Source organism: Diuraphis noxia, unplaced genomic scaffold, assembly GCF_037042655.1.
Source record: "Diuraphis noxia isolate RWA-SAM2 unplaced genomic scaffold, SU_Dnox_SAM2 contig0001, whole genome shotgun sequence".
Taxonomy (NCBI): domain Eukaryota; kingdom Metazoa; phylum Arthropoda; class Insecta; order Hemiptera; family Aphididae; genus Diuraphis; species Diuraphis noxia.
Genome location: NW_028301711.1, coordinates 83371206 through 83439738, shown reverse-complemented (window position 1 = coordinate 83439738; position 68533 = coordinate 83371206). Strand labels below are relative to the sequence as shown.

At 27.7% G+C, this 68533-nt stretch overlaps 7 protein-coding genes across 7 annotated transcripts in view; 4 read left to right on the top strand and 3 right to left on the bottom strand.

Annotated features, from left to right (window-relative positions):
* Positions 1-20532: 20532 nt before the first annotated feature.
* Positions 20533-21505, top strand: LOC149062128 (uncharacterized). Its single transcript, XM_089215226.1, has 3 exons — positions 20533-20711; positions 20776-20941; positions 21021-21505. The coding sequence occupies exons 1-3, from the start codon at positions 20667-20669 to the stop codon at positions 21503-21505; spliced, it is 696 nt and encodes a 231-aa protein (XP_089071352.1). The 5' UTR covers positions 20533-20666.
* Positions 21506-21689: 184 nt separating this feature from the next.
* On the top strand, positions 21690-23977 carry LOC149062127 (uncharacterized). The gene is made up of 2 exons (XM_089215225.1): positions 21690-23898; positions 23967-23977. The coding sequence occupies exons 1-2, from the start codon at positions 21690-21692 to the stop codon at positions 23975-23977; spliced, it is 2220 nt and encodes a 739-aa protein (XP_089071351.1).
* A 1408-nt stretch (positions 23978-25385) lies between these two features.
* Positions 25386-39784, bottom strand: LOC107167735 (farnesol dehydrogenase-like). Its single transcript, XM_015516911.2, has 6 exons — positions 39504-39784; positions 38993-39161; positions 36212-36335; positions 26230-26362; positions 25967-26092; positions 25386-25532 (listed from the first exon to the last, which is right to left on the bottom strand). The coding sequence occupies exons 1-6, from the start codon at positions 39633-39635 to the stop codon at positions 25446-25448; spliced, it is 771 nt and encodes a 256-aa protein (XP_015372397.1). The 5' UTR covers positions 39636-39784; the 3' UTR covers positions 25386-25445.
* Positions 26372-31164, bottom strand: LOC149062126 (uncharacterized). Its single transcript, XM_089216500.1, has 2 exons — positions 28922-31164; positions 26372-28838 (listed from the first exon to the last, which is right to left on the bottom strand). Exons 1-2 carry the CDS (start codon positions 29198-29200, stop codon positions 28305-28307), a joined length of 813 nt encoding a protein of 270 aa, XP_089072626.1. The 5' UTR covers positions 29201-31164; the 3' UTR covers positions 26372-28304.
* Positions 39785-44354: 4570 nt separating the features above from the next.
* Positions 44355-44750, bottom strand: LOC149062125 (52 kDa repressor of the inhibitor of the protein kinase-like). The gene has a single exon (XM_089215224.1). It carries the CDS (start codon positions 44748-44750, stop codon positions 44355-44357), a length of 396 nt encoding a protein of 131 aa, XP_089071350.1.
* Positions 44751-66045: 21295 nt separating this feature from the next.
* LOC149062124 (uncharacterized) lies at positions 66046-66879 on the top strand. Its single transcript, XM_089215223.1, has one exon. The coding sequence runs from the start codon at positions 66046-66048 to the stop codon at positions 66877-66879; it is 834 nt and encodes a 277-aa protein (XP_089071349.1).
* A 1258-nt stretch (positions 66880-68137) lies between these two features.
* Positions 68138-68533, top strand: part of LOC107167732 (uncharacterized) — a 1022-nt gene continuing 626 nt past the window's right edge. Inside the window, exons 1-2 of the mRNA XM_089215222.1 lie at positions 68138-68264; positions 68321-68533. The exon at positions 68321-68533 is cut by the window's right edge and continues 161 nt beyond it. Coding sequence (XP_089071348.1) covers positions 68138-68264; positions 68321-68533 — 340 coding nt within the window. The remainder of the gene's footprint in view (positions 68265-68320) is intronic.

Below are 68533 nucleotides of genomic sequence, written 5' to 3'. Positions count from 1 at the left end.
TCGTTTATACGCAAGAGGGACGACGCGACGCGAACGACTGCTGATAAACAACCAATGCGGGTGTTCAATGATATACATTTTTAATACATGAATCATAAACATTTTTTTTGTATAATACCACAAATATTTGTATGAGCTCTAAAGTTTATTTGTTGACGAAATTGAAAATTCACGCTTAAAATTACAATTTCTCTTTTCAAACGTTTTTAGATTTTTGTCGTAATTAAGACAAGAAATATTATTACCTATGTGAATCTGCGAACAATGTCTAAAAAAAATGATATACCTATATAAATGGTATATCTAACGCTCTGAATGTGTACAATAGGTATGTAAAATGTGCAATTTGTAATAACTTGTATTGATAGTAAATACCTTTTGTAAATGTGTCTACCGTTAATTGATTAACATACTGTAAATAACAGTTTTTAGATTATGCGATGCGCTTTACGCTTGTTTTGCGTATCTATATATTGCATATACGTAGAAACATAAAATAATATATGTGTAAACGAGTGTGATTTTTATGTGTAACGTTATATGAGATTATGCTATTGTGCATGACAAACGGAACTAAAAAAATACATTTAGGCTGTACGATCAAATTGGAAACAATAAAATATCGAACAAGATCAAATGAAACCGTGCATTTACACCCTATAAAACTGGAATGGCGTGTAATCAAAACGCAACTAAGCACATGGGGAGGATTTGTCGGCTTTAAAAAAAGTAATCAATACTAATCAATATCTATCACTAAATCGATGTATAAATATCACATATAAATTTAATATATTATTAATGTAGTCATCGGGAATTATTTGGTAAATGTACTTCTTTTTAATATTACATAATAATATAACAATTTATTACAAAGTTTCAATAAATAAATATATATATAACAGCAATTAAGTATTTACTCGAAAATAACTACCTATATACGGCTATAATGAAAAATAAGAACGATAATAATATGTAAGTAGGCGTCTTGGTAGGTACCAAGCTGTTTAATGAATTCATGATAGATGATGGTTAATCCTCATCCAATGAGTCACATATTCAGATTTAGATCACATATTTTATAAAATAGGTACACAGACAAACATTTTTATTTACATAGATTGCCTTTGTCTTTTATTTATGTTCAATGCATTTTATTATATATGTATTATGTTTTTTTACGTTAATACTAAATAATTAACAGATTCCGGTGTGATAATAACTAATAAAGATAATATATTATTGAATCTTATTATTATTTTCACTCAAAAACAGAAATATGAGTATTGAATTTTTTTTTAGTACCATGACATTTTTACTATAGGTATACAGTTATTATATTGCCGTCTATAGGATATAGATACGCATACAATCAAATGTCATATTTTCACCTAATTAATTAAGTGCCAACCAAACTTTAAGAAGTAAAAAAAAACACATTTGTCTAAGTCATAAAAATATAAGCACTGGGAATCAAGCTCGATAAAATATACTTATTTGTGGGATTTTCTTATGTAATAATGTATTATACTGTAGTAAAAATAATTGCCCAAATGAAAAACATAATGATATGTGTCTAAAGTAGGTATTTCAAATCTATATAATATATATATATATAGATATATTGCTTGATAATCGTACAAGATGTCAAATAAATGAAGGCCACTAATAACATATTTTGTTTTTTTATCTGCAGTTATTAATAATAAACAAAATATATAGTCATTATATTATAGTGAAACCTATATATGTATTATTATTATCATCATTATAGTTATATGATAGTACGAAAAATAATAATATCTCATTCGGGATTAAGTGTACGTAGGATCGTTAAAATTTAAGACGCAACTCTTTGACATTTATCTGTAGTGTGTGTACTTAGTACGTATAGTAAAAACATTTGATATTTTGGGTCATCATTATCTTCTTATGAATGAATGTCCTTTACTGAAAAAGATTGGTTTGATTGATTTTTATGTAGGGAGTTGAACAATTACACTAGATGATTATTTTAACCGTGCAAATCATTGGTTTCTAACTGATAATTCTTATTTAGAAACATGATTTTTAGGTAATCTTAGTTTGTTAACGATTTTAAAATGCACTCATTAAGGCCAAAATAACACTTTATACAGTCCTTATTCTTTAATCTTTGGCTTTTATGTTTTTAGCAAAATCACTTTTTTCAAAATGGTTCATGCAAGTCTGACTATTAATACATATGTTTTTATGTGTATAGATCATGAGTGAAGCGATAATATTAAGTGAACAATTGTATTTATTTTTTTTTTGTTTACGAATACACGATTTATATTGTAATGTTTCATTCTTGAACCTTCAACTTAGTGTGGGTAATGGGTAGTGGGTTCCTATTGTTTCTAATAGTAAATTGGATATAATTTCCTCCAAATGTTAACTTATAATGTTTACCTAGAAAAAATGTGTTTGTACTTATAAATTAATTAGATTTTTTGGTATAATATATAAGAAATCATGAGTTAAATTAACACAATCGTGTGGTATTAAAATATATTACACAATATGTTTGTAATTAAAACAAAAGTTGAACATCAAACACTTATAAAAAAATGTTTATAGGTATTATATAGCCATAAAGGTATTTTTTCATTTTTTCAATCCGCCTTAGGTTTAGTTTATGGTTATTAGATTAATTATAATGAAACACAAAATGCTTAACTAATACCATAAGATTTTCCAAAAAATATTTATGGTAGAAACTTGAAACACTCCATTGTTGCTTAAATTATTAAGTTCTACGATCAATGAAGTTTTTAAAATATTTAAATCAATACAAATATCTACAGACATTTGATATTTTCTAAAATTGTTGTATTACCTACCTAATTTTTTAAGTTTTGATAATAATGTTTAGAATTTACCAAAAAGCTAGAAAATGGAAAATGTAATACAAGATCATACATAACGACGCAAAGACATAGATATAGTTCTATGCGTTGTCGAATTTTGATAACTCTACTATATAAGTACTGAGGGAGAACAGTAAGTTGTCCCGCGCAAGTACAATTTTTGCTACGTTCTACGTTTAAGTCGGAGAAAACGCAAGTGGGTGTGGCGCGTCCTTTTACGAAGTGCATTTTAAAATAATATTGTTATTGGAATAATTTATATTTACTATTAGACATTAGTACTACAACAGTAGGTTAAATCAATTTTCGACAAAAAAAAAATGCATTTGAAAATATCATTGCGTATAAACCGTATAAAATAGAACAATGTATTCTAAAAGTTACAAGTTTCAATGAATAATATTTTTGAATTAAAACAAACTAACTAAAATCATTATCCTTGGTTTTAATATGTTATTTAATAAAAATATTAGTTTAAAATGTCTATAAAAATTAACTATATTAACATTTTTTTTTTAGATATTTTGGTTACAGTATAAGCTATTAATGAGAATCCTTGTTTTTCTCTTGTAACTCTAAATCCTTTGCTGTAAACATTGAATATATTATTATTTTTCAACTACTAAATGATTTGAAAATTTTTAATGTTGAATGTAAACAACAAAACAACACACCCTATAGTATGTAGATTATAAGTAAAATTATTCACACTATAGTACAGCAGACGCTGAATAGGCATTTTGTATGACTATCATATTCGTTCTATGTAGTAGCCTGTAGGACGATAAGTCGTTGTTTTATATTACGCCTCGGAGCACTATAGTTATTCGTATCAATTATACATATTATTATATTATTACATATATCCGATCTTATTATTATTTACCTTTAGCTTCTGTGTATCTGGTGTACTTCAACATTTAAGATTTTAATAAATGTTGTCAAAAATTGAACTTTAAATATTTATAAAAAAAAATGTTACTATTTAAAATTTAAAAAAATGAAACTTTTTAAAAAAAGTGAGTAAGTCGTGGATTACGCTGTACAGCAGGTTACAAATGGGTTACTGTAATGGATGGAATTAGATTTGTATCCAATGATATTATATCATTGTATACAAAAAACGATTCTGAGCGGAGACGGTTTATCTGTCTAGAATATATTATAGATTATTAAAAATTTTCAAATCTTAGATTTAAAAAGAATTTTTTTTTATGAATTTCTAGCTTAAAATGATTTGCGAATTTTCGTGATTTTAACGTATGTCGTAAAAATTAAAATTTGAATGCTTGTGAAAATAAATTGTGTCCATGTATTTCTTTTATTTATCAACTGCTATTGTAAAAATATGTTAAGAGCCATGTATTGCATTTTCAAGCTTTTCCGCCAACGAATAAATTTTTATCGATATTTATAGAAAAAAAAAAACTAAAAAAGTTTAAAAATTAAAATGTCAGTAAACAGCTCAAAACAAATCTAAATATTTTGAAAATTGTATCAAATATAAAAAATGTCTATATAAATATTCAGTGAAAATTTCAAGTATCTGCGGTTATTTGTTTTAGAGTTACACCAAAATAAGGAAATCGCTAAAAGTGAAAATCCAATGTTGTAAAAATTTAAATTTCAAATGCTCATAAAAATTTAATTTGAATTTCCGGTGGACTTTTTATTTGTGATAAAGATTGAAAAACTTTTAAGGAATTTTGTATCAAATTTTAAAATCTTAGATTTAAAAAGAAAATTTTTGATGAATTTCTAGCTTAAAATAATTTGTGAATTTTTGTGATTTTTACGTATTTTGTCAAAATTCAAACTTTGAATGCTTATAAAAAAAAATTGTGACTATGAATTTATTTTATTTTTCAACTTATATTGTAACAATATGTTAAGAGCCTTGTATTAAATTTTCAAGCTTTTCCGCCAACAAATAAATTTTTATCAATATTAATTAAAAAAAAAAAAACTAATAATGATTGAAAATTTCAAATGCCTGTGAATAGTTCAACTTAAATCGAACTTTTTTGAAAATTGCATGGTGAGTAGAATATACTTAACATTCAGTGAAAATTTCATGTATCTAAATCTCATGTATACCTAAACATAAATTTGTCCATTAAATGTATTTTTTATAAACTGTTACAGCTATTTATGTTGATCCCAGATATCAGTGCTTACTCACTCACGAGTCATGATCAACAAGGTCTTGCAATTAATCGCCTTGTAATGAAACTTGGGAGACTTTACAGTTATTAAAAGATAAGAATCTTTAGTTCATAACGAGGTTGACACAAGTTGCAAACATTCAGAAGATTTTTTTTGAAAATTGTCTGTCTTCACAATCATCTAATTTATCTCAATCGTCCACCTCTTCAAATCCTACACAAACTATAACAGCCATTTTAAATAATTTTAAAAATGTCCAGCGAATTCCTTACACTGATATATTAATAAAATATTGGGAAAACTAAAAAGAAAGTCATGCTGAAATATATGAGTTATAGCTTGTGTTCTTTTAGCAATTCCAGCCACTCATGTATATTTATATACTCATAATTCATATTAGTATATTTGATGTGAATATTTTAAATTAAGTACACCAAATATTATATTTTCAGGTCAGCGTGGAAAGAAGTTTTTCGGGACTGAAATTTATTATTTCAGATTTGCGTGCATCTTTAGATGAAGAACTTTTGGAGGCTATTATGATTATTAGATGTAATGAACAATTTAAAAAATGTAAATAAATAATTGTTAAATAATAATAATAAAAAAGAATTTACTAAAGAATGTGATTAAATAAAAATTTAAATATTGAATATTAATATTAATAAATATTGGCTTTGGTGTAAAACAATGTGGTAATATAAAATAGTGCTTGCTATAATAATTAATTATAACAATTGATTATTATAGGTAACAGGACCATAATTTTTTTCTATTATAAATAGTTAAAATTATGTTTTAATTTTTATAATTTTCAGTGTTCATAAATTTGTGTTTAACTATCCAAAAAAAAATTTCAAATGTAAAAATACTATAATATTGTGAATTTATAATCCTTTTTTACAATAGGTATGTATTTATTTTGTCTTTAAAACAATCTAGTATTATTTCATTGTTATTCATAAAATGTATATAAAAAAAAAATCTGAACAGGGAGAAGATTTGCATCCGAAAAAAGATAGTCTAGTGATAAATGTAGGTACTATCTCTAAAGTTTAAACCATTGAAATAATTTTTTTCTAGGCTCCTTAAAGCTTGTAATTTGTAGTATAAAATTAAAAAAATCACTCCTATTGAAATATTGCTCTTATTTTTAGCGAAAATTAAAAAATCTTATTAAGTAATAAGTATTTAACTATTTAAGTATAATAAAACTATTTATAATTTTAATTTAAAGCCTGCTTTAAATCCGTTTTTAAAAATGTAGAAACCTGCGGGCAAACGTAAATTGCTCCCAATAAAAGGAAATAGTTGTAAATTGCACCCGGTATTTTTCAGGTATAAATTTTTGTATCGTAAATTGCGCCCAATAGAAGTATTATTTTTATGATAGTCATTTAGCATTACCCAGAGGACACCACAAGGAGGCGACTATCACTGTCCTCCAAAAATGTTTTTTTTTGGCTTACTTGAAATTAATAAATTAAAAAAAAAAAAAATAGGAATTAATAAAAATAGGAAAATACATTTTTAATTATAATATCCATAATATTTATATAATTGTTTGCGTGCAAACAGCTTACTAAAATGTACGTATGTATTACGCCCACACAGCAAATTCCAATGAAAACAATTTGATAAATATTTAGTAATTTTAAATTAAATATTTATAATAATATATTTACCCAATATTTAATACATTTTGAAAATAATTATTATAGTTTAAATAATAATTATATTTTTAATAAAAATTTGATATTAAATTAAATTAAGACAATAATTATTAAATATTTAAAATATATTCAAAATTAAATATTCATAGTTAAATATTTATTATAAGTTTAACAATAACCTTAATTTAAATGTTTGTAATTTTATAATTAAAATATATTAAATAAACTTGATAATACAATTTTAAAAATTAATTATAATAAAATATTTCAAATTTATTTGTTTATAAATATTTAGTAATTATAGTATAGTATAAACATTACATAAATAAATATATATATATATAGTGATTAGTGACATTTAAAATTTCGTATGTGCATACCTATTGCAGTCCGCAGATGATATATGTATATAGTATAAACTGATGAGATAGTGAGATTATATATTATTAAAATTTAATGTAATTGTACTTTTGTATAACAAAGTTTACCTATATATACTTCGTAGTTCATAGCAATCTTATATTTTGAAAAAAAATTGTCTGAAACAGTTCATAAATCATTATTAATACATTCAAAGGTACACAATAACATATATAGTCGCGGAGCGAATTTTGTTTGGGATTGACCAATACGCGTAATTTATTTCAATAATAAAAAGTATTTTCTGCAGTTCCGTAGTAGCTAGAACTAGATGGGCCCCGGTGCAAATTTAATCTGTGGGCTGTGGCCCTTATAGGCGCACATTGGGTGTGAATATAGGCGGGGTACTGATATAATTTATGGTACACAGTCCGTAACCCCACTGAATAAACTGCATTGCAATAATTTTAAATTTTTACTCATTCATATTCTTACTTTTTAATTATAATACAAATATAATTAATTCAAATTTTAATTAACTTTTCTTCAATACTTTGTATAGACTAATTAATAACTAATAATAAAGTTGAAATTGTATATATGTTAGTGTGACCATAATTATTTTATCCTAAAGGGGCACACATAGAAATTTTGGTGTTATAATTACCAATATTACAGTGTCAACGGGCTAATAGTTGAAGTCAGTGGCCAAGGAGTTTAAAAGAACTCTCTAAAAGTGTTAATCCAAAAACATTTATCGTAACAATAATTATAATTCACAAAAAATATTGAGAAGAAGTGATATTAATATTTATTTAAGTCATTCAAACTTTTATAGGTGTCATATTAACAATAACCTTCTATGAATCTAAATTAAATATACTACTTTAATTTAATGTATACTACGTAAGTTGAGTCGATTAAATTGTGGGTCCGAATGAACAATGTAATGGTATCGTTTTAACAGTATCAAACTACTACGGTAAAACTTAACATAGTTTAAATAACTCTAATGTAACTTTAAATTGTATTAACTAACTGTTAAAATAAATAAATAATGAAAATTAAATTTGAGTATAATATAACATGTTGTTTAGACATTCAACTTGTTGAATATAAGTGCAAAAACATTTATGTGAACACCATATGACGTTACTTAAGCAAAAATGCAAAATATACCTTATTTAATATAAAAACGATATAATATTGTATTTAACTATGAGAATTGAATTAATTTCAACAATAGGCATCTTTATTTTAAGGTTCAGGAGTGTTAAATTAACACCAGTGATATTGGTTTTAAACATCTGTTCAGTTGGACGTACTATGTACACGATAATTGATAACCAACTATATTTATTATGATTTTGTTCTATGTATAGCATCAATATTCACTATTTGAAATAATTACTGGAAATACCCCTAATTAATGGTCCATGTTATATCTATACTGTATTATCGTAATGGCGATTGATGACTGGCGTATTTATAATTATATTTTTGGTGTTTTGTGTTTAATTTTATAAAGTTCATCATTACACGCAGAGTGAAGTCATCTCAACTGTCTCCTCGTTGATTGTAAGTTATACGATTATAAGTTTTTTGAAGCATTAGTATAACCTAATTTAGTAATCATAAAACTGTTAAATTAACAACTAGATTATATTTTGTTTTATAATGTCTGTTTTCAATTCTGCAGTGTTTCAGGTAAGTTGTCATTATTTATTAAATTAGAAACTTAAAATCGTTACACAATTCTATTGTACTTTTACATATTATTGTAGATAGCGTTGTTTCAGATTTTATTCTTTTCTTTAGTAAAAAACAATAAACATTAATGTACATTATTAAATTAATATAGTCTTTGTTTCCCGAAAATGTTTATGAAAATTCTAATTTGGAAGATATTTCAACGTCTATCCGAAGCACAGATTACACTCAAAACACTAGTATCGTAACATCAGTTGATCATACCAATGTTTACTCATCGTCCACTTCATTAGAGTTAATGAATTGTCCACCATCTACATCTACTTGTTCTGTATCAGAGGATATCACTAATCGTCATTTGCCTTATACAAAATCAAAACCAGTGAACTCTGCACTCTCTACAAGCTTTAATAATCATTCCAAATATGGTACATATCAGCCGATGGATTGGACCAATGAGGTAAAATTGTATTCACTAATTTAAATTTCTAATATTATAATAAGTAATTTTTTATTGCAGACAGTATTACAACTTTTACATACAAGTAATGATGGGCGATATGTCTTAGCAGATTCAGTGACCAATAAAGGCCGTTTATCTGACGATGGTCAAAATGCACTAACTAAGTTATTAATTAACTTTTTATTTCAAGATAAATGCAAGTATGTACCTGCAATATATTTCATTATACTATATTAGTAATTTGAATGGTCTGTATTCCCTACATAAATTAAATTACATTTTAACATTGCTATTAAATTAATAAAATAAAATTGTTTCCTTTATTTAAATTAAGAAAGAAAATTACAATTAAGCTAATAATAAAAGACAATTTTATAAGTTTAACTTTTAACACCCAACAATAAAATCAGTATAATTTCTAGGTGTTTTTAGTTTGTATACTTCAATATTATATAGAAGTTGCATTTACTATTTTAGTTATTACTTAAAGTTGCTTTTATTTACACATAAAATACTTATACAAATATTTATATTAGTTAAACTTCTCAACTAAAAAATAAAATATATTAGATTTTGCCATTTTGGACACTTCTTTGTTAGTGTTGTAATAAACTATTATAATTATTGTTTTAAAAATTAATCTTTTTCAGAGGTACTGATTTCTTTTTCAAGAAAATCGCCAAACTCGTTGTAGAAATATTTCCTCTTGAAAAAGAGGTATGTCAGCGCACTATTTGTTTTTGTTTTTTTTTCTCTAATTTGCCTTTTCTATTTTTCTAGAGAGTTTATTTTATAGCTGCTAAAAGTGAAGGTAATCATCAAACCCATGCAAAAGGGAAACTAGTTGAACGTTGGAAAAATGTAGCTAGACGTCTTCGTAGTATTGGTGCGATTGAGTTTGATAGAAAAAAAATTGTTCCTACATTAGAAAAACCTGTATTTTCTGGTATTTAAATTTTATAAATCATATTAAAAGAAAAAAAAATTACAAATTATAATTGTTACCCAATAACTATAATATATATAAATATTATATACCTATATTTAAGATGAACTAGCATTGGCTAAATTATGGCTACAAGAAGAAGGATTATCGGCAGACTTTGAATCTGTAAAAGAAAAGTGGAATTTAACCTTTGATTTGAGGAGATCTGAAGTACTTAATTCACATACCAAACTTACTTTATGTGACATATTTAAAAGTTGGCCTATTCTCAAAAGCCCAAGAGGATATGAATTGGTAAGTGTTTATATATTTGCTTTTTATACTTTCTATAGGTGAAAACCTTAATCATTTTAAATATTTATTTTAACGCAAAAACTTGTAGCAAGTTCATTAAAAATTAAAATATTGTAGGTAACATTTTTCCTATGTCTAGTTAGATAATATGTAAAATATAAATTTAAAGAACTTTAGTGTAAAATGATTTATTGGGCCCTACTGTATAAAACAAACTGATATACTTATATTAAATTTGTATATTATGAATTTTAATTAATATATTATTAATTCAGTAATAGAAATAAAATATAAAATCTAATCCATGTATTATAAAATATGATGAAATTAATGGAATAAATGTGTGAATACAAATTTTTTCCCCATTTAATTTTTAATTTTTGGTTTTTAGGTATGTGAAGATTTCAACACATTATATCCCATGCAAAAAGAGTTATTCCATAACTGGAACACTTTTTATGAAAAGTGGACTTTAGTTACTGATAAACTGATCAATATTAGAAGATTGTCAGTAAAAGATAAAGTTGCTATTGAGTTAATTAAACAATTTGATAATTTTCAACAATCAAGTAAATTTAATATTTTGTTTTTATTTATATCTTGTCCATAATTCATTATAATATCTTTTTGTAGACTGCAAAGTTAGTATTGTTTTAAAATTACAACTTGTACCATATCTGCTACCAACCAAAACATTGATAAGATCTACTGACCCTAAAACTATCAAAAAAAATTGGAAACCCTCATCAGTAGAGTCTGCGGCTGCTTTTATCACACATATTGCTGTAAGTTTTATTAAAAATTGTATATTTAAATTTTCAGTTTACCTATATATATATTTATATTTTTTGGATAGAACATATCCCAATTAGAGGCTGATATAGTCCAAAGAAGAGATAAATATCAACATATTGGCAGTCAAATCCAGCCTTATATGTTAGCTGTGGGAAAGGATATATGTTCTATCGATGAAGCTTACATTCGAATAGATAACCAACTGTGGAATTTTAGCTGTCCATTAAAAGCATTCGATTCATGTTTTAAAGCATTCTTTACGTTCAACTGCATATACCCTCGTGAGTGTTTTGAATCTTGGATGTTTTTCCAACACCATTTATATAATTTAAAAACTGATTACGATTTAATGACAGCTGTACTTTCATCCATTAATGACCAATTCCTTTAAATTTATTAATATTTTAATTTTTATTGCTCATAAACTTATTTATTTTTTCGTCATTAAAAAGATTTTTTTTTTTTTTTTTTAAATGTTTAAATATAAATGTTTTTTATGTTTTTCTGTGCATAAAAGTATACCACAGCTAATTTGGCATTTAAAGATTATTCATAATTTAAACAAAAATTCTCTTTTTCAATGTAAGCAAGGTTCTTGTTGTCGTGATCTTATAGGTTTAAATAAGTTCCGACAACATTTAATTAGACACCATTCTCCAACTGATGTAGTTAATAATACAAATCCTTCATTATATTCAACTGAAACTGGGTTCCTTCAAGAGTTATCCATAGATGTTTCTCATAGTAGTGTGAGTAGTGTGACTAGTTTAAATTTGGGCAATTACACTAACCTAAATAGTAACTTAAAACTTGATTATGAGCTTTCTGAAGAATCCATTTTATTAAATGAACTTGTTTTAACTACCCACAATTCTAATTATAAAAACGAAAATGTGTATAAAAATAAGGTTGAAAAAAGTGTTCTAATGTTTATTTCAAAATTGGATTCCAAACCAAATGTTACTAGCTCACTTCTACAAGAAATAATATGTGGTGTTGAAAGTATATTTTCTTGTGGTATTATATCAGACATAAAACAGAATGTTATGCCCAATCTTAAAAAAATGAATGAATATCAAAAATCTGAAATTGAAAACATGTTTGATGTTTTAGAAAATGCTTTTTTTCAAGTTAGGACTGAATATCATCGTACTAATTTTTTCTTAAAAAATAATCTTTTTTTTAAGCCTAAAACTGTTATCATTGGATATACTAATGAAAAAAAAATGGTTAATAATATTGACACTCTTGCTATGATACCTGTTCAATGTCACCTTTTATCAATGAAATTAAATTTAAAAAACTTTTTGCAGCTTCCAGGTGTGTATAATACAATAATTAATTATATGGATGATACATCCAAAAATAATGAAATATTAACATCATTTTTAAATGGATTATTATGGAGAAACATACAAATTAAATTCAAAGGTAAAATTGTTTTACCAATTTTTGTTTATTATGATGATGTTGAACTTGGAAATCCTCTAGGATCACATTCAGGGATCCATAAAATGGGATGTGTATTGTGTTTACTATACAATTGCTGCACTTCCTCCTGAATATCTTTCTTCACTTGAAAACATTTTTACAGTTTATTTATTTCATTCAAATGATAGAGAAAAAAAGTTTTCAAATAAGCAATTATTTTCTGCTTTGATTAAAGAACTATTAGATTTACAAGAGAATGGTATAAAAATAATGATAGATTCTACAGAGATAACTATTTATTTTGCTTTAGGTCTGGTTTTAGGGGATAACTTGGGATTGAATTCTATTCTTGGTTTTGTTAGCAGTTTTTCTGCAAATTTCTATTGTCGCATATGTCGGTCACATAAATCAGATATGCAACAAATGTGTGTTGAATCTGATCTTTCAATTAGAAACAAACAAAATTATGAAGTCGATCTTGCAACACAGAATCCTTCCTTAACTGGTATTATTGAGCCATCTATTTTTCATCAAATTCCTTATTTTCATGTGACCAATAATATTGTATGTGACTTTATGCACGACATTCCGGAAGGTGTAGCACGCTATGATATGGCTTTAATTATTAATGGTCTTATTGAACAAAAGTATTTTAAATTGGAGGAATTAAACAATAGAATTATAATGTTTAACTATGGTGTGACAGAAAAAAAAAATTCTCCTCCAATTATTAGAGACACTGATATTAAAAAAGGTTGTATTATTATGTCAGCATCAGAAATGCTGTGTATGGTGAGATATTTTTGTTTGATGGTTGGAGAGTTAGTCCCTTATGAGTCATTACATTGGAAACTATATTTACTTTTACATAGAATAGTAGACTTATGTTGTGCTAGAAAAATACAATGTGATAGTTGTATTTTATTAGATTCCCTAATTTCTGAACATAACAGACTATACTTATTACTATCTAAAAAAAATTTAAAGCCTAAATTTCATTTACTAACACACTATGGTAGAATATTGGAAAAAAATGGTCCTATTATTTTTACTTCAAGCATAAGGTTCGAAGCAAAACATAAAATATTGAAATCTATTGCAAACGCAATTCCTTGCCGTATAAATTTAGGTTATACTTTGTCCTACAAATTACAATTACAGATGGTGATGCGTTTTCTTACTAATGCTAGCCTTGGTGAATCAGATTTAAAACTAGGATTGGGTAAAGAAATACATCCATCTTTAGAATTTCCTAGTAATTTGATTACCACATTACCAAATGAACTCAAATTAAAATGTTTTTCGTATTCATGGTTGGAATATAAGGGAGTTTACTACAAAAAAAAAGTTCTATTGGTTTTAGAATCTAATTTAGATAATTGCATATTTGGTGAAGTAATTTTTATACTTGTTGGTAAATCTAAAATTCCTTTTTTTTATTTAAACCTGTGTGCACAGTTGGTTTTGACTCTCATTTTCATTCATTTGAAATTAAAATTGATAATTCTGATATAATTAATTATACAGAATTAATTGGCTGTTATATTAGTGAATTATCTGATACAACACCAACAGTAGCTCGTACGATTGGCAATTTTAAGACATATGCTACATTAAGATATGCAACTTAAAAAACGTTTTTTAATGAAATTAATATTAAATATATATATATTGTATTTGTTTAGATGTTATTACTAATTGTAAGTCTTTATTTAATGGATGTTCCTAATTACTAATTATATGTTTAATGTATATTAATTGTATAAATGTATGATTTTTTTTATTATAATGTCTAAAAATAAGCCAACATTTGTTACCATAAAAATACAATAAATAATGAATTATTAAAATAATAATAAAAGTATTTATTAATTATCATTTGCACCTATCTATAATTAAGTCTATATTCATAGTCATATTAAATCAATGACTGGAATATTTTGATGTTTACAGGTTTTATACTGAGGTTCTGATTTTGATTTTTTTTTAAGGGAAGTTCCCTGTTCTAAATACATATCTGAAATATTTAACTAGAGTTCTACAAGTTTGTTATGACACAGTTGCAGATCTATAGGTATTAGAATCAGAGGAAGAGTATATTTTTTTCATAAAAAGAACATACCTAATACTATTGTACATAGTACATACTATTATAATATAATTTTATTTATGAATTTTAAGACATATGCACTATTTATTATTTAAATAAATACAAAATTCAACATTTCCAAAGTGAAGAGGGGCTAAAGCCCCTTAGCACCCCCTTTGAATCCACACCTATATAGTTTGGCAAGATGTTATTTTGAATTTAATATTGTGGTTTTACTGATCTATTTATATATGTTTGATTGAACTTATTACAATATTTAATTCAACAAATATTACATGTTATTTAAGATTAAAATGAATTTTTCAAACAAAAAGTATTATTAAGTGAAGATAAATTCAACAGTAGTTAATTTAACAATCCAATGAACTATATTGATATCTCATCAAAGTTGTTTTGAAGACAATATTATATTTTTACTTTCAATAGAATAAAGTTAATTTAATTTAGTTTGGTGTTATTTTAACATCAACTAATATTAAACCGAGATATTACCAACCATTTTAATTTCAATTATAAATACATTTTAAAACAACCACAAATGAGCCTTAGCTCAAAAACGACGTTCAAATGTGTATAACATTGACACTTTTTGTTGTTAAAATAACTACACATTTCTATTTCTATGGGGACACTTAAAAAAAGAAGTATTTAAAATGTAAGTACATAATAATAGCAAATACATTAGATTTCATTTTATTTAAAATTATTTTTTATTGATAAACAAATCAGACAAACAATTAGATACTTCATATATTTTAAAATGTTAAAGTTTTTACTTAAACAAATTTTAATTTACAATCACAATTACAGTTTTAATACTTATCCTTTGATACAATTTTTCATGATTGCAAGTCTGATACAACGTCCTGTAGAGTGTAGAATCATGAATCATGATGTAGTACCACTTCAATTTTTATAAATGCGGGACCAAAGTGGGACATTTAGATATGCGGGACGCACCTCTGAAAAACGGGACAATCCCCCCTAATGGGGGACGTCTGGTCACACTAATATATGTTCTATACTGTACATAATATATTATGTATTCAAAATATTTAATAATAATTATATTGTTACATGATTTGTATTATGAAAATATAATATAAAACACTAAAATAGGTAGAAGAAGAGTAAAAATAGTAAAATATGTTATAATTATTACGGGAATAATATTATTAATTATAATATATTATATAATATATTATAATATAATATTATAATATATATAATATTATATATCATTATATTATACACACACACACACAAGGAATTATAATAAGTGACAAATAAATGTAATTACCAATAAATATATAATGCTTATATACTGTAGATATTTACAGGGTCGGACTGGCCCGGACCGCAGGTCCACGATTGCGGACTGGGCCCCCAGCTAGTTTGGGTCCCCAAACTTTATGTTCATATTTAAAATTTAAATAAGATTACCATTTTTTTAGTAACTGTATTTAAACATGTCTTAATATTTTGAAGGGCTCCTTATTGATTTTAGATATATAAAATAAAATGAATATTATCAACGTTTATCTAACAAAGTAACAACTGAATCGGTCCTTCTGCCTTCGACCGCACGGCACACACACACCAATTAATACAGATATAATAGCTGATGTATTATATAATTCGACTGCGGGCGACTATCGTTATTCCCGCAACTATCTAAAAATACATTTTACAATATTGAAGAGTCTTGCTAGAGATTTCTTTCTGTGCATAAGAAAAACCGATAAGAAACAGCACGCAAAAGAAATGTCGATAGCGAGACCATTATACATTAAGTTCGTCTATGCGCTCGGACCTCTCACTCGTTAAATATATACCAATATACGCCATACGGGTCACGGGACCTCTATGCGTTATTGACAGTTTGCTACGAGTCACGAGTTGTTCGTATAAACGCACTGGAGCTTAATACGAATAAAGGTGAACAAAATACTTAAACACGACTATACGAGTGCCTGTAACGAGTGTACCTATAAAGTGTATTTAAATTGTTGTTCTTTTTATTTACCTTACGGTTTAAAATGAATACCAAATTGAAAAGTGGTGCGGAAAAACGTCGCCTAAAAGAACAAAAAATGTTACTCAGAGCCGGTTCTGACCCAAAACAAAAATAATTATTCTTTTCAAAGGTAATCACAAATGATAATTCAAACGTTTCTTCTTCAAATGAAGATAAAGTTACTAATGGTATAATTTCGTCTGAATCAAAGGTAAAATTAATTATTATAATGTAATAAGCAGCCCGAGCCCTGGTAATAAGTATATTATTAATTATTTCTAATTTTCATTAGAAGAAAAAAAGCACAGATAGGATTTGTGAACCAGATGCTTTAGGTCAAAACAACATACAAAACGTTTGTACTTCAGCTGAACAGTGTAAACCGGAAACAAGTTATGAAGATGGAGAATCCACTATCCAGGAATTTAGCTCTACTTCTGTCATAGGTAATGTTGCATTTTTTTATCATGCCAGATCACAAAAGTTTAGTAAAAATAAAATTGGATTTCTGAAATAATCGTCCTAGGTCAAAACAACATACAAAACGTTTGTACTTCAGCTGATGTTTCTGTTTTAGACCAGCTTGCTATAAAAAATTCAAGATTTTTATTATTTTTAAATTTTTTGCTAGAAATAATTTCAAATCACTCTACATTTGATTCAAAAACAAAATTCACTGCTCGCACTCTATTACAAAATTGGTCTAAGTTTGATGTGATTATGACTGCAGCAATTTATCTGGACATATTTAGTAAAAGCTCACCTATTTCTAAATTTCTTCAATCTCAGTCATTAAACTATCTAACTGCTTTTAATATGATTAATTTGCATAAAGAAATTAGATCTAGAAGAGATTATTTGATATGAACCCAACCTCAAAATTAGCTATTTCTACTATTACCTCAAGTAAATAATATTTTTAATTTAAATTTTTGAATCTATGAAGTATTCTAAAAATATAAAATCTAAACTTGTGTGATTTTAATAATTTTTGTACCTATAATGTTTGAATATTAAATCTAACTATCTATGCATTTTCAATGTTTAGGTGAAACTGAATGTATTTCTGTTGTGGATCCAAATTCAACACCAGCTGAATCTACATTTACTTCAAGTAGCTTAGCATTTTTTATTAGACCCGCCAGTAATGAATCAGTAGAAATCAAATTAGCTTTTTTAAAAAGTCATCCCATTCAACCTTTTGTTTTAACTAATGATAAACTTCCATTTGATCCTCAAAAAATGTATTATCAGACTTTAAGTGATTCTCTAAAAGTTCAGCGTAAATGGTTATCTTATTGTTCTTACAGTAAAAAAATATTTTGTACTACTTGTATGACATTTTGCCCACTACGTGAAAACATTAGCAATTTAGTAACTGGATTAGAAGTTTTAAATTCTAAAAATGTTTATAGTACAGTTAAAAAACATGAAAAATCAAAAACACACGGTGAAGCAGTTTCTGCTTTACTGCAAGCCAACTTAAACAAAAATATAGAGAGTTGTATTAATGTTAAATTAAGTGAAATTCATTCTAAAGAAGTAGAATTTAATCGTTCAGTCATTAAAAGACTCATTGATATAATGATGTTTATTGGTAGGCAAGGATTAGCTTTTAGAGGTAAAGACGAAGCAGCTTATAGTTTAGAGGACAGGACTATTAATCATGGTAATTTTTTGGAACTAGTGTTGCTAATTAAAGATTATGATGTTGTATTAAATATGCATGTTAAAAATTGTATTGAGTTAAGTAAAAAACGTAAAGCTAGAGATAAAAAAAATGATAATAATCTTCCTCAGGCCCGTGGTAGAGGATCTTTAGTAACATTTCTATCAAAAACATTTATAAATAAAATTGTTTTAGTTATTGGTAAATTATTACAAGAAAAAATAGTAAATGAATTAAAAGAAGCCCAAAGTGTTAGTATATTAGTAGACTCGACACAGGATGTTGCAGTATTAGATCAACTTGCTATTTGTGTTGGGTATGTTTTTAAAAAAAATGTTTATGAAAAACTTTTAAAATTAGTTGTGGCTTATGATTCTAGTGGAATTGGTTTGTACAATTTAATTACAAAAGAATTTGCTGAAATAAATTTAGATATGAATAATATTGTAGGTTGCTCTTTTGATGGGGCAGCTAATATGAAAGGTGTTTATAACGGCTTACAATCACATCTAAAGAAGAATGCAAATCCTTCATGTATATATACCCACTGTCTAGGTCATGTATTAAATTTAGTGATGGTAGATTCATCTGAATGTTGCAAAAATTTGAGATGTTATTCATATATATTGTTTAATTTGTTTTACCTTTAATATTAATTAAAATAAATATTAATCTATGATACAATTTGAATCTGTGTTTTTCTTTATAATGTTTGATGTCACGATGGTTTTTTTGGGCTACTGTTGGGGGGCTCTTTTTTCCAAATCGCGGACTGGGCCTTTTCGAGCCAGTCCGACACTGGATATTTATAAGTGTTAAAATTTTAAGGATATTTTTAACCCTAATAATGAAATGGACAAAATGAAAAAAAATATATCTGTTTATTAAATGATTAATTTCAAATAAATGTTGGTACCTAGCCTTATAGGTAATGATAAAATGATAAATATAAAATATAGAAATGTGAATTTCTAAATAAAATAATTTAGTTAATGGAACCCAATTGAAGCCCACGATATCAAATATTACTAAATGTTTTTTTTTTTAGCATTACCAGTATTATGCACAAAATCTTTGATTTTTTTCCAAGTCCTATTAATATTTGGATATATTTTTAGGAATTCTTCACATTCTTTTTTTCTAGGGGCTTTACCTAATGGTATATATTTTTTGAAATATTTTGTTGTTATTGCTTTTTCATCATAATTCTGTTAGAACATAGGTAATGAACTAGTAGTAACTATTATTACACTATGACTCGGGTCAGGATAAAAGAACAAATCGGCTTAAGTATATAAAATATGTATTAAAGCATAACGACATAAAACACAATACGGACTACTCACAAGTTCTGTGCCAGTAGTATGTAATTCAGTAAATTATAATACAACAAATAATATATAAAGTAAAACAATAAAAACGGGGTCGGTCGTACGGGCGGAACAATGGAGGTGTTCGGGTCGCTACTCGGGACTGACTGACTTAGTGACTCTACCGTATAGTCACGCCGCGCTAAGCCGTGCTCGCCTAGGTACAGGGTGACAACCTTAGCGATTAAATATTAATTAATGCTTAATTCATTTACCAACAAAAAATTGTACAAACATGCATTATTACATGTTTTGTCTACTCATTAAAGCCCGTGGTTGTGGTGTAAGTAGGGTTCAGATAAAACATTACATAAATATAGTTAAAACTTAATCACCAATAATTTTTAGTCAAATTATATAATATAACCTATACTTAAATAAAAATATTACTAAATAACAAAATCTTTGAATTTAACTCAATAAATGTAATTTATTTATATTTTTATTATAAGAACTTCCCCAAAATGGTATTTCATAAATTATGGCGGATGAACCAAACTTACAAAATTTACAAAATACCTAAATATTTAACATACCTAACTCTACTTACTGTAACCTAACTACTTTGTTTTTATTTAAATATTATTTTGTCATTAAATTGAATTTACTCCTAATTTAAATTATAGAAAATGTCGATGAACAAATACAATGGTTAAATAATTCATGTGACCCTTAGAATTTGGTGCAGAAATATTGGGAAATCACTAGAACTAAACGTTTAAAAGATATACTCAGTTTAAATTCTACGCCGCTACTCTACCTTCTGATTACATGAAAAGTTTTCCAGCTTTAAAAAATCCATCTGGCTATATTCTTGTAAGTATCTTAACTTAATAATATTATAAAATTCAATGACTTCTAATGAATTTTAAAATTGTAGTTAACAGAAGATTTTAATTCCATTTATCCGGAAAAAAAAGAAAACCTTTTTGAAAATTTCCCTGTGTACAAATACAAGATTCTTCAATTAGGACAAAAAATATCTAATACCCTCAAGGATCCTAGTTTAAAGTGTATTATAAAAGACTATCTAGATCTGGCAATAGGTAGTTTTTCTTTTTAAACTTTAATATATTTTGGTTTAACTTATTTTTTTTAAATCATTGTCATTTAATTTATTTTTAGAACCTGGAGAAACTTCATCTATAGCAGCGTTTATCATACTTCCATTGCTCTTCTTTCCTGTTACAACCAAGAGGAAAAAAGGAACACCTGCTTGGAGACCTTCAAAAATTGAATCCAGGGATGGATTCATTACACATATAAAATCAAATTCGGAACTTATTGAGACAATTACAAGACGGAAACAAAAGTATAGTAAATTAGGTATTACCTTACAGCCTTTTATTATAATAGTAGGACCTAGTATTAATGAAATTTCTAAATATTTTGTACTTGTTAACGATACATATTATGTTTTGAACTCAATTTTAACTGCAGTAGATACTTGTTTCAAAATTTTTCATGCTTTAAATTTACTTTATCCAGTAGAAAGATTGCCCGTGTGGAGCTTTATCCAAGAAGGTTTTTATAAAATAAAAACAGCTTATGATTCAGAATATGTTTCTGTTAATTCTCTGCTCAGTGATCTGGAGATTAATGTTAATTGATAACATAAATTACTAACTTTTGAAACAATTACCTGCTTAATACATATTTATTTTTGTTATATCATAATTTCAATATTTCAAACTGTTCAAACTATAAAATTTAAATATAGATAAATATAAATAAGTTTTCATACCCCAAGTTAATTGTTTATTCTATTGAAATATGTCTTTTTGTTTTTTATGTATGGCAAATTTGCCAAATATCTCATTGTTATGTAAACATTTTCATATTAAGCATACCACTCATGATTTTTCTTCGTATAATTGTGCAGAAGTAGGCTGCAGTAGATCTTTTCATTTAGTAAATTCTTTAAAAAAACATCTAGCTACACATACATTAAATGAAAGTACGTTAACTAAGAAAACTGTTTCAACTCATGATGAAACAGTTATAAATTTATCAACAGAAAATATTAATGATAACACAATTTCTATAGATAAGTTTGATACAATTCCATATATACCAGAATCGAGCCCTAATAATAATTGTTCAACTGAAAACAGTATAAGAAAAGTAATAAGTTCCTTATATGCTAATCCCCAAATTCCTCGTAATGTAGTTCAAACAGTAGTTGAAGATATGACAGATATATTTCACAATTTACATCAAACTATAAAGGAAAAATCCAACCAATTACTTTTAAATGATACTATTTCTAATGAATCTTTTGATCATTTTAACAATATTTTAAATGAATTTGAACACCCTTTTAAAGACCTTAACACAGAATACAAAAGAATTAAATATTTTACTGAACTTGGGACATATGTTCCTCCTCGTGAATATGTCGTGGGTGAAAGATTAAATGAAACTAGAAAAAAAAACTCTTTTTCCTTGGTTCCTGTCCATTGCACAGCACAGTTTATTCCGATAAGAAATGTTTTAAAGAATTTTTTCCAAATTAAAAACTTGTTATCGGATACATTAGATTACATGAATGGATGTAAACTTAATGAAAAAATACTTTTAAATTTTTTACAAGGTAGTGTGTGGAAAGATAAAGAGAAATATCATGAATATCAAACTGTGGTTACAATTTTTTTATTTTTTGATGATTACGAAATTGGCAACCCATTGGGTAGCCATTCTGGTATCCATAAGCTTGGAGCTGTGTACATATCTATTCCTTGTTTACCTCCTCATCATAAATCTTCTTTAAATACAATTTTTTTGGCATTGTTATTTCATTCATCAGATAGGCAAAAGTTTGGAAACAATGTTATATTTAAGCCACTTATTGATGAATTAAATTATTTAAGAAATACAGGCATTGAAATTGAAACAGATGATTTTAAAGTAAATTTAAAATTTGAATTAGGTGTTATAATTGGAGATAACCTTGGAATTCATGGTATCACCGGATTCGTTGAAAGTTTTTCTTCCAACCATCCATGTAGAGTATGCAATATTAGAAAAGAAGAATTGAGAAAACAGTGTTATGCTGATGATAATTTGTTAAGAACGATAGAACAATACAATATTGATGTTAACAAAGGAGATGTTTCAAACAGTGGTATCAAAGAAAAATGTGTCTGGCATGATGTTATAGGATTCAATGTATTAGATCAGGTTGGAGTTGATATTATGCACGATATACTAGAGGGTGTAGGAAAATATGACTTGGCATTTTTAATTTCCTACTATGCCCATGACTTGAAAGTATTTTCATTACAAATACTTAATGAGAGAATAGTGTGTTTTGATTATGGCCCAGACAAAGGAAATAAACCATCTGCATTATGTATCGAACATATTCAGAAAAATAATATAAGGCTTTCTGCATCTGAAATGTTATCATTTATTCGTTATTTTGTAGTTTTGATTGGAGATTTTGTTCCTAAAAACGATCCTGTATGGTGTATTTATATTTTGCTCAGACAAATTATTGATCTTACGACATCTACAACATTACAAAAAGAGTGTTGTACACTAATCCAAACACTTGTTGCAGAACACAATGATCTGTATTTAAAATATAGCAAACAACATCTCAGAGCTAAGTATCATTTTATTTTACATTACCACACAATGATTAAAAAGTTTGGTCCATTAGTAAATTTATGGTGTATGCGCTTTGAAGCAAAGCATAGGATTTCAAAAATATCAGCCAATTCCTCTAGTAATCGACGTAATATTTGTATGAGCTTGGCTATTAGGCAACAACTACTTCTCAATAATCTATTTATTAAGGGAAATTTAGGTAATACTATTGAATCAGGTTCTTCTAACAACCTAATTAGTGACACTGATATCCAAAATATAAAAAGATTTATGGTAATAGATTCTTTAGATTCACTTATTAGTTGTTCTTGGATTTCTATTAAAGGTACTAAGTATCAAACCAAAATGATTCTTACTCTTGATGTAAACCAAAATAGTCTCCCCGAGTTTGGTATCATAAATGATATATATTTTTATAATAATACAGTAGTTGTATTTAAATGTTTAAAATTATTGTAGGCCTTACTTAAAAAATTCTATTTGTATAAGAAGAATTAGTACTTATAACAAAAAAATAGTGTTTTGATAACAAGATTGTTTGGTAAATATTACAAAAGGATTTGTGAACAACTCACAATTGCATACTGATTTCTGACAGTTAAATGCATATTTACAGCAAAATAGTACAGTTACCACTATCAAAATAGTTTACATTAAATACGTTGTAACTTTTACATAATGTTTTGTTGTCACAGAGGCAACCAAAAAAATTGATTGCAGTTATAATATTCTTGCTGAAATTACCAAATATTTTTTTCAGTGTTGGTTTGGTTTACGATAATCGACGCATAGGCGCTTTTCACCACTTCCCTTGTCAACTAGCAGGACCGGGCTGGCGTATGGTGACGTTGAGTCGGAAATGATCCCTGCTGATCTCCAGTTGTTTAATATATCAGCTATCATGCGACGGTCGGACGGCGAAGTACGATAGGGCTTCTGACGTACGGGAAAACTACCTGTTACCTTCGTGATGTCCATCTCAAGCAGGGAGTTGCAGCCAAGTTCAGTCAGAGACTTCGCAAATACATCGCGATACTGGTTAATTAATTGTAACAATTCGTTCCGTTCGGACTTGGATATCTGAGCGCCGAGATTTATATCAAACTGTTCGATCGGCGACGGGAACGGTTGATCAGCGTCAATCAGCGCCGTACGTATTTCGGACGTCTCCACGGCTGCCGTCTCAGATACTACTGACGGGTCAATCGAATTAAATGTTTCGATTATTATCTGATCGCGGAGCTTATAGAAATTTACGTGTGGTAATTCCAACCACGAGCGACCGATAATAACGTCCACAGGTATCGAATCGTCGCTCACCACAAGCATCGGATGATCGGCTCCGAGTCCGAATGAAGAAATAATACGCCCGTCTACTTAAGTTCGAATTAAACATTATCGACTTCTTCTGATAAAGACCATAAGGTACACTAACGAAATACGAAGAAAACTAAAAATAACGAAATTAAACTTGTCACGAAACATTCATTTATTGCCACATCTAAACCAGGCCACCAGGGTTGGCAATGGTAACGATAACGTTACAAATATATTATTTTAATTGTAAATAATTGTATTTTGTTTTTGGCTTTTAAATTAAAAAAAAAAAATCAAGTCACGATTTTTAGGATTATCAAGGAGTTAAGATTAATATTTTTTAATGAAATTTCGGGGGTGGAGGGCGGAAGACCCCCCCCCTGAATACGGCCATGATATAGACACACCTAGTTTTAAATATATTATAGCTTTGCTAAAATAATTTTATTACTGTATTTATATTATTTAATTTTAGGTAGGTACTTAAGGAAGCCAGATACCGAAAAATGACTACGAACTTCATGAATTACTGTATTTTAAAATAATCAAAACTACACCAAATATATTAAAATATATTTTATATATTTAATTTATCGATTAGTGAATACGCGTTATGAATAATTACAAATTAATATTTAATTCTTTAAACGCGTCCTTGATAAACGGTAACATTGTTTCACTTGTTGGCCGAATAATAATTTCAGAAACCTATAAAAAAAAAGTAAATTATTCAAATAAACACGAAAACGTTAACATTTATTAACCTATACAAATTCACGGGAGTTCATGAAATCGTTATTAATTAAAACACTCACAATGTCTAAAAAAGTATAACTAGGTATCAACAACTTTTATTGAATTTTAATTTTAAATATAAAATTATATAAATATATTAAATTCAGAGGTTAAGACATTGCGTGAGATCACCATATGGAAGCCAGACAAAAAATGACTAAGATGACGACCAAGATAACGGCGAATTGACAGAGTTAGAGAAGACCACAAGCTCCTGGAAATAAGAGAAGGAGAACAACTGGCGAATGATAGGGAGGTATGGAGAGGTGTAGTTGAAGAGGCGATGGACCTACAAGACCAGGAATAAGCCAAAACAAAAAAAAATTAATATATTAAATTAAATTTACGTTAACGTATTGTGGTGCTGCCAAGACATAAACAATTGCATCAACTATATTTGATGGCGTCAATATTGGTGCGCCGGGCATAACATCTTCAACCATTTCGGTATCTACTAACCCCGGACTGATACTCTGTAAAATAATTTAATTGTGTTATTTAAATAATTTAATGTGATTATAATATTATATAATACCGTATTATAATTTATGTAATTGTTTTAATAATTCAATATTTTAAATTATAGTATTTATTAAAAAAAATGAATTACAGTGACTCTGATAGGTAACATATGTAAAGCCAGAAGTTCTCGTAAACTTTCAGTAATTGAAACGTTACTAAACTTGGTTGCACTGTAGACAGACATGTTGGCCATTAACGTTGGTGGATAATGACCAATGTCACTAAAAAAAAAAAAAAAAAAACAAAAATATGTAAAAAAGATATTAAAATAAATTACGAATATAGAGGTAAGTGGGCACAAGTGAGTATCGCAGTGAGTGGAGTAGACACCTACTCCACTGACCTAAACTTATAAATAATTATTGACTATTGATTCATTAAAAAATTGATTTTGTATATAATAATACACAAATATTCTGTTGTTGAATAAGAAAATAAAAATATGATTCTTTTCACGTTTTGATGTTTCAAAAAGTTTAAGTAATTTATAAAACCTAACCTAAACAAAAAAGGTTAAAATAATGATTTTTTAAACATAAACATTATTTTTGAGGTAAAGGTAAAAAAATCCAAGTAAAACCATTGTTGAAAGTACAACTCGATAGCGCTCTCCGTCCGTCGACCATTGTCACCGTCATCCCGAAAAACACCGATATAATATTTTTATTTAAACACATAGACACACAAAACACACGGTTTTATACCTATTTCTTTTATGTATGTTTTATTGGTGTATAGATAATATGAATTGTTCCGTTTAATATATATATATATATATATATAAAACACAATACATAAGAAAAAAGATCAAGTTACAAATAGTTTGAGACCCACGGGTTGTCGTGTCGTACACAGGTATACAATTTACACGTTTATTTTAATTATTATTAATTTTTTAATAATTCACTTTATCGGATTAAATTTATGTCTATAACACTAACAAGGAATGTGGCTTTCTATTGGTGAAAACATTTTCAAATTAGGTTTACTAGTTCCAGAGATTACTCTCAATAATTTAAACTAACAGCTCCTCTTTATATAAAAAAAATAATTATAGTATTGATTTAAATATTAAAAAATGTATATTGGATAGTTAAATTTATTGTAATGCAACAAAATGTCATATTCCATTCGATATAATATAATATAATATTAAATAATTTAATTTATTATAGGTACTAAAGGTTTAGCCTTTTATTTGCTTAGAACAATATAAGAAATCAGAAATATTAGTTAAAACTGATTTTTCACATAAAATGTCATCGTCAATTCCCTCCATATTAAAAAAAAAAAGCGGGTAAGTCGTGGATGTCGCTCTGCTGTACAGTAGGTTACTGTAATGGATGGGATTAAATTTGAATGCAATGAAAGGTATCATTGTATACGAAAAACGATTCTGAACGGAGATGATTTGTCAGTCTAGGATATTTAAATATTGTCATATATTCTATTTTGAAACAAATATTTTATTTTTCAATTAAGACGCATTTTGCATAAGGCACGGTTAATCAATTAGTATAGTTATCATAATTCATAATATCTTATATTATCATAGATATACGAATAACTAGTTTGAGGATAAATCGTTATCATTACGCGATTTCATAAAAATTTAAAACTCAAACGCTCAAAACATTTTTCCTATAATGACGCTTCAAATTTTCTCTATACCTATTTGAAGCAAAACTTATGGAAAACTTGGTGTTAAATTGTATAACCTTAGATATAAATACAAACAATATTTAGAGATGGGAATTTTACCATAAAATTTTTTTCGGTAAATTTTACGTAAACTACCGTAAATTTACGTAAATTTTTTTAATAGTGTTTTTTTTTTATTAGTTTATTATGAACTTAATAACATGTTTATAACTCAGCTAACCAATACTACCACTGGACATTAGTCCACACTTAACCTCAAGTATTATATTTAAATATATACAACTGTATAAAAATATAAAATATATGAATAGTACCTATGAATGTATGATGAATAAATTATGCAAATGTGAAATAATTTGAACAAAGGAAAAATAACAAAAAATAAACTTGTTATAAATTTATTCATACTTTGCTTTATTTTTTAACAGATACTGAGATACCTAAATAAAATAAAAGTTAGATTTATTAACCTATTTAAATTGTGATTCATAAAATTCATCATCAATCACTTAAAACATTATGTTCAGATGATAAGTTATCAGATTCAACTAGATCTTCTGTATCATAATTTTCTTCTTCTGTGTCTTCCTCTTCACTATCATCTTCATTTACTATCTCATCAACATTTTCCAGATCTCTATCTATTGCTACCTTACTTACTGACTGAACATAGTTATTTGATACTAAATTGGTAGAACTGGTAGAAGTTGATAGTATTTTATTATTACTTTTATCTGGACTTAAGAAATCAATATTATTCATATTAGCTTGAATAAAAAGTAGTTTTGAGGCATTAGTGTTAGTTAATCGGTTCCTTTTTTTATTGTGAATGTGGGAATAAACACTAAAGGACCTTTCAGTAGCAGCTGAAGATGCCGGTAAGGAAAGTATAGCTGAGGCAACTGTAGAGAGTTTTGTATTAGAGCAGATTCCGTTCCACCATGTCCTTGCATCCATTTCACTATAGTTGCACCATACAACATCTTTTGCCCAAAAACCTTCATGTGCACGGAATTCTGCAACTTCAATCATTATCTAAAAAAAAAATTAAATTAAAAATAGGTACATTATGATTCGTAAAATAAATTTTCTCCAACAATTTTAATGATTTTTCTTACTTTATCATACTCATTGTCTTTGAGTAGAACTTTTGCCACGTTTTTTAAGAATAATATACCTTCAACATCACATCCATCTTTTAAATTTTTTCCTTGGTAGTTTGGGTCAACCAAATTTGCTGCAAAATGGATTGGATGTATGGCCATGTTATAACGTTCATCAATCTGTTTTAGCAACATTGTTCCTTCTACTTCAAGTAATGGGGAAATTGGAATATATGTTATAAAATGTTGTTTGATTTCATTCAAAGCTTCTGGTACTACAGAAAGTCTTGGCATATCACTCTCAAGAATTGTAATCCAATTAACTATTGGACGAACAAGAGTGATAAAATTCTCAACATAGTTCCAATATGGGCGTCATTCATTTGGGCGAATAACCCAAAATTTACCTGAGTAGAGCTGTATCATTTGGGCGAGAAATTAACCGATCGTTTAGGCGAATTTATAAATTATTGAATAATAGGGAAGTAACATATATTTAACATTTGAAATAAATACGATCATACTAAATATGAAAAAATATGCGTTAAGCTCAATATATGTAAACACATGCAAAATAAAAATAATACCATCTTCATCACAATAATATAAATCGTGGAAATTACTCATTTAAATTTAATTTGTACGTAGCAAAAAAAAATGCTGATGCATACAAATCCTAGCCCTGGTAATAACTATTTTAAAGTGTTAAAACCAATTTACAAATATAGATAAAGAACAATAATTTGTTAGATTGTAATAAGACGGAGACAAAGTTCATCCATAGTATATGATCTAAGGTATTTATGTTCTGCTCATATCTAATCTAATCAGATACTGAATAAAGACTTTTATTTTGATGATAAACGCAGTATAATGGTATATATATAAGAATATAGAACAGTTATGACACTTACTAGGTATTTAGTCTTTACGTCAAAGTTGTCGGGAGAGTTTAAATTTCAAATCCTAATAAATATATAATATCTTATAAATTTTTAATAAAATGGATACGAAAGTTGAAGCTAAATTCGATTCTATAAGAAATAATGAAATTATAGTGATTGAAAATTATAAATTTTGCCAATCAAATATTTAAAAAAATAGTACAGTACGTTTTCGGTGCGCAAATAAAAAATGTGGATCTAGTGTATTAATGTCACCAAATAAGTCTAATATTATTAAATTTAATAATACATCTCATAATCATCCTGCCTGTACTCCGAAGACTTTAGCATTAAATCAAGTGAAAAGTGCTGTAAAAAGAAAAGCAGATATAGATTTAAACTCAAAACCAGGTAAAATTATACGATCAACTTTACTTCCGAAACCTGAAGACGAAATTTTGTATTCCGATTTATCATCTATTAGGCAGTGTATATATCGTGTAAGAAAACGTCATTTTCCTACTTTGCCTCATACCATAGACGAAGCGTATAAACAGCTTTTTGAAATTCAAAAAAATATTATTACTTCTAACGATGAACAGTTTTGTTTTGTTAATCGAGAAAAAAATATGATAATAATTACATGCTCAACTAATCTTAAATTATTATGTGGTTCTGAATATGTATTTGGTGATGGAACTTTTTCTTACTCCCCAAAACATTTTGTTCAGTTATATACACTTCACGTATACAAGCAAAAATTTTATGTACCCGTCGCATTTTGTTTTTTATCATCTAAAACTACTGAACAATACGAATTAATGTGGAATGAAATTATTCATTTATGTAATACTTTAGTAAATACTAAATTAAATATTACTAAATTTTATTCGGATTTTGAAATAGCCGCTCATAAATCAGTACTTAAATGTTTTCCAACATGCCAAATTATTTGCTGTATCTTCCATCTTACACAAAATTGGTTTAAGAAAATTCAGCAAAATCCTGTTTTACATAAGCATTACATGAATAATAATTCAGAAATCGGTGATTGGTTAAAATGTTTCTTTGGTTTACCTCTATTACCATCAGATCAAATTCAATATGGATTTACAGAGTTGATGTCTATTTGTCCCACCGATATTTCTGATTTTTCAGATTATGTTCTAAATAATTATATTACAGAAGATGCCAAATTCCCACCTAACCTTTGGGCAAAAGAACCAACTGATGAACCTCGTACTACTAATGGGGCTGAATCATTTCACAGTAATTATAATTCGCAATTTTATCATCCACATCCTAATATTTATCAAGTAATTAATATTTTAAAAGAAATTCAAACAGAAACCTTACTAAAAATTAATTCTATTAACAAACAAAAAATCAATATATTACGTAAAAATACTAAAGAAAAACAAGACTACACATTAAAATCATGGGAAGAATATCAAACCGGAAAATTAACAATAATAGATTATATTAGACAAATGGGTATGCGATACCATACTAATAAAAAAAATTAGTTACTATTTTTAATAAAATATTATGACAATTTTTATAAGAATATAATTTAATATAATATAATGACCAATGGGTATGAGGTACCATACTAATAAAAAATTTAGTTAAGATAATAAATTATATGACAATATAACACATTTTTAACCATACCAGTTAGAATTAACTGAGAGTCCTAAGTCTCTAAAAATAGGAAGGAAAACGTATATTATATAGTCTATAAATTATAATCAATATGTTGCCTAAATATAATATTACAATTATCTTTTTTTAATAACTCGGCTCGCCCAAACGATGTATTAGATAAATTAGGGGTCGGTGTAAATTTCGCCCAAATTATGTATATAAATTCGCCCAAACGATATGTTATTTTGGGTTATTCGCCCAAATGAAAGCCGCCCTCCAATATTCATATCTTTCTTTTCCTTCAATTTCTACTTTTGTATAGCACCTTTTTTTGATTTTTTTCGGCTTCATATTTTAGTACATTAGAAATTATAATATAAAATATTTTGAACAATGAGAACTAACATAAACTAACAACACAAATAATGAAGCAAAAAATCAGTTATAACTTATCATTAGTCAATAATCACATACTATAAATTATTATATAAATATAATTAGGTATACGCAGCGTGAACGGTCGCTGTGGTTGGTAAGTTATTTATAGTGTACAGTCACAGTGTACTTGTGTTTTGTATACTACGATCGGGGAATGGTGATAATTTGAACTGGTTTTACCAAATTCTCGTAATATTAATTATATTGACGTATCGACTACGGTCTACGGATAAGTTATCCTGGATAACATTAACCTCATAGAAATGTTACTAGTGTTATTGTTCACATGAAAACATTTGAAATAAGTGGTCACTCGATTTTTAGAACGTTAAAAAATATTTACCGGATAAAAAAAATAACGGTAAAATTTACGTAAATTTACCTTACCGGTAAAATTTACCGGGTAAATTTACCAAGCTCCCATCTCTAACAATATTATGAATTTTGAACTACAAAATAATTTGCAAATATTCATGGTTTTGACGAATTTTTGTCAATATTTGAAATTCAAATGTTAATAAAAATTTAATTTGAATTTCCGGTGGACATTTTTTTTGTGATAAAGATTGAAAAACTTGTAAGGAGCCTTGTATTAAATTTTCAAATCTTAGGTATAAAAGTAAAATTTTTTATGAATTTCTAGAATAAAATAATTTACGAATTTTCATGATTTTTACGTATGTTGTCAAAATTAAAATTTGAATGCATGTAAAAAAAAAATGTAGCTATATATTTCTTTTATTTTTCAACTGCTATTGCAAAACTATATTATGAGCCTTGTATTAAATTCTCAAATCTTAGAATTAAAATTAAAAAGAAAAACTTTTATGAATTTCGATATAAGATGATTTGAACATTGCTGTAATTTTTATGTATTTAGTCAAAATTTGAACTGTAAATGCTTATAAAAAAAATGTGTGACTTTATATTTCTTTTATTGAATTTATTAAATGCTATTGTAAAACTATTTTAGGAGCCTTGTATTAAATTTTCAAATCTTAGGTATAAAAGGAAAATTTTTTATGAATTTCTAGGATAAAATAATTTACGAATTTTGTGATTTTTACGTATGTTGTCAAAATTAAAATTTGAATACATGTAAAAAAAAAAAATTGTGGCTATACATTTATTTTATTTTTCAACTGCTATTGTAAAAATATATTATGAGCCTTGTATTAAATTCTCAAATCTTAGAATTAAAAAGAAAAACTTTTATGAATTTCGATCTAAGATAATTTGAAAATTGCCGTAATTTTTATGTATTAAGTCAATATTTGAACTTCAAATGCTAATAAAAAAAAAATTGTGCCTATGTATTCTTATAATTTTTTAATCACTATAATAATAACTTATGAGGAACTCTGTATTCAATTTTCAAGTATTTTGATAGGGCCAAAAAAATTTTATCGACACTTCAAAAAAAAAATTTCAGACAAATTGAAAATTTCAGTCGTCTATAAATATCTCAAAAAAAGTCAAAATATTTTGAAAATTAAATCATGTAAAGAAAATGCCAATCCTAATAACTGGTAAAATTTTCAAGTATCTAGGACTTATACTTTTTGAATAATAACAAATGTTTAAAATCATTTCAGGATAAATCGTTATAAATTTAAAATTCAAACGCACTTAAAATTTTTCCTATAATGATGCTTCGAGTTTTCTCTATAGCTACTTGAAGGAAAACATATGGAAAACTGAGTGTTGTATTTTTAATCCTTAGTTATAAATGCAAAAAATTTTATGATTTTTCAACTTCAAAATTACTTGCAAATTTTCGCGTTTTCAACAGATTTCGCAAAATTTTGAACTATAATCTCTTATTAAAAAAAATCGGGACTTACGATTTTTAATTTTTTTTAGCTACAATAAGAACAACTCATAAGGAACCTTGTATTAAATTTTCAAGTTTTTTTGGTCGTCCAACATTTTTTTACCGACACTTCAAAAAAAATTATTTTAAGCTTCGAAAAACTTCTCTCTGCTGAAGCTGTAGTGACAGGAATAGTGAGCATAATTCTGACTGTTATATAAACATTTGGATATATTTCTTGTAAATTATTTTCTATTATGTATTTGATGAGTTGTTTTGCATCCTTAATAAAGTCTGGTAGACTTGAAATTATGAGTTGTAATTCTTCGTATAATTCAAATGATTGAATGTCGCTCTTTTCACCTTCTTGAATAACTGTACCTAAATCACAACAATGCTTATAAAGATCTTCTTTGAAAATGGATCTTAAAATATTCATATCATAAATAAAACCAAAATATTCAAAGTATTCATTCAATGATTTAAATCTCCATTTAATGTCATGTATAATTCCATCAATCATGCTGTTAAAAAAGTCAACTCTAAACTTTTCTTCACCATTCTCTATATATACCTTTAGGTTCATCAGTGTGTTCATAACTAAACATTTTTTTCTTCTTTGCTATTCTCTTGTTTTTAAAATTTAATTCTATTTCATAACTACTTTTTTCTATGAACTGGCGAGATTCTATAATACTTTTATTGAATCCTATATCACGATATTCTTGAATCCAATTGCAAAAATTATTTAAAGAATGAACAACCATTTTTAAATTAACTTGAACTGATTGCCAGATTTTACTTATATTATTTACACGAAGTAAAATTTCATACCACACATGTATTGCAACAATAAATTCAAATGTTAACATTTCTTTTAAAATGGCTTCACAATCACATAGAGTTTCTGCGTCCACTATTTGCATTTTAAGTATATTTATACAATCAATGATATCGTCAAATTGAAATAATATTGCTTTGACTGCAGCAATTCTACTTTCCCGCCTTTGATTGAAGAAAAACTGCTATTAAGAAATATTAAACCTGTTTGTTTTTCAGTCAATATGGCTTGACAGTTGACGAGACTATGAGACTCGAAAGACGAACATAATAATAAACGATAATATACTAAAAACAATTGTTTGGTAGTTAGTAATGTACAAATAAATCACGTGAAACTATTAATAAAAAATGTAATAATCTGATGGCTATAAATAAATTATTATACAACCATACAGGTATAAAACAAACACAATTGTGTCGTTGTGTGTGTTTCTACTGTAAACGCATTATTGTATACAATTTGTACTCGAAAACAATACGATAATACGAACGAAAGTAGAAATGAGTAGGTTTGAGCGCTATAATAAAAATATGCTATAATAAAAATATGCTATAATAAAAATATGCTTTAATAAAAATATATATAATAATAATAATAATGATATGATTTTAATTTTTACTAAGTAAACGCTGAATGCTCATCACTCACGGGATAATTTTGCGGTAGCTGATACATATTAAATTAAAATTATTATTTCTTATAAACATTTTCAATGATTAATAATTTTTTCATATTCATCATTTAGAAATTGCCACTTCTACAAAATTTCCGCCGTTGGAAACTATTTATTTAATTTTTAACTATCTAAAGTAGAATTCACAAATGTTTATGACTGACGGATTTTGTTAGAATTCAAACTTCAGACGCTCATAAAAAAATATTGTGGATTAAAAATTTTTTTTAATAGCAACTGAGGAAGAACCATGAATTAAATGTTAAAGTTTTTTAACCGTGCAAAATGAATATTTATTGAAAAAAAAAAACGAAAAAATTCGAAAATTCCACAATAATATCTCAAAAACAGCCAACATATTTTGAAAATTTTATTGTGCATTAAAAGTAATTTTCTAAAACTTCGGTGAAATTTTAAATAGTTGGTATCTAAGGTTATTAATTTTTGAGTTACTACAAAAGTAAAATCAATTTAGTCAAAATCTGGTTTTGCGTAAATATTCTCGTGTTTTCTTTCTTATCCTGATAATATTAATAACAATTGGGAATTTTGCTCTCTTGACTCATACATGGGGTTTTTGCCGACTCTCCATTATGCGATAGGGCTACATATAATCTATCACTCAGTCCAGAGAAAACGTGATAACCTAACATGAAGTGTAAATGAGGGTTAAATTGCATGAGGGCAGCCATGTAACTTCTAAATCATGCGACGAACTCACTATATCTCTGTGATATTTCCTTACCGTAACACCATTTATCATGATTACCGCTGTTAATATTGTTATTATTATCACTACTTTTATGATTTATTTAATTTAATTATTATTAGTGTTGTTTCGATGTTACATGTTTAATTTACTCATTTACTCACTATTCACTATTCTATTTTGTAATTATTATTTTAACTTGTATTACTGATAAGCCGAAAACATTATATGTAGAAATAAAAATACCTTCCTCGAATATTTTCCCCAGTAGATATCTAAAAGAGTAGGAGTTTTTACCTATTTATATTTACTATATGACCGTTGATTTTCAACTCCTTCATGATTTTCACGGCTTCTTTACTGCAAATACTTGGTCCTAACACATTGGTGTCAAACATCAGTTTCCAGTCTTGTGGGTTTCCTGATAAGAATAAACTTAATAACATGAATAAATTATAGTAATAACTAGGGCACAGATTTATAGTATATCTAAGAAATATGTACTATAAAATACACATTTATGCTCTTCTTTTGTAGTAATATACCCTATAACAGGGGTGAGAAAACTACGGCACGCGTACCAAAAGTGACACGTTTGTTGAATTTCAATGGCACGCAAAAAATTAAAATTGAGAAAAATTATGCTATTCTTTATATTTTGTTGTAAAAAATTCAAATAAATAAATTATAAACATTTTAAAAATTATAATATTCCTATATGTAAAATTGATTATGTTACTATATTATCACTATATTTAATATTTTCTATTTAGTGCTTACAAACTTAGGGCTCGTGAAAAATGACCAAACCCTTGATTGCAAAAATTTGGCACTATACCCAAGAAAGGTTCTCTACCCCTGCCCTATAAAATGAAAAAAAAAATGCAAAAAAATCAATAAAAAACAAATTCTTTTATTTTCGTTATTTTTTAAATGATAACATAAATTTAAATTGTACTAGCTGGTCCCATGCACTTCGTTGCCCGTTAAATGTATTAAATCTATATGACTCAAACTTTGTTCAATTCGTTATTTAATAATCGGTGTATGAATGTATGATGTACAAACCTTATCTTAACATTTCCGTTTCCTGGAATAAAAATTCTGATTCCCAGAAGTATAATAATATAAACAGGTAGGCAATCTACCTGCGGTAGATCACAGACCTCGTGCTGTTTGTACGTAAGTGTATGATTTAACTCTAAAGTATTAAAGTTATACTAAGTTTGTCATTTTTACTTTATTTCACTCACGGTGGATTAATATAATCGATTAATACAAAATCCTTGATTATGCTCACATAAATGTTTGTATAAATAAATAGATAGATGAATTACCCGGCTTTGTCTTGGGAAAAAATAGTGATTTATACTGTAAGCGATAGCCGCTTTCTTTTGCTTAATTTTTCATTTTGATAATGCTAATATGCATGTGCAGATGACAACTCATTCTGTCTGATGTATATAAAAATTATATTAAAATAAAAAATACGACGAAATAAAGCGGTGAATACAACATAATATCTAAATTGAAATAGGCTGACAACTAATAAAACTCATACCTCGTATTTTATACCTACTAAACTTTTAAAAAAAAATACGTTTTTTTAAAAGTAATTATTATTATTTTGAAGAAATGCTGCATAACTATCGATTAAACATATTTCTTTATAAACAATATTATTAGTTTTTTCACCAGGGGCATAATGTATAAGCTTTTTCTAAGCTTATACGGGAGCAGGCAACATAAAATTGTCCATGAGTAAAACAGGGAACTCTGATGTCAATTCCTGCAACTTGCATGGTATTTTCTTGTGCCTTATTAATTGAAATAGAAAAACAAAGTTTAATTGGGAATTGGACATGTTTAAATTCGAATGGATACTATTTTGTTATCATTGGTATATTGGGATATATACAATTTGACCATTCACTGAGCCGGTAAGAATTTCAGCTTCAATAAGGTTTTTTTTCAAAGATAATATTTTTGATCTCGTTCCATTGCACAATTTGGGAGAATTTAAATTTCGCATGAGAATAATAGTCGCACCAATTTTTAAATCAAGTTTATGTAGGGGAGACCTGATGGATTTAATGAGTTAAGAAATTCAGTCGGGATATCTATAGCTTCGTCATGATTAGGAAGTATATATCTGAAATTTAAAAATATTTTTCATGGGTACTTGGAATTTCTAGAGTGAACATTATATTCAATTTTAATACCACTCATTACAGTAACCCACTTGTACAATAGTAAATCAAAAACGATATCCATTTATCCGCTTTTTATTGTTTTTCTGATTTTGAAAACTATTGGGAACTTTAAATTTTGATCACCCGGAACTTTCCACGCGGAAAATCTACTTAAGTTTAAATCAAATCATTTTTTTCGAATCTGGACCGTGGATGACAGAAAACTGGATCGTCAATATATCATAAAATGTTTTTGTCTTCATATTACATTTATAAAAATATAAAAGTTTACAAAAATTTGTTTTTTGAATCTCATTTATTAATTGTTTTAATCTTCCGGATTTCAATAGAAATTACTTGCCGATAGGTTAAGTAACTAAAATTTAGGGTGACATATCAATTAAGAATAATAACAAAAATAAAAATTAGTATATTAAAATTTTATTATGTTCAGGTGTCAGATCATCCAATATGAAAAGGATAGATTAGGTTAATCCCTCCCCCCCAATTAACGTTTAAGTACCACACTAATAAGCGACTCTTGCTCTACAGTCTGTAGTAAGTAATTAATTTTGGAATTTTTTTCAAGAAAAAATTGATTTTCTGGAAAACTGTATTTGCGTTAAAATTTCTTGTTTTTTTTTTACTAGAAAAAATTAATACAACATACAATTTAAAAAAAAAGGGGGCAAGTTAGTAGCGTACTCCTCGTGTCGTATGGGTCACAGAAATCATGCATGTGTTAAATTTAAATTCTATGATATTATATCATTGTATACAAAAGAGGAATTGAATCGAATATGGGTCTGCCAGTCTAAGTATATTTTATTATACATATTATTGCTGTTAAATTAATTTATTTTACTACCTTTTACTGGATACTTACCTAAAACGTCACTATTTTTCCAAACACCAGCGTTGTTTATTAATACGTCGATTGATTTCAACGTTCTCTTTACCCATTCAAAAGCTTCTTTGATGTGTTGTTCCAAACACAAATCAACTATGTGGTAATGAAATTCGCCCGATTTTCCGATCAGCTCTTTTCGTAACTCCTGCAGTATTTAAAACCCAATTAATAATCACTTACAATAATAATTTAAAATTATTGACGAATGCGATTCAGTCTGTAACTTAATTGTAAAGGTATAGAGTTCCCTACTCAGCGTTCGATAAGTGTGATGATTTGATATTTGTTACAAAATATAAAATCGGCGAGAATACTTTTTGAAAAATAAAAATATTTAATAAACCAAAGAATAAATAAATAAAAAATCTAATTGTGTTTTATTATTTTTAACATATTAAATAGGTTTTAATAGATTTTATCTTACGTACGATTTATTCTATACGTACATATAATAAACCTTTAATATTTGTTAAAGAATGGCACCCACCTTGAGTTTTTCTTCCCTTCTAGCAAATCCGACGACAATCATTCCACTATCAACCAGCTGCCTACATGTGGCGGCTCCGATCCCAGAAGACGCACCCGTGACCACGGCAACTTTTCCTACCCATTTGTCCATTTTCGTTGAAATTATATTGCTGCACGTCTCTATATTCGTTTGTCTGCTGTCACTACTAATTGTTAATATAATAATTTAATATAATTATATATTATATTATAATAAAGCAAGAAATAATAGATGTAACTGTATAATATGTCTTTCGAGCTGACTAGGTATTAATGGGATGAAAAAATAATATACACAATGCACTCTATAGTTCAAGTGGTTTTTTATCATATGCGTCGTACATATGCGTTGCATGCACGAGTGTTCGGTGTACTCGTTCAATTTCGATAAGAGGATAAGTACATAAGTGGGATTATATTATTATTTACTTAGAACTAAAAACTAGATTTTACATATAATACAATAATGCATGTTCATATTTTTATAAGCAGTTACATACAGTATATTGATTTTCATTTCATTTCGTTATTTAAATAAAATAAATAATATTGAATTTTTTATTTTGCATGTTTTTTCATATTTTGGGTACAAATTGTACATTTTGCATATTTTTCATAAAAACGCATGTTTTCCCGTATTACGTATACACTATACATTTAGATGTTTTCATTTGATTTAATAATTTTATGTATACCCAATAATTATATCTAAAAAACGGGTAAGTCATGGATGTCGCTCTGCTGTAAGTACAGTAGGTTATAAGTGGGTTACTGTAATGGATGGAATTAAATTTGAATCCGATGATATTATATCATTGTGTACGGAAAACGATTCTGAGCGGAGAAAGTTTATCTGTCTAGAATATATTATAGATTATTTCAAATCTTAGATTTAAAAGAAATTTTTTTATGAATTTCTAGCTTAAAATAATTTACGAATTTTCGTGATTTTTACGTATGTCGTAAAAATTAAAATTTGAATGCTTGCAAGAATAAATTGCGACTATGTATTACTTTTATTTTTCAACTGCTATTGTAAAAATATGTTAAGAGCCATGTATTAAATTTTCAAATCTTAGATTTTAAAAAACATTTTTTTATGAATTTCTAGCTTAAAATAATTTGCGAATTTTTGTAATTTTTACGTATTTTGTCAAAATTCAAACTTTGAATGCTAATAAAAAAAAAAATCGTGCCTATGTATTTTGAAGATTTTTCAACTGCTATTGTAACAATGTGTTAGAAGCCTTGTATTAAATTATCAAGCTTTTCTACCCAACAAATACATTTTTATCGATATTTATAGAAGAAAAAAAAACTAAAAAAGTTTAAAAATTAAAATGTCAGTAATGAGCTCAAAACAAAAAATTTCCAAATATAAAAAATGCCTATATAAATATTCAGTGAAAATTTCAAGTAATTGCGGTCATTGGTTTTAGAGTTATGTTTACTGTTTATACATCCTACTTGATTCCATTGAAAGTAGATATAGGTGTATTATATATGTACGGCCGTACGGTTCAACGGGAATTCTACTATAAAACTATTATTAGAATGCTGATTAGGCGATAAAGCCATGAAATAGTAGTATATATGTAATAATGTATGCCCAGGGCGGGCTATAAAGGTAAAAAAGCCTGTACAAATTGCTAATATAATTTATTAAAATTGTTATGTTTTTAGAAATATAAAATATCTTGTAATAGATATATGTACATTCTTTGATTGATAAATTTATTGGTCATAAATCCTATAGTAAGTATGGATTACAAGTTACGGCCTCGGCCTACGGTATAAGGTTTTATTAAAATAAATTATAATCTATCACCTATGTGCAAGTATATAAACCTTTTACTTAAAAAAATTTGTAGTATTAGAAAAAGTGTTTCGATATAATATATCGATGTATCGATAAAATAGTGGTAGATAAATCGTGGAATCGATATTGGGTATGCAATATATCGAAATTTCGATATATCGATAGTCATTGATTTTTTGCCATCCCTAAATTATTTGTACAACATAACTGAACTATCTATACTATTTTATAAAATTGTAAGATTTTCATGTGTACTATACGAGTGATATAATTATATGTTCAATTTCAATTAGTAGGTACAACAAATAATTTAGGGTGATCTACTTTTCCGCTGTTTTTTTGTTGTGTTATTATTTAAACAGAGTATAGTGTTCATTGTACATTTGTGCAGATGTGTAAAATCATATTAGTGTGGGTGAGCATATCGACATACGCAACGAATAAGGCAGTAACTCAATTTTCGCTACTTTTCAGTAGAAGCAAATTAAAGTTTGAATTACAATTCTTATTCTTATATTATTTGGATTTTATTGAAACTTACACAACATTTCATTTGTTTATCACTAAATATGGCCTGATATCAATTTCATTAAAGTTTGGATTTCCCTGGGTTTTCTTTGAGTTACTTCCTTTCACAAAAGGAGTTAACTCAAGTTACCACCATTTTCGCGGATACAATATGACCAATATAAAGCAGTAACTTCTTCTTTATTAATATAAAACAAAATACAAAATATCTTTTTAGTAACTTTTAGTAACTTTTTTAGTAGGTAACTTCTTCTTAATTAATATAAAACAAAATACAAAATACCTTTGTCAACCTTGAAAATAATATAAAATAATAATAATATTATAATAGTAAAATGAATGATAATTAAAAATAATTAATGATAATAATAGAAAAATGAATGATAATTAAAAATATTATTATATTGTATGATCATTAACAATACCAATAGATCCCTTCTTATTTTGAAAAAAAAAAAAAAAAAAAAAACCTTTTTCATCATTTAAAATACAAAATGTAGTAGTAATTAATAAGAATATGGAACTTTAATAATATTATTTACTAATTTATGCTTCTATAATAATGCTTTAAATAACATTAAAGTATAGGTGATCAATATTTTTAATTATAATTTATTACCTCAGCCAAATTTGTACTCTGATCTCCAACAGTATTACTTTCTGGTAAATAATCAGGATCTTTGTCACTGTCATCAAAATCATTGTCTTCAAACTCAAAATCTTCATCACTACTAATTTGTCCATAAGAATAAAAACTACAAATACTGCTGGTTAAAGACATTGCATCAATGTCATGGTTGTATAGCTGATGACTTTCTGAAATCTGATGGATTTAAGTTATAATTATAATAATAATATAAACTAATATAAATTATAACACTATGCTTCAAAAATTTAAAGATATTATAAAATATTAAATAATACTTACTTCCATATTGTAATATTTATTGTTAACTGTTTCCCTCTGAACATAAAATTAAAAAGAAATCAAACAATTTCTTAAATGTACAATAACAAAACTATGAATCGAACCTACTAGGCAATTAATAATTATTATAGTCATAATTTATGATAATAATATTATAATATTATGATAATGATTCATATTATTATCATTGTTGCTATTAACATCAAGACGAAATTGGAAATTAATTTTAGTTTTCTTTGATTAACCTATTAATAAATAATAAAAATATAAAATATTATAGTACTGTAGGTAGTACCAACCATTAAATAATATTATTAAATTTACCGTATTAACTATTATTGCATTTAAAAAGATAAACAGTGATAACAATGTTATGATATTAAGTATGTTATAAAATAATAATTATAATAATATTATTATTATTATATAATTTTTTTGCACGTGGTTAGGTACTACTTACTTCCTTGAAAGAAAAAAACAATCCGAAGAAAAAAGAAGTAACTCAATTTACGTCAATCTTCGATGGTAAAATGTATTTTATGATGACGTAACTCAAGTTCCTTCTTTTTTCTTGGGATTTCACTATTTCCAACTATTTTTAGATCCCGTTTTACTCTGTTCACAATCATGATACAGTTACTGCCGTTTTCGTAGGAGATAGAGCGAAAAAATGTCTATAACGCCAATAGCAGTAACTCAATTTTCGATTTTTTTGAGTTACCGCCTTATTCGTTGCGTATGTCGATATGATATACGGATATACCATATACATCCAAAAATAACAATTAATAATTATTTTTACGTGAGTACAGAATTTCCGATTGCTGACTGACGACGAGTGATGAAGTGACGACTGCTGCTCGAGTACAAACGCTACACATTACAAACTGTCTATAATAGTATTCTTGTGTCTTGTCTATGGTCTACTAGTTTGTATTTAGACATGTTATAATAGCGAGTCATTCCTTGTATTGGATATATTTAAGCTTTTTATTTTTGTTTGTAAAAATTTTAAATAATGAATTCTAAAAAGCCAAAAGGTGGAGCTGCCAAAGAACGCGAAAAAAAATTAAATTACAAATTGCAGCCCAATCATGTCAAAACATATTAGACGTATTTAAGAAAACAAAACCTAGTGGTAATGAGGCAAATAATGAAAATCCAGTAAGTATTTATTTTTATAATTTTAATTTACACATTTACCTACCTAATGTGAAAATATTTAGTTATTTATTACACACATAATATACGACATTAATAATAGCATATTAATTAGGTTTATATTTGCTTACATTTTAGTGTGATCAAATAAATATAGCTGCAGACAGAGGCGTATTTATATATTTACTGCTTGTAGGCCTGCGGAAAATTGCCGCCCTTAATTATGATAAAATAAAATTTAATTAGGTAGGTATGCAAAACAAATTTTAATTACATTTTAAATACATATATATATATATATATAAATAATAATTTAAGTTGAAAAATATTAGAAAAAAAGGAATTACAAAATGTTTGTATACATTCTAAATGTCTTACATATAATAAATTATTTATTAAACGATCGGTTTACGTCGACATTTGGTTTTGGCAAATGCGTCAATTAAATCCTCGCAATTCAATTCTTTTAACATTTCATTTTCTATAGAGAATAATGCTAAGCTGTTTAACTTCTCATCATTTTGAGTGGACCTTAAGTAGTTTTTTACACGTTTGAGGCATGAAAATGATCTCTCGGTAGTACAATTGGATACTGGTACACTTATGAAAATTCTTAATGCAGTGTCAACATTTGGAAATATTTCAATATGTAAAGATTTTTCTCTCAAATACTGACACAGTGTGATTGGAGTTAAAATATCGATGTCAATATCGATATTACTATTCAGTAAATAAGATTGCAAATGTAAGCATTCTGACGAAAATGTATTATCCAAATCATTCGGGTACATTTTTTGCAATTTCTCGGCGGACTCAACTATTTTCAAAGAATTTAAAGATGTAATTTTTAGTAGTACTTCGAATAAATCACAAAACGTTTTGTAGGACTGGTGTCTTTTTTCAAGTTCATTAGTAATTTTATCAATAATAACGTAAAATGATTCAACTCGAAATTTATCTCCACCACTTAAATCAGTTTGTTCAGCTTTTTCATCGAAGTGTATTTTTTTTTTTTTTTTTGTCGAGTTATATCAACATTGTACTCTGTAATCTTTGATATTTTTTTAGCTTTAGTTTCATATTCATTAAAATTATCTCGGGTTTTTTGTACTAGATTAATAAGTGATGTATAAATTTGAGAAACTTTATCATTTACAATTTCAACACATTGTAGTTGCTTATTTGATGCATTAAATCGTTCTAATATATAATTCCAGAAAATTACCATAAATGATGTTTCTAATTTTTGCATTTGATTATAAAGACCATTTGATTCATTTCGCGTAGCACATTTTTCGAAAATGTCATCCTTGATAGTGACCAATGCATTAATAATTTCGTCCCACGAATTATATAATGCTCGACATGCGTCTGCGCGAGCCGACCACCTAGTACCTATTCGATAAACTCTAAATTATTGTATTGGCATTATGTTTCATATTTAATTGCAAAATTGACCATCTATGCGTTGATGCGGAAAAGAAGTTTTATAATTGTTGTATAAATCCAAAAAACATTGATGCTTGTGAGCAACTTTCAGCAGAAGATATGCCAACTAAATTTAACGAGTGCAACTTTTCACTTTTTAATTTGGCAATTTTTTTGTATTGGTCACCACTTAACCGTTTTCTATTTGTACTCATATTCACAAAATAAATAGGATAATTAAAAAAAAAACCAACAACAATATAATAAGTAGACAAATAAAAGCGACACAGCTACAGCAGTAAGAACTCTACACTATGCAATACGGCCAGTACGCACAGACTGAATTATAATTAATTATTATCACTTCTCCAGAAATAAAATAAAATATCAACAAAATATTTGTATAGAACCGGCGGGCGTGGCGGCGTGCCGTCTTGATAATATTAGATTATAGTATTATACTATTATTATTATTGCCAATTGTTATAAATATGTTCTATAGACGCTCACTGACCGCGCCGCCGCGGCGTGAATAATATTCCCAATAGACGGCGCGCGGCGGTAAGAAACTATAAAAATAATAAATTCGAATTCTATTTTAAGCCAATGCCATTGTTTTCAATAATTTAAACTAATCTTGTATGCTGTTGTGGCTATTAGAGTATTTTACAATAACATAAAACGATATAATAAGTCTCACCAAGTCAATATATAATACCATAATTATCGAAAAAAAAACCCTTGAAAAATATGCCGCCCCTCAAAATTTGCCGCTGTAGGCACGTGCCTATAGTGCCTGCATATAAATACGCCACTGGCTGCAGAGAAGTTATTGATAAGTTTCTTAATATTACTATCAATTTCCATTTTTTAATGAAATAATTCAACTTAAAAAAAAAAAATGAATAAAAATGTATTTATTATTTATGTGTTAATTATTTATTATAAGCATTTTCTATTTAGATAATAATTATTATATTTTTTTTAAATTTTAGTGTGATAGGAATTCTATTGCTATAGTTTAAAACGAGCATGATTTAATAATAGATATTGATATTGATTCAAATTTAGCATTTAATGTGACTAAAAATCAAACAGACACAGCTACAGAAAAATCATTGGTAATGTTTTTAATATTATTGACAATTCAATTATTAAATTATTTATTATAAGCAATTTCTATTTAGCATATTATTATATTTTTTTAAATTTTAGTGTGATGGGAATTCTATTGCTATAGTTCAAAACGAGCATGATTTAATAAGAAATATTGATATTGATTCAAATTTAGCATTTAATGTGACTAAAAATCAAACAGACACAGCTACTGAAAAATCATTGGTTATGTTTTTAATATTAATGACACTTAAATATATTGGTTTTAAATACATGTTATTCTTTAGAAAATACATTTAAAAAAAACAGTGCTTGTGGCTTGAATTGTGGAATAATAGGGCTCCCCTAAATTTTTATAAAAATATGCTGCAGTATTCTTTCTAATTATATCCAATTCAATAAATCATTTAAGCCTTCAATTTTTTTTTTTTTACACTTTTACATCCCTCTTCTACCTTATTTATAATCCAAGCACCTCTTAAAAATCACAAAACTGTGTTATATAAAAAAAAGAACATAATTATATATAAAACAATAGTTAATAGAATTAAAGTTAATAGTTAATTATAAATTAGTGCTATAAATTTAGTGCACTAAAAACCCTTAAAAAATGTATTAAATATGCCAAAAATTATAGTATACAATGCACTTAAAATGGTCTTTAATTATATTTGTATATTCATATTGATATTAGTATAATATTATATTCTATATCAGTAAAATGATTGAAACTAATGAAACTTATATTTTAAGAGGTTGAATCTCTTGAGTATCATTTGCCATCTAATGAAGAGTTATTTAAACTAGACAACAATGCTGCTATCCTTAAAAAATAAACTTTGTTAAGTATTTTTCAGTAATATCCAACTAGATCTACAAAAGCTTTATTTTAGAAAGACACCAGATGACAAAAAAATTGCACGAAAGTGGTTATCAGTGTTAATAATGAGCTCAAAGCTATATACTGTCAGATTTGCATTGCGTTTAGTTCATCTGCTACTACATTTTCTAACGGTTGTAATAATTTCAAGCATATTCATGAAGTTGTTAAAATACATGAAGAATCATCAACTCACAGGCACTCAGTAGAAGCATTTATTCAATCATCTAATGATAAATCTATTGAATTTGGTATCAATAACAATTTAATGGCACTAAAAAAAATTATGATATGTTAAAAAAACTTTTTTCTGAACATTCCATTAAGTTTGATCGTATTATTGGTGAATCATTTGACGGAGCAGCAAACATGAGAGGGGAGTATTCAGGTTTACAATCTAAGATTAACAGCCAAGAAAACAATAAAAAGCATTTATATATATGGTTAGGTTAGGTACTACAGTCATGTGCTTAACTTATGTGTATGTGTAAAAGTATGGAAGCTAAAAAACTGTTTGGATTTTTGAATCGGTTATCAACATTTTTTAGTGAATCTTATAAACGTATGCACGTATGGTTACATGGAATTGATTCAAGTTTGGGATCAAATAAATTGAAAAAGCTTCAAAAAATAGGAGAAAACAATACGCGATGGTGGTCTCGAGAAAAAGCTCTATTTTGGATTTTTGATGGTGGTAAATGTCTTTTTCCTATACAGGGTGATTCTTTTATCATGAACCAGTAAATATCTCGGTAAGTATTAGGAATTTTAATATAAATTTTTTTTAAAACTTTATAGATTTTACTGTTTTACAATGTGTTATAATTTTAATTATTTTAACTGCCTCCCTTATTTAGTAAAACACTATAAACTTTCAATTTTCAAATGGAAATACCTATTTTCTATAACGAAAATCTGTAAGCATGTAGAAAAAAATCATTTTAACGTTTACAGAATTTAATTTGAGTAATCCGTTAGCGACTTATTAATGCTTAAAAATTCGTTAAATTTACTGCTACTGGTCAATTTATTAAGCCCAACAGTCAAAACCAGAAGTAAAAACGAAATTAAATCTAAATTTAATGATACCCATAACAGTCATAATCGATAATAACAATAAGTTAATAGTAGGTTTAAGTACCATGTACAAAGGTCGTACGGATTGGACCTACCTATCCTATCCCCGCTCTCAGCCGAACATCGAGTGTCGAGTGAACAACGTATAAATATAACATTTTACAATTTACCAAAATGGTTACACAATAAAGCACTGGTTACTGATTCTTGGTATAAGGTCTTATCACTTATTACATTTGTAGATAAACGAGAATTAACGGTTAATCATAACCACGGTCTTATAGTATAGGATTATTATCTATATTATTATTATCTATAAGCCTTGAATTAACAAATGTCAACATTTAACAGCACGATTGCACGACCATCTTAAATCGTGATCAACATTCATCAGTAATTTTTGTAGGTATAAGTTGTTTTAATTTGTAAACTGTTTCTGAAAACAAGTGTTTAATGTAAAATTCTCACTACCGAATAGGTATTAATTGTGATTCGTTAAACCTTTGATAAGCGGGAATTAACAACATGAAAATTTGCGTATAGCCCTCATAGACAATATTGTCATGTATTTTTGTATTTTTAAATCGATTTATTGGTTAAACTAATCAACAATCAACTATATTTTTAAAATAATGTTACTATTAATAATAATAATTTTATTTTGTTGTTCAATAAGTAAATTGATATATCAAAGGTAAGTTAAATCAAAGTAACTAAGTAGGAAGTTGATTTATTTTATTAATGTAGGACACCTATGTGTACACGTCATGCATACTGAATTAATACCTATTGGGTCATTAGTAAAATATTCTTTTTAAATATGGTCTTATTTAATTATTGGTTACTTTTTCTGTCTAATTACTATTAGAATAAGAAATTAAATTAAAATACAATGCATATAAGCTGTTCATTTAAGTTTATTTACAATAATATTATTTTAATAAATGTTCAAATTGATGACCATCCACTTCTAAACAAATTGCCAGTCTTCTAAGTAATTCATTTGTAGTAGCTTTTACTAACACATGACTTGGGATGTTTGATCACAAACAATTATGTAATATCTTCAGATGAAGAATTTTAATTTTTATTGTTTTAAAATATGTATTTAATATACAATATAATATGTATGTACATTAATTTAATACATAACTTTACTTAAATAAAAATTAATACAATATTAAACACATATTTATTCATTTTAAAATTAACAATTTTAATGTAGGTATTTAAAAAATAATTCATAAATATGTATATTTTACTAGAATTCAGGACTTAAAGCTAAGACTAAAGTAGTTAGAGGTCTATTCACACTTTTTTTTTTTAGTTTTAAATTTGTTGATGCCCTTTCCATTCAATGATTTCTATTCATTAAAAATAAATAGTAATCTATGTATATTTAAAAAAATGTAGAATAGGTAAATTTTTAGATTACACAAATAAAGTGACAAGTAACACAAAAAATAACCTACATTAATTTTATATTAAATTTTTTTTGTTTTTATAAATAAGTACAAAATTAACTGAGTCTTGTATTATCAATCTTATGGGAGGGGGGGGGGGGCTAAAGGCCCAGAGCCCCTTGTTCATAGTGCATATCAGACTTTCCATTTCTGATTATATATTTTAATTAATATGTAGGTATTCTGAGATATAATTTTATATGATGTGTAATTTGCATTTTTTATCAACATTTTAACTTGTGTGTGAATATACCAAATAATGGACATAAATTTAATATTAATTTATCAAAGGCAATGTACACATTAGTTATCAATAATTTTACTTGAATATGAACAAATTTCCGTAGTGCAAATTTTTGCAGGATTTGGGTAAGGTCATAACAAATAAAAAATATTAACACTTAACATATTCACAACCCTAGATAAATTAATAAAAATTAAGTGAACATTGAACATACTTTTTATTAACTACACTAGATTACAACATATTTTTCTGGCTATGAAATATGGATGTACTATAATATTAATATTTAGCAACTTTATAAAAATTAATTTTTTTTTATACTTATTTTTGAATATAGGTTGATTTTTAGTAAATATTTTTTTTTATGATATGCCTACCTTAAATTCTTTTTTTTTAAATTTTTTAAATTTTAACTGTTTCAACACAATATTTATTTTTACAATTTTGTTATTATTTATTTATTTTTTTATATATTATTTTACAATAAAATTCTTTAAAATTACATAAAAATTTCATAGCCCTACTTTACAACTTATGGAAAATAGTAAATTAATAACCTAACTTAATTATTAAAATATAAAATAAATTCTTAATGTTATCATCAACAAATTTTATAAATGTAGTAGTAATTAGTCTAGATGCAGCACTGTTTTTCTTAATCTGAATGCAACTAAGTAAAAAAAAAACATTAAATTATTTATAAAATTGATTTATTTAATACAAAAAATTTTTTATACATACTTAATTGATTTGATTTTGTTATCTATTTGAAAATGAAAATGTATTAATTCATTCCAATATTAACTTAAACAGTTATCAGGTGAAGTGTACTATGCGCCTGTGACTAGGTAACCAAAAATAACAATTTGCATTTGTTCATTTAATCTAGTTATAGATATTTTAATAATTACAAGTTAATGCAATTGAAATTTGAAAGAATACAAAATGAATTTCCTAAAAATAAATAAATATTAAGATAAACATTCAATTATTAATTTAATGAATAATAAATGAAAATCTAAAAAAAAAATCATACTTACATTATTAATTGTTTAGTCTATTTAAAGTTTAAATTATAATGTAGAAATATGCATATTATGTATTTTATTCCTTTATTCCATATTAATTTATAAAGCATCAGATATGAATTAGATTAGAAGCAAGCAATATGAATTTGCATTAATTGCTGGTAAAATTAAGCTGTCTAGTCTTATAGTTCACTATTATACAAATTCTAATGATTGCCACTGAAATAAAATTAAAAATGTTTAACTGAGGTTATCATTTAAATATCAATAAAATATGTAAATCATATTAAACTTACCAATAAATTATACTAATAAAGTTGTCGGCAAAGTATGATCTAATATATTATGATCCCATACATAATAGTGCAGATTGGGTAATTAAATTCAAATTTGTTATCCAAAAGAAAACATTAAAACATCAACAAACATACATTGCAATAATTGGTTTAATCTTATATTTAAAATAATACATAGAATTTAGAATTTACTTAAAACGTTTTCGTTAACACATGCTTTCAGGAACAATTTACTGTTGATTAACCGTTAAAACATTTTCTCCTTTATCTACAAACGTAATAAGTGATAATACCGCATACCAAGAATCAGTAACCACCTCTACATTATGTAACCAAAATGATGGTAAATTGTAAAAATATGACTTGTTATTTTTATACTTTATAGTTGATACAGCACGCTGCAGACTTGACGTAGTTTGCTGACGCTCGATTTTCTGGTGGGAGTGGGGATAAGATAAGAGGGTCCAATTCATATAATGATCATTAGTTATTACTATTATTGTTTTTTTTTTCATGCTATCATCGATTATGACCGTTAAGGGTATTATTAAATTGAGATATAATTTTGTTTTGACTTCTGGTTTTTACTGTCGAGTTTGATTAAATGCCCAGTAGCAGTGCAATGAACGAATACTTAAACATTAATAGGTCGAAAACGGATTACTCAAATTAAATACTTTAAACGTTATAATTATTGTTTTGAATATGTTTATAGATTGTCGTTATCAAAAATAGGTATTGCCATTTGAAAATCTAAAGTTGATAGTGTTTTATCGAATAAGGGAGGTAGTTAAAATTATCAAAATCATAATGCAATGTAAAATAATAAAACCTAGAAAATTAAAAAAAAAAAATTTTAAAATTCCTAATACTTACCAAGATATTTACTGGTTCATGATAAAAGAATCACCCTGTAGTTATTACTTATTAGTGCTTTACATCATATTTCTATTTCCAAAAATTTTGAACCTAAAGTTTGTTCAGAAGCATCTTCTTTATTAGATAATTTACGTAATTTTAAAATAATTCTCACAGCCCATATATTTTTGAAAATCTTTAAAATTATTGGACCAACGTCACGTTATCTTCAGACAAGAGGTATGGATTTATTATCAGCTTGGAATATGATAGATTCTGTAAAACTAGAAATTGGACAAATTCATTTTGACAGTATTTTAGAAAGTTCTATACATTTTTTGAACGTTATGAATGACTTACTTAATAGTATAAATCTTCCTGAAGATTTATTAGTATCATCTTCTTTACCTGTTATTAGGAATATCAGGAAAAAAAGAATGTATGATGAGCTGTGTGAAGACGAAACACCGGAGTTACCATTAGGCAAGTTCAGAGTTGAAACATATCAAACAATAATTGACCAGATTACTAATAGTCTAAATGAACGTTTCACTGAAAATAATCAATTGATAGCAGATTTTCAATACTTGATACCTAAAAATTTTAAACAAATAAAACAAATACCAAATACAGCTTTAAAACACTTGGAAAATCTAGCGAATTTATATCACGAACAACTTTGTTTAGAACTTAAACATTTTTCTAAAGTATATCCAAAATTAAAAATGTCTACAATAGAAAAAACCAAACAAATCTACCGTCGATTTGATACTGATTCAGATACAGATAACGATGAAGAAAATATATCTTCTGATACAGCATTTTCTTGTGAGTAAGCTTGTACTTTTTATTTATTCATAAATAATTTGAAATATTATTTTTTTTAAATTTTATGTTTGATTTCAGGTAATAACAAGGCTTAGTTTAGGATTTGATGATAAATATGTCTATAAGCATATTGGGTCGGATAGTATACTTGGTCAATATTTTGTAAATAAACTAGAGTTGGCGGTATGTGAAATTTGCCCACCGGTATTCGGTAGGTATGTGATTACAAACCGGTTTTAAACGGTACACCGGTATGTCAGTATGTATCGATAAATACCGGTCGTTCGGTATATACCGCTTGCACGGTAAATACCGGTCGCTTGAATATATTCAACTATGCGGTATCGTTTGGTAACTGTGGTGACCGTGATTATTTTACACAACACGGTGACACGGACCGGGTGTAGTGTGAACCTCCCTTATACAAAATAACTTTATATTACCTAGGTATACAATTATTCACTTATTTCTTTTTCCTTCATTTTAAAAATAAAATATAAATCAACTTGATAATTAATAATATAATTTTGTATACAATTTCTGTATAGAATATATATTTCTGAAGATTGTCTTTATCCTCCAAAACTTTGGGCACTTGCATCTTCAGAACTTACACGCACAACAAATGCCTGCGAGTCATTTCATGTACATTTAAAAAATAGTTTTTATCGACATTCGTTATCTATTTTACAATGGTTAAATTTTTTAATCGATGAAGTCCAAACTGACGTTTATTGCATAATAAGAATCGTCGGTGAACAAAAACACCGCGAAACCAAATTTTAAGACGACAAAAAAAAAACCAGAATTTAATAGACCAATATAAAAGGAGAGAAATATGCATTTGTAAAATCAATAGCGTATAACTATATCACTTGAATGTGTTTTTGTAAATTATATATTTAATTGAAAATTGACTACCTAATTATTATGGTTATTTTAAAAATCATTACCAAGGGGTTACCAAAATATATAAACTGAAATTTGTGGTGGTGGTAAACGGCGACGCCCATAATTTATAGTGATATTATTATAGTAAATATTACTTTAATAAAATAATATTTTTTCCAAATATAATATAAAATAAGTTTTTTAATAATCACATACATCTTGCCGAACCTTTGGAACTGCCCCACGAAACCCTAAGGTTCCGCGACAATAATATATTATAAAATTATGAAAAATAATTATTTTTATAATATTATCATTTTACTATATTATTGACCAAAGAATATATCTGGAATGTTTTCAGAATATGTTTTTGTATTTTTGAAAACAAAGTTAAATATTTTGATAGTACCTAATTATATTAATATCAGTATAAATATTATTTATATAGTTTTAAAATAGATTTTTCTATTTGGTTACTATGGGTAAAAGATACTTAAGTACCTAACTAATAACTATTATATAAATATTGCAATAGAGCAATCATCTATGCGATGAAACAAAGACAACCAATAGGTTTTAACAAATATAAAATAAACATTTGTTTATTATAGAATATGTCGTGCACATATAATTATAAAGGTTTTTTAAATTTGATCAATCTATATCTATTTAATATTGCGTTAGCAAATGATAACGCTGAAAAATTCTGATCGTTTAACGCGTAATCAGATGAAATATTTTCTGAATTATTATAAATAGACTTGTTTCATGATGATAAGTATCCCACGTTTATCCATAATAACTGGATATAACAAATCATAAAAAAATAACAGTATAAAAATATATTATAAAGTGCGGTGCATTAAGCATTTATTTATTATATTATATTACTACAATTACCATATTTAAGTACTTAATATTTGTCTTAATAAGATAACATGAGTAGGTACCTAATTCACACAATTATTATTATGGACACTCTAAATATTGAAAATAGATATTTACATTACTAACAGTTGGTATATATCCTTAAATAGCCAGTGAAAATTATAGCAATATTCAGTAGGTATTATTTTACTTTCGCCAATATCTAGTGATTAGTGAGTTTGTTCCTATAACTTGTTGATACCGACTGTAAAATAATTATTTGGTTTGAATAATATAAATTGATAATTATAAATTAACGAAAGCATGATTAAGAAGCAAAAGCGTGTATTGCAATTGCATTTTAATTAAAAGAAAAAAAATAGACATAAAATAAAAATAATGTGAATAAAATAAGGGATTGCTAAACGAAACAGTATTTTTCTACACTCACTAAAATATTTTAAATAGAATAACATTTTCTAAACTGAGAGATTTTCAAAACCATTTTTGTATGAATAATATTATTTTATTAATATTATATTTTCTATATGCCATTTATAACAAAATGGATACAAATATGAAAGACTGCTTTCTGCAAACGAAAGACTTGACGTTACTCTGAGATGCTTGATAACTGTGCGTTCTTTTGAAGATATAGGACTAAAAAATCAAAAGGAATGTATGATATCGATATAGGTACATCTCCTAGATTTTAGTAGGTACTTGGACCTTGATATTGGAATCAGTGGCTTAAATACCGGGTGGGCAAGGTGGGCAAACGCCACGGGCCTCAGGACCGAAGGGGGTCACAGCCCAACATACAATACCTACACTATTGCCCATTGGTTATTTCTATATTTGTCATTCGATTCAAAATTTCACAAAAATAGGTATATTATTTTGATATCTGAAAAAAATACTAGGAAATACGAACCTTATATTGGTACTATATGTATATGTTCTACGCTAATAAATAATAATATATAATTGGAGGCCCGATTTAGGCAAAAAATATTATCTACAACATATATCAGTAGATAGTGGGTACGTTCACCCCACTTTCCATAATTTATTTTTCAACAAAATATTTGTTAAATATTACAGAAATTTAAACTTATTAACTATTACAAAGATTTAGAAATAAAAGCTTTAAATGTTACAGAAATTTAGAAACATTACAGATATTTAGAAACATTACAGATATTTAGAAACATTACAGATATTTAAATACATTACAGATATTTTAGAAACAATACAGAAACAAGAAAATATTTTTAAAAAATGTACAGAAATTTAGATATACTCGTATTTAAACATTACAAAACATTTTTAAGACTTATACTTTATACATTACAAATATTTAGACATAAAATGCAACCAAATAGCAGCCAAACAACTTCCGCCATATATTTGCTTATCATTATAGGAAATATAATATATATGACAATTATTCCAATATGTTTTCAGTAGATATATTATATTCATTCTGGGCCACTTGGTTTTTTTATACAATCAAAAAACATCTTAAAATTAGCTTATTTTGACATTTTTTCTTACAAATTTCACTACTTTTTTTGTATACAATTTGTATACAATTACATCGATATTTCACATATTTTATATAAATTTCTCAATATACATATATATATATATCATAAATAAATTGCAAACAAATAACACACATAATATGTACAATATACATAAATTATACATAAAAATATACAAAAATATATAAAAATATACAAAAATATATATAAATTGCTTTTGTTAAGTTTTTGTAAAAGTATATAGCTTGTTTACAGCACGACTTTAACTATTTCGTTTATAGAATAGTGTCATTATTTCGTAATATCAAGCTTATGACGTCAAATAGAATTTTCTAGAAGATTCTAGAACATTTTTTCGTCCATGATATTGCGCAATATTTTTAGGTTTATAAATATAACCCACCACTGAATTTTTACTCATTCGCGGGCATACTGTAGTTGTCTAAAGCATTATATTAGTATATATTATGTATAAGTTTATGTATAGGATAATTTTTCAACAAAGATCTTTTCAGGTGTCATTTGTTCACAATTTAAATATTTACAAATAAAATGTTGAATTGAATTTCCAGTTTTGTAGACGTTGGATTGAGATGTCCCAAATTTGTAGATTTCCAGTTTTGTAGATGTTGGATGGTGATCTAGTAAACTTAGACTTGGAAAGTATATTAGTAGTATTTTTATTTTATAAATAATTTTTATATAAAATGTCAAAGTTTCAAGAGAACCAAAAAATGGTGATTCAATATTATTTAAGATTATATTTTTCTAGTTTTATTAATAGTTTTTAAGTGATTAATAAAATCTTCTTTATTTATATCTATACTGAAATGTCCCCAAGCTAATGTATTTGTTTCGCCCTTTACTAAATATCTTTTATCATCAAACCAGTTTAGTCCAGTTTTAGTCTGTGTTACTGTATTAATTTCATGCATCATTGTTTGATTAATATTTTTACATGTATTGTTTTCTAGACATATTTTATAATCATTATGTGTTATAATATTTTTAACTATTCTATTATTTACTCCTTTAGCTTTTTTTATTTCTATATTTGTTGCAAAAACTTTAATTGTATAAGATTTTGATGCTAATCCAATAAATCGATCTATAATTTTACCATTTAGTTCATCTTTAAATTTACGTATTACTTTTTTATTAACTTGAGGGATTCCATAAATTTTATATTTATCATAATCAGATGTATCATACTCATTAATCATATCTTTCATGTCTTCATATACTGTAATTATTAATGAATCGGTATCTCCATAATTAAAATATATTTTATCTCCATAATAGAAATCATACATTAGAATTTTCGAAATTTCAAGAATACATGTACCTATATACATTGGTTGATTAAAAATAATTTCTGTTTTATTCATTTGGACAGCAGCTAAATTCTTGCAAAAGAAAGTAGATTTTTTTAAATTAGGTTTTGAAATATATTTAGTATATTTATTAACATGTTTTCTAACATCCATCATTGTTCTTCCAAATATTGAAAAGGTTTTATCGAAATCATTTGTCGCCATCTGTCTTAACTTTGTATTTTTATCTATATAAACTTTCATCCAATCAGATTGCTCAAATTCAATAATTCTATGTATTTTTTAAAATTTAAAGCCTGCTCTCAAAGCTTGCTGTAGATTTGAGCAATGAATAATTATTTTTGTCGTATAATGTAGTAAATAATTTTGGTAATTTTTTATTATCTATTATGTTTTCTGGACAGTATGGTAAATCATTATGTTTTTTATGTAGTTCTTTAGGATAAATTAAATCAACCTCTAAGAGATATCCTTTTTTCTGATTATCTTTCAATTTCAATTCATCAGTTATAATATTTTCCCCATTCTTTATACATAATTTGTAATTTCTTAAATAGTATTCTATTTGGTTATCACTTTTATTTGAAAATTTATTATGTTCTTGAAAAAATTTAAACCATTTTGGATTGTTTATATTTTCACCTTCATTCTTAATGTATCTCATTGATATTTGATTACTCATTATTTATTTTTGTATTTATTGTTTATTATTTATTAGGTAAATTTTACTTATACAAGTTTTCTTCGTCCAATAATCAGCAAATATCTGTTTAAAAATGAAATATATATAGAAGTTTTAAAGTGTTTTTAGAATTAAATAAGCAATAAATTCAATATTTTTTATTTTATTGCCATCTTGATCAGAGATAAATAATTTAATATATTTAAAATCTTTTACATTTAGAGGAATATATTTAATATCATTAGCTATAAATTGTCCTTCAACATCACATTTGATTACAGATAAGATATCATCATCTCTATGTAGATATTGTTCAATTTTATGGTTAGAAATAGATTTTTCAATTATGTCACAATGTAGTTCCAAAAGTTTATTTACAAAATATTGACCAAGTATACTATCCGACCCAATATGCTTATAGACATATTTATCATCAAATCCTAAACTAAGCCTTAGCTTTTCATCCAATAAATAATAATCTTTAGATGTAATTGTTATATAGTTATTTGTTTGTTGGATTTTTATATTAGATGGTAGTAATTTATTTAATTGATAAATACTGTAATTTTTCTTTTCTATTACAGTTTTGATATCTTTTGTTTCAATAATCCCATTTATATCTTTTAAGAATTTTTGAGTGTAAAATGTTGGAGTTTTTAATCCTATTACTGTATACTTAATACCTTTTTCAATTTCTTTCCCTTTAGGCCATGTTTTATTTATAGGAATCATCTGTTTTTTAAAGTCTCCAATGTAATCAAAGCCTAAACAATTTGATAAATATTCATCAAAACATAGACCGATTGAGGCTGTAATATTTATAAAACCTTCAATTAATTCAAGCCTTATTTTAGGAAAATCCTCCACAAATTTAGCTCCGAATGAAATAAATACATTTTCAATTTCACTTAATGAATATACACCTATAAATATTGTACCTAACGGGATTTGACCATTTCGACCTAATCTAAATTCACATTGTTTCTCTATATTTATATATTTTTCATCTGAAGTAGGATAGTAAACCATTCTTTTGTTACTTGTCTTTATAAAATTTAGATCTTTAAAACCCAGATATTTTTTTAAGTTTTCATCTAGATTATAGTAACATGGGGATTCAATTTTAACCTTTTTATCAAAAAAAGATATAACTAAGGGACTGATTAATTTATTTAGTTGCTCTTTAGTATATTGACCATTATTGATATTAATTATGTTATTGTTAATTGTAATTTGGCAATTTTTTTCAATTTTAATTAAATTATCAGAACTGGGAAATGAGAAAGCATAAAGTCCAATAGACATTTTTTGTTTTTCATTATGTATATAATGTTCTAAATGAATAGAGCCATTTATGATTATAATTAATTTCATTTATTAGCGAAAAAATGTTAATAAGTTATTAATTGCTATTTTGCAAGCTGGTCTTGTGACTATTCAAATTCTATCAAATGGATTGATTTCCCATTGTCAAAAACTTTTTTCCTTTATATATGATATACATTTCACCATTATATCTATCTATATCTTGTTCAGAGATAGTGTTAACAAATCTGTAAGGTAATATAAGTATATGTTTATTACTTAATAAAACAGAAAGTCTTTCTCCATATTTTGTAGTTATTTTTTTAAAGGATGTTATTCTATTTTTTTCATTGATATTTAGATCAGATAATTGTACATATTTGTATGTGAAATATTCTGTATTTAATTCTTTTAGTAAATTATCTGCAATATTATCTGGAATATCAGCTTCAAACTCTAAATGATGGTATGTATTTCCATTATCAAACATTTTTTCATATCTGTAATAAATGTAAAATGTATTCCACTGAAAATCATTCATTTCATATAGATTGTTAGAGATAATTCTTAAATATCTATTTGGTAAAAAAAGTTTATATTTATTATCCAGTATTACAGAGATTTTTTCATTTTGATTAGTGTTAATAATTTCAAAACCATTAACTTCATACTTTTTGTTAATTTCCAATTCTGATAATTTAATATATTTATATTTGTAACCCTGTTTATTTAAACGTACTTTTAAAGGTATTGCGTCAGACATTTTTAATTCAGATATTATATTTAGTAAGAGAAAAATTTAATAGGAAATTTAATTTTTAACCTTATATTATTTTTCTATATTAAATGGATAAAAAATATGAAATTAAAGTATTTCATTTAGATAAAGATAAAGATAATGCATCAGAATCAATTTTTCCAACACCTATGAGATGTTTAATTATAGGTTCTTCTGGATCAGGAAAAACTAATTTATTATTTAATATTATTTTTAATTATTGGGTTCCTTTTGATAATCTTTATATTTTTACAAAAAACATAGAACAGCCTGTCTATGAAAAAATGAAAGAAGTATTTGCTGGTTTGGATAGTGTTGAAGTAAATATTACTAATGAAGATATAATATCTGTTGATGAATGTAAATCAAATAGTTTAGTTGTTTTTGATGATTATATTTTAGATAAACAAGATAGAATAAAAGATTATTTTGTAAGATCTAGATCTAAAAATATTTCATGTATTTATATAAGTCAGAATTATAGTTTATTAGATTTAAAAGCAATAAGAACAAATTTTAATTTTTTAATTATATTTAAGCAGTCAGATTTTTATATTGGGAGAATATGGAAAGATTTTTTGAGTAATGATATAGCTTTTGATAAATTTAAATCTTTATGTTCAACTTGCTAGAAAAATAAGTTTGGGTTTATATCTATTGATTTAACAGGTATACACATTTATAACAAATTCAACAACATAGATCTAGACAAACGCAAACGTAGATATTAACGCAAACGCAAACCCAAACGTAGATATTAACACAAACATTAACGCAAACGTAAACCCAAACGCAAACATTAACGCAAACGCAAACGGTTATTAAAAATTTTTCATATTAAATGGATATAAAAGATATGAGAAATATTTTTTTACAAGGAATGAAAAGGGTAGAAAAAGATAGAAAAATATGAGGTTCTGTAATGAAAAAAATGAAAAAAGTTTCAATTAGGGAAATAGACAGAATAATTGAACTTAAAAATAAGCTAAAGAAGGATTATAAAAATGCGGCTTTAAGAAACATATATGCTGAAGAAGAAAAGGAAAAATCTTTTGGACCAGTAACAAATGAATTAAAAAATATTGTAAATGCAGTTAATGAAGTTAAAGAAATAAATATTAAAACTGACGAAGATATGAAAAAAATTATGGTTCCATATAAACAACCAGAAATATTAAGGCTGACAGATGGTTCAAATACTCCAATTAAATCACCTCTAGAAATAAGGTCACAAATTAAAAAAAATATGCCCCCAAAGAATATAATAACTTTAGGTCCAAATACAACCAAATATTTACCTCGAATTAATGATTCAGTTTTTGGATTATATTATAATACTCATAATAAACAATATATGATTGGAAAAGATGTAGTAGAATTTATTGATGATAATTTAATTATAAATGGAAAAACATATGAAGGAACAACAGGATTATTTAATTTATTATGTTATTCTGCGTATGCAACCCCTAATTATTATACAGAAACAGATTTTGACAATTATAAAGATATATTAATTCAGACTGATTGAATGTATCAAAATAATGATAAAAAAACTGGGCTTGTTAAATCAAGTAAAGGAGAAAAATATTTGAAAATGATTAAACTTATTTGGCATAGTTTACCTGAAAATGTAGCCAAAAAGGAAAAAAAGAAGGAGATGGTTTAAAAAAGTATTCAGAAGATCGTATTGAGTATTATATATATACATAATTTAAATGAATTATTAAAGAGATTATATTTTATTGCTAGTGAAGAAAAAGCAGGCCATAATAATTTTCATAATGAAAAAATTAGTATTGTGCATTTTTTTACTTCTGAATTAGAAAGAATAGTTAATAACCCACAAGGAATTGAGTATTTAACATCTTATGTAACAAGTTTGCCTGAAAAAATTGTAGAAGGATCAGGTCTTATGAATAATCTTTTAAACAGTAAATTTATGCCAGAAATACATTGGCCTGGTTATAATTATCTTGTTCCTTTTACTGATTTAGAAAAAAATAAAAAACCAGTAAATAAACTAGATATGGCAGCAATGGAACATGATTATTTTTATAAAAACCATAAAGATATTAAAACAAGACATATTGGAGATAAAATTTTGGAAAATAAAGCATGGGATAGATTTTTAGATTCAAATGCATCTATAGGTGAAAAAACAGCTGCTTTTGTCACCACAAATGCAATGAAAGCAAAGAGATATTTTGGTATGGGTTTAATTTAATTTTATAATTTTAATTCTTATTAAATGAATTTAGATTTGAATGATTCTCAAGTAAAAAAGCTTGTAAAAGCTTATGAAAATAAGATTGATGTAGTTTTTCAATTAAAACATACACAGACTGGAAATGGTAAAAATATATTTAATTTAACTGATAGACAAAAAAATAAACTAATTAATGCTAAAAATAATAAAAAAGGTGCGAGATTAAAAATTACAAAATCTCAATTTGGAAATAAGGATAAAGTAGGTGGGTTTTTACCTCTTATTATAGCAGGTATAGGAGCCCTTGGTGCATTAGCCGGAGGTGCTAGTGCTATTGCAAATACCATTATTGATGCAAAAGATAGCTTGATGCTAAGAAATTAAAACGAGATGAAGCAGAAAGACATAATAAAGCAATGGAAGAGAATGTTAAAAATATTAAGACTTTACAAATTGGTTCAGGACTAAAAAAAAAGAAAAAATAAAACCATTAACTAATTATGATATTATTGAAGCAGGAAAAAATATAAAAAAATTTAGAGGTTGTTTTATGAAAGATGAGTTACCAGCAGTGCCTTGGAAAAATGAATGTGGAATATTAAATTTAAATAATTCTAAACAACCTGGTTCACATTGGGTGGTGTGGTTAAAAAATTATAAGAAAAAGGTATATTTTGACTCTTATGGAGATTCAATTCCAATTAAAGAAATTGTAAATTATTTAGGAAAAGATAATTTATATTACAACACTGAACAATTGCAAAATTATAATGATCCACCTATATGTGGTCATTTATGTTTAGATTTTATTCAGAATTATAAACTTTAATAAATTTTTTTCTTATAAATGGAAAATATATTTGCTAATTATGACCATGCTATTATTCGTGAACAAGATAAGGTGTATTGGCCTATATCTATATCTAATCTTAATTCTGAAGGCTATTAGCCTCAAGGCTAATAACGGTTTTAAATATATTCTTAATGTTATCGATACATTTTCTAAATATGTTTATTCAATACCTTTGAAGACAAAGTCTGGATTGGAAGTATCTGAAGCATTTTCACAAATATTCAAATATATTGTACCAAAAAAATTACATGTTGATAAAGGAAAAGAATTTTATAATAAAGATTTAAAACAATTACTAAACAAATATAACATAACAATGTATAGTACTGGTACTGATAAAAAGAGTTCTATGATCGAACGTTTTAACCGTACATTAGGTGATAAATTAAAGAAAGTACTTTATTTAAATAATGTATGGATCTCTGAATTGCCGAAGATTATTAAGACATATAACAATACATACCATAGAACAATAAAAATGAAACCTGTTGAAGTTAATAAGAATAATGAGAATGATTTACTTAATAGTGTTTATAATTATTAATTATGATATTAGTAATTCTATACCTAAATTTGAGATAAATGATAGAGTCAGATTATCATCAATAGTTGATGTATATAGAAATAAATTGAAAACAAATTGGTCTAAGGAAATTTTTACAATTGAAAAAGTTTTTAAGTCAAATGTTAATTATTACAAAATTAAAGATATAGAAGGTACAATTTATGAAGAAGAATTACAGTTATCATTATTATAACCTTATCATTACAAACTATATTGTTTTAAGTGATAATAAAATCTAGTCATGAAAACTAAAATCAGGGTTTATTAAGAGTATTTAAATATTTCATAATATTCTAGGATCCGATAATGTAAATTGTGATATTCCTTTTTAATCTATGTATCAGCAAGTCGTATACAGGTTCTATACCCTCAATTTGGAATTTTGTAATGATGTAGCGTCCCAGCATACAGGAGGACAAACGACTGGTGTTGACAGGGCCGGATTAAAGGGGGGGGGGCAGAGGGAGCATCTGCCCCCGGGCGCAAGATTTTAAAGGCGCAAAGTTTTGAAATATTGTAGATTTAGAGTGAAAAAACTATTTGCGATTACGACAGTGTACACGGCGCGCAAACTCACATAAGCGTTTCCACAAATTTACCGATATCTGAATTACAAGTAATAACTAGTCACAGTGTCCAGGTAATAATAATAATTATTTAACGTCTATACAATATAGATAACATTTCCACCGACAACTGCGACCAATTATTTAAACGTATAAAAATAGATTATAAATTATTGAATTATCCATCTTACCGCTTACGCGATAACGCAGTACGAGTGAACGATTAAATTCGTTCGTATCTCGACCACAATCATTTCATTCGTTTCGTCGAGCGCAGACAATAATATTAAGTCGATCGATGTCATAGTTTTGTTATTTTATACTGCTATTTTGTCAACCGTTCGTACTAACATATTGATTTTCTTTCCTATATTTTATTTATTTTACTAGTATTTTTTTATTCGATATAAAATATAATATTTGAAATATATTAATACCATGGCGAAAAAACTAAGTGGTAGTGCTTTCAAGAAAATAAGACTTGAAAAAGAAGAGCGCGAGAGTGAAATTTTAAAAAAAACACAAAAATTGGATAATTTTTTTCATCAACTTGCGAAGACAACCGTAAGGAGGCGCAAGCGGGCTCCCAGAACGCAGGCGGTGGTGCTGGAGAAGCCGGCGGACAAGTCCTATGCATACATCGTCAAAGAGGTAAAGGAGACCGTCCGGGAGTAGGCTATCACATTTGAGATATCAGCCAGGAGAGCCAAGTCTGGGAATTTGGTCTTGGAGACGTCCGACAAGGATCAAGCAAATAATCTGGCTTGTGCCCTTAAACGTCGCCTTGGCGACTTCAGGGGCATCAGGCGCCCCAACCCGAGTGTTGCTCTAATCCTCATCGGCATCGAAGACTCTGTGGACGAAGCCGAACTAAAAAGCACATTAGAGGCACATGATCCGGAGCTGAAGACACTGAACGATATCACGATACGTGAGGGTCATAACGGAGTGAGATCAGCCATCGTGCGCGTCTCGGTCTCACCAGGACCAGGGCTCAAGCTAGCCCGCCTCAAGAAGTTGAGGGTGGGCTGGGCTATGTGCCGGATCAAAGAGCTGGCACCTAGGCAAGGTTGTGCCAAATGCTCTGCCCCTGGCCATGCAACCTGCGAGTGTAAGGGCGAAGAGAAGCGAAAGTGCTTCAGGTGCAAGGAAGTGGGCCATCTTATTGCATCCTGCATGCTCTCTCATCATGGTGAGAAGTCTGGAGAGCCGGACCGAGGCCAGCGCATTGAGGTGCCAGTCAAGCCAGTGGCATCCCAGTCATGCCTCTAATGATAGACCGAGGACCGGTGATTAAGGTCTTGCAGGTGAACCTTAATCACTGTTGGACGGCGCAACAGCTCTTCCTGCAAACGGTTGCCGAACTTGACATCGACGTCGTCATTGTGAGTGACTACAACTGTCCGCTAGGGCAGGCACCGCAATGGTTTGCAAGCTCTGACAACAAGTGCGGTTTGTACGTTACGGGCAGATCAACAGCCACCGTATCGGACCAAGGCTCTGGAGTCGGCTTCGCATGGGCGAGGGTGGGTGGCAAACTACTCTATAGCTACTACTATACCCCGAATTGTACGACTCAAGTATTCGACTGGTTTCTCGGTGGTCTAGAGGCATCGGTCCGAAGTCAAGCCAGCGCGGGGATTGACGTCATTGTTGCAGGGGACTTTAACTCGCACTCCGCAGAATGGGGCTCCTCGACAGAGGACATCACAGGATCTCTGTTGTCCGACTTTGCCTCGGCGCTTGATCTGACGGCGTGCAACGTGGGTACCGTCTCGACGTTCAGGCGGGTCAATGCCATCTCCGTGATCGATGTAACCTTTGCACGATCTGCGGACAACCGATCACTGGTGCACGACTGGTCCGTCCTAGAACAACGATACTCTGGCAGCGACCACGAGTACATTGCGTACTCGGTGTTCAAACACGAGCCGCATAGACACCCAACGGAAGTAGCTCGGCCGGGTGGATGGTTGGTAAAGCAACTGTCTCCAGCTGCCATGAAGGAGCATTGGGATCGTGTGGGTGCACCCCATGCCCTTCCGCGGAATGCTTCTACGGAGGAGCACGTGGAGCGTCTCCAAGAATACTTGACGCAGGCCTGAGACGCAGCGATGCCGGCAAGATCAATGGTAAGAGGCAAAAGAGCAGTACACTGGTGGAGCGAAGAAATAGCTGAACTGCGGAAGACCGCTATTGCGGCCCGTAGGAGCTACCAGCGTGCGAGGCGCAGATCCAACACAGAAGGCCGCGAAGAGAGGTTCCAAATGTACAATCAGGCAAGGAAGGTGCTGAGGACCACCATAAGAAAGGCGCAGGAGAGTTCCTGGAGAAAGATGTGCGACTCCGTCGACTACGACCCTTGGGGAGGGCCGTACAGACTGGTGACCAACAGCTGGGGCGCCGGCTTCCCGTCATTGAAGAACCGACGCTAACAAACATCACGAGAGCACTGTTCCCCGCACTACCAGCAGTCGACTGGGAGTCAGTTCCTCTGGAGCATAGCGTCCCCACTGTGATTCTTGAACAGTCGGAAGTCCTGATACCGCCGGTCACAGTAGACGAACTGTGGTCAGCTGCCAGGAAATTGCCATCGGGTAAGGCTCCGGGTCCCAACTTTATCCCCAACGAAGCAATTAAGCTGGCGGTGAAACGTAGCCCTGAAACATTCTTCGAGACGTTCAACGCATGCTTGATTAACGGCCAGTTCCCTCGCAGATGGAAACGCGCCAAACTGGTCCTGCTACACAAGTGTGTTGGAAAACCACCGGACCAACCATCTAGCTACCGACCAATAAGCTTACTCGATGGCAGTGGCAAACTACTGGAGCGAATTCTGTTGAATCGTCTCGAAGCCCACATAGTAGGAGTCGGAGCTCTCAGCAGCTGCCAGTTTGGATTTAGACGCTGTAGGTCAACCACTGACGCCATCGAGGAAGCCTTGAAGGCTGCACGTGAAGCTGGTAGAGGTGCCATCCAGAACAGACATCTCTGTGTGGTGGTGACGCTCGACGTCAAAAACGCTTTCAACACGGCGCCTTGGAGGCTGATTGACGAATCACTGCAGAGATCGTCTGTTCCGGAGTATCTCATAAAGATGCTAAGGTCCTACATGTCCGATCGCAAGCTTCTGATCGGTGGGGATGTCACCGCGGAAGGAAAAAACCTTGCAGTCACCTGCGGCGTTCCACAACGATCGGTTAGGTTCATTAGATTTTCTATTACGGCGTCCAACGCTTGCCTATTCGAGGAGACGCAAAACTGATCGCTTTTGCTGACGATGTAGCGGTAGTAGCGGTAGCTCACAACGCTGTTCTTTTGGAGCAACTCGTTAATCCAATCCTCTCGGATATCGCCAATTTGATGAGAGAAAACGGGTTGAGACTTGCTCCTGAGAAGTCCGAGTGCGTCATGCTCAAAAGCAAGCACGCATATTCATTGACACAGCTGCACATTGAGGGTTTCCAAGTCCAACGAAAAGAGCCATCAGGTATCTCGGAGTGCAGCTGTATACCAGACTGTCTTTCGTGGAGCACGTCACTACAGTTGCTGCGGGGGCCAGAAGAGCAGCGGCGGCGATCGGAAGGCTGATGCCGAACGTGGGTGGACCCTCTCAGTCGAAACGCAGTCTGCTAATGAGCGTTGTGCACTCCAGATTACTCTACGGCGCCCAAGTATGGGCCGACAGAGTTCAAGGCTTGGCGAAAGCGAGAGAATTACTGTCAATGGCTCAGAGGACAGCCTACTTGAGAGTAGCCA

Excerpts from the sequence above, each read along its gene's own strand:
- LOC149062124 (XM_089215223.1), top strand. The coding sequence starts at position 66,046 with ATGATAGACCGAGGACCGGTGATTAAGGTCTTGCAGGTGAACCTTAAT.
- LOC149062128 (XM_089215226.1), top strand. The coding sequence starts at position 20,667 with ATGAAAAGTTTTCCAGCTTTAAAAAATCCATCTGGCTATATTCTT. Across the intron at positions 20,712-20,775 it reads ATCCATCTGGCTATATTCTT|TTAACAGAAGATTTTAATTC; the intron begins GTAAGTATCTTA and ends TTAAAATTGTAG. Across the intron at positions 20,942-21,020 it reads CTATCTAGATCTGGCAATAG|AACCTGGAGAAACTTCATCT; the intron begins GTAGTTTTTCTT and ends ATTTATTTTTAG.
- LOC149062127 (XM_089215225.1), top strand. The coding sequence starts at position 21,690 with ATGGCAAATTTGCCAAATATCTCATTGTTATGTAAACATTTTCATATT.
- LOC149062126 (XM_089216500.1), bottom strand. The coding sequence starts at position 29,200 with ATGCCAAGACTTTCTGTAGTACCAGAAGCTTTGAATGAAATCAAACAA. Across the intron at positions 28,839-28,921 it reads AAGACAATGAGTATGATAAA|ATAATGATTGAAGTTGCAGA; the intron begins GTAAGAAAAATC and ends TTTTTTTTTTAG.
- LOC107167735 (XM_015516911.2), bottom strand. The coding sequence starts at position 39,635 with ATGGACAAATGGGTAGGAAAAGTTGCCGTGGTCACGGGTGCGTCTTCT. Across the intron at positions 39,162-39,503 it reads GAAGGGAAGAAAAACTCAAG|GAGTTACGAAAAGAGCTGAT; the intron begins GTGGGTGCCATT and ends TAAATACTGCAG. Across the intron at positions 26,363-36,211 it reads CATATAGTAAATATAAATAG|TGACATTGGTCATTATCCAC; the intron begins GTAAAAACTCCT and ends TTTTTTTTTTAG.
- LOC149062125 (XM_089215224.1), bottom strand. The coding sequence starts at position 44,750 with ATGTACCCGAATGATTTGGATAATACATTTTCGTCAGAATGCTTACAT.